The sequence below is a fragment of the Apodemus sylvaticus genome, chromosome 17 (genome assembly GCF_947179515.1).
Source record: "Apodemus sylvaticus chromosome 17, mApoSyl1.1, whole genome shotgun sequence".
NCBI classification, from domain to species: domain Eukaryota; kingdom Metazoa; phylum Chordata; class Mammalia; order Rodentia; family Muridae; genus Apodemus; species Apodemus sylvaticus.
In genome coordinates, this window is record NC_067488.1 from 66861129 (window position 1) to 66931437 (window position 70309).

Consider the following 70309-nt stretch of genomic DNA (forward strand, 5'->3'; position numbering starts at 1 on the left):
CTGCCGCGCAAGCCCGCGCCCTTTCGAGGCTTCTCTTTGTCCCTCTCCATTTGGGCGTCTCTCGAGCAGACTGCAGTCTCTCGCCTGCCCGCGCCCGCGCCCGCGTCCCCGCTTCGCGCCTCCCCCACGGCCCCGCCTGCCCGCTCGCGTACACACTCTCTCTCTCCCGCTGTCTCTTGCAGACAGATTTATGGTCAGCCCAGAGTGTCTCATTGGCCGAACTCTGACAGGACTTGATTTAACGCCACGTCTCATTGGCTGATCTTGACAGGCCGATTTACGAGTCGCGATGCCATTGGTCCAGCGGCCTCGGCCCTGATTTACAGCCTCTGAGGGAGGTGGGGAGCGGCTAGGAACGAGGCCGCGCGCCCCTCCCCCGCGCTCCTTGTTCTCGCGCGCTCGCCGCGCGTGCCCGTCGCGCCGCTTCCGGAGCAGCTCTCTGCGAGAGACCGGCTAAGACAGCCGGGAAACTGGCGGGCCCGAGGCCGGCGGCGCGCAGCCCGTGGGAGCTCTGTCGCGTTTGTTGCGCGGGACCCCTCCCATCACCCCCCCTCCAACCCCCCGCTTAGATTTACGAGCTCAGGTTCGGCCTTCAGGAATTAGGAATATTTATGCTTCTTTGAGAGTGAGGTTTGGAGGGTGATAAATAAGGGGCCGCTGGGGTACGGTGGGGGCTCCTATTTCGGACGGGGCCACTTTCCCAAGGACCCTACCAGCGGCTCCCTCTTATCTTGAGCCAGAGGGAGCGACGGGGCTGTGAGTGGTGGGCTTCAGAAACCAGTAAGAAAGTTAAAAAGGTACGGCCCTTGAGAACCCCCTCCGATGCCTGCAGAGTTTTGCAGCAGAAAGAATGGAAGGCAGGTCAGGGAAGAACTTTGTGAGCATCGTTCTTGAAGACCCCGGGGGGGCAGTTACAGCTTTTCTGCAGAGGACCAGGCGAAATCTGCTCTCTTCCTGCGCCTTAAGTTCAGTTGCTGAGCAATGAATTGGGGACAAGAGACAGCAAACACAAGCAGGATTCTCGGACTTGATGTCTCCCTCACAGAGAAGGGATTTGCCTAGATCCTTGGGGAAGTAGGCTAGGAATGTGGCTCCCAATGCATCTCCTAGGAGCCTCGGTTCCCAACCACTGCTGGCTGAGAATTAAAAACACTCCTTGCCTTGGGCCTCCAGGAAAAGAGGGAGGGAAGAAGGATCTGCCTAAGGATCAGTATGCCTTCTCTAGTCCTCAACTCCTGGCCACAATGTTTTTGCTCTATGTTTGGGGAGTTAGCAGACAAAGATGGAGGCTATGACATAAAGGAGGTCTACAGAGAACTGGAAGTCACCCTCCCCCCACCCCCACCCTCGGTGACACTGGCCTCAGGAAGGATGGCCACAGTATACATGTGCACAGGCTCCAGCTTGCTGTCCTCACCTCCTCCCACTGAGAGGAGGGAAAGAGAAGGGTCTAGACTGGTCCTTTAAGAGCCGCTTAGGGTCAGAAAGCCTGGCCTACACAGAGAGGAAGGAGCTGATGTCAGAAGACGGATGGGCAGCAAGATGGGGATTGATGCTAATGGGGGAGTTAAAGCTAAGTACCCAGACACTCAGAGGGCAAAACTGCAGATCTGTCTTCCTTATGCTCACCTCCCCCCAACATCAAGACTGTAAATCTGCCTCCTCAATCGGTGGGGGGTGGGGGTGGAGAGTAAGGAAAAAAGACAGGATCTCCTCTCCCTTTTCCTGCTCCCCCCAACACCATTCTTTTGTTTTCTCCCAATCCATTACCCTTCCCCATAAAATCTCCAACTTCTAGCATTTCATCAGAAATGGAGTCAACGATTGCTCCTTGTAGAGCAGTCTGAGAGCAGACACCCCCACTCCCTCCCCCCCACCCCAGTTTTCCCCTCACCAGCCCTGGGTAGAAATGGGTTGGGCATTGGGCAGGACTGAGGCGAGGGCTCAGTGGCTCTCCCACCTAGCTCTTGCCTGGAGTTCACTCTAAGGTAAGGTGAGATCTCATCAGGGCATTGGATGCCAGAAGCACCAAGGCTCTGGAGATGTCTCTAAGGGCAGCTGGAGGTGAAGCTCAGGATCCATCCACAGAAGATATACAGTCTGGTTTCTCAGAACCTCCTTGGATCATACTGGTCTCTCTATCAGCACATGTCCTATCTGCTCAGTGGACAATTTTAAGCCAACTGTGTTTGCTTTGAAGGCAGCTTTCTCTGTCCCTTGAGTACCACCTCAGGGAGGAAACTGACTCTCTGGAGTAGGTGCTTGTAACCCCTAACCAGTTCTGCTGTTTTATCTTCAGGTGGGACTTGCCTCCTGTCTTTCAAGACCCCTATTTCTCTTCCTGCTGGTGACCTGACAGGTTTGCCCTGAGAGTCCTCTTATATTAGAAAGCAGTTCCTCTGTACCACATCTGGCAGCATCTTCCTAGCCTCAGAAACAGCTGAAGGCCTGGTTGCCTCTGGTTTCCAGTCATGAGAGAATGACCTTGTGACAGGGATCTCATCTGTTCCCCTTCTCAAATTTTCCTTTAGAGGCCAAAAATTGCCTCAGGGGTATCTTCTCTGTTTTCAAGGAAAAAGGAGAGCCAGCTGAGTAAGAACACTGGGGGTTATGGGCAGGAACCAGGAGAGCCCAGCCTTCTAGCCTCTTGCATCCGGCCCAGCATCTCCTCCCATCCCAGGGAGGTCAGCCCTTGCCCTTAGCCCTGGTCTCTAGCTGGTCTCTACACTGGTGATAAATCCTGTCTTTGTCTCCCCTCTGACCCAGGCCCCAGGCAGGTTGGGGGTCAGAGTCTGGGGGAGGGGGACAGACAAGAAGAGTGGGAGGAGAAGATGGACAGGAACAGCTGGTGGGCGGCCATGGGATGTGCATTGAGGGGATGGGACCTTAGGATTATTCTGTGAGCCCTGAACATTCCAGCAGGCTTATATTTCAAGTGAGAAGGCCAGGATTCCTGAAATGTGGAAGTACCTTCCAAACAGTCCCTGGAGCAGTAAGAACACTGGGACATGGTGTGAGGTACCTCAAAGGAAGCTGCTAAAGGGATATTATTGTGGACACCTTCCTTTTCAGCACCTCAGACTACTACATGCATGTGTCATATGCACATGTGCACACACACACACACACACACACACACACACACACACACACACACGATTTATGACCTGTCAGCATAAAGCAGCCCAGGAGAGCCAGCCTGCCCCTCGCCTGGCCCCTCCCCAGCAACCCTTTCTTGCTGTGTCTTTCCTGTCTCCACCTCCATTTTTTTCCCTGCTTGCTTTCTTTGTAAGATTTCTCTCCCAGCTTGTCATTTTCATTCACCTCTCTCCACCTCAGCTTCTGTGCCTTCACTGCTTCTTTTTCCTCCTTAGCCCTCTCCTCCCCTTCTCTTTACTTTCTTGTGCTCCCCATGTGTCCACAGTCTGACACTCTAAGTCTCAGTTCCACCGTGAGCCCTGTTCCAACCCAGTGGAGACCTTTAGGTGCCAGGTTACAAGGACGGATGGGAGGAAACAGGCTCTACATGTGTCCAGTGGGTTCTGCTATGGCCAGGAAATAGAGGACAGGGTGCCTGGGAGGTGAACAGAGAGAGAAGTGCCACTAAAGGAGAGCTGAAAGGACCTAGGGAGACCCAGGAAGACACAGGGCAAAGACACTGAAGGCCAAACACCAAATAAAGAAGGGCTTGGAGTCCCTGAGTGTTTGTGGTCAGACTAAAGGAGCACCTGTGGGGGTATTTAAAACAGATACAGAAACAAGGCCTGGAGACCCAGACAGAGATGTGAAACTGCAACATGCACAACACAGCCCCAATCATGATCTCTGGTCTGCCTAGAAACTCCTCGGAGGCTCAGCCTATTACTGGAACGTTGGTTCGGTGTCCTGGTTCTGTTAGTCTCTCTACTCCAGTTCTCCCGACGGAGAATGCCATCAGCTCTTGTCTGCTGCTGTCCTCAGTCCTGCAGCTGATTTCTTTCCTAGGGGTGCAGCAGGGACATCGCCCTTCATCCACCCACTCCTTCTTTGGTCAGAGAGGGAGCTAGAGCTCACCCAGCAAAGGGTCCTGCCGTCGGAATGGGGTGTGGCTGCCTGGCCTTGGTGGGAAAAAAGGGAGAATGGGCACCAGGCACGAAAAGCCTGAAGGGGCACTTGAGGAAGAGACTGCAGCAGTAAATCACTCTGTGGGGGGGCTCCCTCTGCCTGAGCTCAGTGGGGTGGGGAAGAGAGAGACAGCAGGGTAGGGGCAGCGTGGGGAATCGCCACATCTGGCAGGCAGGTGTCTGGCACTGTTCAGGCTGTAGTCTCTTTCCCAGCCAAAGGGGAAGAAGGGAGGAGGGCCTCCGAAGAAGGGAGGAGGGCCTCTGAAGAATCCCCAGGGGAAGAGGGAAAGGTTCACAAACAGGAGGAGGAGGAGGCAAAGCAGACAGTCCAAGCCACTGTTGTGTCTGTTTTAGTTAGTGCTAAGGATGGGCTTGCAGAGTCCCAAATGAAAGTTGCTCGAGAGAGGACAGGGTAGGCCAGGGCACCAAAACTTCAGTCTTGGTGGGAAACAGAAGGCTGGAGAAACAATCGTAGAGAGTTGGGGATTTGAGAATTGAACAGAAAGAACTACACTCCTGTTGATATATCTGCTCATGAGCCCTCAACTCCGTTCTAATGCTGCTGTTCAATTCTAACTTCTCTAACTCTGCTGTCCCAAATCAAAGGCTGAACGGGCCATGAGAAGCAGTATGGGGGATATAAAGCTGGACACTGCTTCTCACAGATCAGACAGCCAAAAATAGAGGGGATCATAGCTCTTCTCCCACCAGGCCTCCAGCTTCCAGTGCAGGGAGGGCCCCAAACAGGAGTGGTCCAGCATACAGCTTTCTATCTGTTTAGAGGGATCCTGGGCCCAGGTGCTTCTCAGGTTTCCATAAAAGGAGGACTGTTCAAACCATAGGCTTCATCCTGTGTTGGAGCGGTTCTTCCCACTCTGCTTCCCTCCTACCCCTATTCCTTCCTTCCTTCCCCTTTTCCTTGTCAGTCCTGGGTTCGCAGACCCATGTTAGAACAGTAGAGGTGACTGAAGAGACCCTACAAATCTCAGGGGTGAGGAGGAGTCCCCGCACGGGCATGCCCCTCCTTAAAATCCTGCAGAGGAAGGGGGAAAGAAAACCAAAGCATTCTCCTGTCGCTGCAGCAACCATAAAACCCCCAGCTAAATCCATCTTGTGAGCTCACCGCCCCATTAAGATGCAGGGCCAGGCTCTGCGCCAGCCCAGCCACATTCATTTGTGCGAATAAAGGTAGAGGAGGGGGAGGGGAGCAGGCTCTGGAGGGATGGGGAAATGGCGAGAAGAGGTTATTTACACCACAGTCCTGACCTTCTGGAGCAGCGCAGGCTCCGATAAATAACCCGCTCAGCGCCGTTTCAGAGGAGTGGGAGGTGCGGGAAGGGAGCAGGGGCTGGAGGAGAGCCTCCACGCAGGTGCGCGTCTCCGGGTTACTAATGGCTGAGGCGGGAGCAGGCAGCTGGCTTTGGGGGTGTGGGGGGAAGAACTCAGTTCCCTGAGTCTCCCACTGAGAAAATACCATCCCCACCCCACCCCTGGCGCCAATTTCCAGGCGAGGGGACTAGAGATGCCAAGGAGGCAAACAGCCCTGTAAATTAGGGGTAGGGGGGACTGCTGGAGAGTCTCTGAGGTAGAAAGGAAGAAATATTATAAGAGGTGGGGTACGCGGGGGGGGGGGGGGCGGGGCTAGAGGAACAGGAAAAGCAGCCAAAAAACGGAGGAACAGAACCATCACACAAAGGCAGTTTGGAAGAGATTCACTTTATTCCTTTGCCGCACAGCAGCGTACAAGGTGGACTTCGCCTGGCTCCATTTCTTGCAGAGGCCGCCTCCAATCTGCCCACTTCAGCCAATGCATGGGGCAGAACGCTTGCTCTGAAACCTTTTTTTCTTAAGTCATTTTCACAGGGATGTGGGGGTCAAGGGGCAACATTATATCCAAGAACAGGAATCCAAGCCTCAGAGGAAAGGCACTGCACCAGACCCTCCATTTCCGGGGAAGACTGATGCAGAGGGGGAACTCAACAAATTGTAGAACCATGACAGAGGAATGTGAATTTGTCAATGAGAAGGAACACGGCAAGGCTAATGTCATTACGGCCCTTTCCATCCTCAGTTCTGAGCAGAAACTTTTCTAGGGACTAAATAGTTTTAGTTCCAAGGTCTGGCTTTGCTCCAGGGTGACAGAGACCACACCAGGCAAAGATCTCACAGGTGATACAGGCAGAGGCGTGGTACAGACCTAGAGAGATGTTCTCAGTACCATGTGCAGATACAGCAGCTTTGAGGCTGAAGGTCAGATCAAGGTAGAGACTGCACTTCATAAGCTCCAAGAGCCTTTACATCACTGCTCCTCTGCAGCTCTGTCCCCACCCTATTAAGTTGTTCCCATTTCTTCTAAGGCAGAGGATAGGGCAGCCAGGAAGGAGAGAAGCTGAGGCAAAGAATGTATGACCTCTGCCACTCCAAACCCACTCGTGCTGAATTTAGGAGTCCTCCCGTTGCTGGATATATGGGCTGCTGAGATGAGGGCCCTTAAGGCACAGGGAAGAAAACACTCAGCACATTCTTTCTCTTGCTTTGATGATCTGAAGTACAGCCACAGTAAAGAGCCAAGAAACCAAGGAGAGAATGAGGGGGTGGGGTGAGGGTGGGGGAGAGACCAGTGTAAGTAGGAAGAGGGTGCTTCCCCTGACTCACTCAAATCTGCTGGGGACTTTACTCTTATGAGAGGGAGGGGAAAGAACCCCAGAAAGTATAGAGACACAAGAATCCATTTCGATTCTCCAAGATGACCCTAAGGACATAAATTGGGGGCCTGGATAAGAAGTCACAGCAGATGTAGGTTTTGAGGGGCAAGGAACTGGGCTCAGAACACCTTCACCGAAGGAGGGACCATTTGATCTGTTCTTTGGCTGACTGCAGCACCTGTGGAGACAAAGGCAGCACTGAGGGGGGCTTGCAAGCCACAGGGTGTGAGTAGGCTGAGGCTCTCCTTCCCCACACTTGCCTTCCCTCTCCTTAGAAGAACAGGGGATAGAAAATCCCAAGGGTGGAAGAATAGGAGGAAGCTCTCTAAGGCCCTAGAGGATTGTCAGTTTGGGAAATTCCCCCCGAATTCAAATCCACTGGGGGGATGAAGAGAGAAGAGATATACCTGGGAGGAAAGAAAAAAAAAGCTGGGGGTTACTGGACACACGTTATAAAGAGGGGATTACACATCCAGATGATGAGGGTTCCTACTGGGCAAAACCAGAACCACTTCAATGTAGGCCTCCAGGTCAAGCAGACAATCTATCTGCAGTCAAGGTAGAAGGATGGATCTGCGAAGCCCGCATATTCCAGAATATGCATTTTCAGCTCAGTCCTCATTTGAATAATAAGAGAAAGAGAAGTGTGTGCTCACATGCACATAGACCATCTGCTTAAGGCAAGCCTCTGCTGGGGAATAAATCACCGTCTGAGGTATCAAGCAGGGACAGTCTGAAGGGTACAGAGCAAGGCTGACAGTCCTGATCACAGTAAAGGGAGACAAGGGGAGCCTAGGACAATGTCCAATGAGTCCCAGTGCTCTGGAATGAGAGGGAGCCAAGGAAGCTAACTAAGTATGAGGTCTCAATTCAGACTTGGCAGGTTGGGGGCTCCTGCTAGTTAGTCTCTGTCCATGTGGAGAGGAGGAAGGAAGAAAGTCATACCTGAGACACGGTCTGCTCTGTAAGGGGGACGTCTTCACCCTGTATACAGAGATAAGCACTTAGACTGGAGAATGAAGAAGTGCTTTTTTAAACTGACAACAGGCAAATGCCCTAAACTTCTCAACTCCTTCCAAAGACTGAGCCACAATTTACTCGGCCAGAGGGACTGTGAACACAAAGGATCATTTTATCCATCTTCCACTTAAAGGCAGGATGACTTCTTAAAAGATTTATTTCATTCCAAGTAATCAGCAGGATATCTGATCCTCACCTCCCTCAACTCTGGGGTGGGGGACCTGATTCCCTAGTCAGAGAAGACCTTCCCTGAATATCAATATGGGGGTGGCGGTGGAGGGAACCAGGGGTAGTTAATGGATCCCGCAAGGCCTGACGGGTAACGACTGCATGTTAATTTGAAGAAATAAACTGCTGTAACAGCAGCCTCAGAAGGGAAAGGGGGGAGCAAGAGGGGGGGCTCTCTCTTGCCACATAGAGACATATGTTAGAGGAGAAGATTAAACTATGCAAATGGAGCCCATGGCAGTTAAGGAAGAAGACTTCCTATTACCCAGCACTGGCAGCTTTCACTCTGTGGAGGTCAGAGCTGGGACATTCTGGGAACTGGTAGCACGCCTTTGCTCAGACATGTCTGCACCATACAATTTACAGGTGGATTCTCTGCACTGTCATCTCCCAGCAGACACAAAGATTCCTCCAATTAACTCAGTGACTGCCTTTCTGGTATCACTAGCACCAAGGAGGGTTGAGGTGCTGGCAATTAAGTACTTTCTGAGGGTTCCATCAGACTAAGACACTCCTCTGCCTCTGGTGACTGGATCTATCTTCAAGAGGCAACAAGCCAACCTCAAGTTTATAGTTTTAGAACCATGAATATTAAGGTTTCTTTTACTTCTTTGTTCATTCAACATAATTAAGTGCCCATTTTGCCAGGCAGTGGTGGCGCACGCCTGTAATCTCAGCACTCTGGGAGGCAGAGGCAGGCAGATTTCTCAGTTCGAGGCCAGCCTGGTCTACAGAGTGAGTTCCAGGACAGCCAGGGCTATACAGAGAAACCCTGTCTCGAAAAAAAACCAAATCCAAAAAACCAAAAAAAAAAAAAAAAAAAAAAAAAAAAAAAAGCCCATTTTGTGGAAAGACCATATAAAAATGCTAGGTGCCACATTAGAAACATAAATGAGTTTTCTGCTTTTCTGGGACACAGAGATGGAGAAGCCAGGAGAATGATATATTCATGTGAAGAGGACAGGAGAAGGTAGGATGTATGTATGAGTTGGACCCTCAGCTACACCCAGCAAGCCTGGCTTAGGAGGACCTGTAGAGAGATGGGAATGCACACCCCTGCTTACCCTCAAAGCCACCCGGTGCACCACTTGCTGGGGGTCACTCTCTAGGATCACCCTACAAACACAAAGAAGATGGTTGTTTGCTCAGTCCAGTTCCAAGGGACCAATTTGCTGTGAGGTCAGTCAGGATCACTAGCTGGTCAGCCCAGTCGACTGGGAAGAGGGGTAGCCACCTCCCCTCCCCACTCCAAATCCAGGCAGGGCAGAGAACTCACCCTCCATCTACAATTTCATCCACAGCCAAGAAGAGCCCCTCCATGTTCTCCAGCAAAGCTCGCTTTTCTACGTTTTTTCTGAATCCCCAAAAGAAGAGAAAAATCAGGTTGTGTGTGAAAGGAATCCTGGGACACTGTCTGAACAAGGGATCCTAACCCTGATCAATAACTGTCTCCACCACCCACCCACTGAAGGGAGTGAGGTAAGACGGGCCTTTTACACTGCTGAATGATCAGAATCTTGACATTCTGGGCTATCCCAAACAGCTAACTCCTATTATCCAGAGTTATCTGGCTACTTATCCAGAGTGCTACTGCTGCTGCTGAAGGTGCTTGTAAAAAGACATAGAAGGTAGGAAAAAAAATTCATAGTTGGTGATAGTACAAAGGTGGGAGGAGTGGAATGTAAAACCCTCTGCATTCAAGCTCTGAGAAAGTTCTGAAGTCTCTCTGCCTCTCCCCTCCCCCCAGGTCTGTTCAAGTTCTAACACAAAGGCCAAGGAGGGGCTAGGAACAGTCAAGGGCTGCATCTACCAGCCACAGATCCGGTGGTTGGTGCATGTGGCCTGTCACATCCGTCAGTATGACTCTTTCTCTAGATTACCCGAAATGAAGTCTATTCATTCACCTGGCTGGGAAATAAATCACCCCCCTTCCTGAGGAAACCTGAGCCTTTGGCCTGCTGGTTTGTGGGCTGAGAGCACCCGCTGTTCTACTCCAGATGGATTTCTAAAATGTGTTCACTCTTAGGAGCTGCTGTGGCTGAAGTTCAGAGCCCTGAATGTTTTCAGAGAAAGTATCTTATATCTTCTCTTGCTTGTGTGCATGGGAACAGAGGGCTACTGGGGAGATAAAGAGGGCAAAGAGCACAGTGGGCCCATTCTGTGTCCAGGGAAAGGGCTAGTAATGGAAAACTGGTAGTGTTTCCCCCATTTCCAAGGTAGAGAAGTTTCACCTGGGTCACTTCCCTTCTTCAAACCCAGAGGACAAGCCTAGGAAAGCACCTGGGGCTCAGAACACCATCAGAGTTACACTGGACATGACAAGAGTAGGTACAGGCATACATTCTAGGTCCACGTCTGTTCTCTGAACTTTCCTGAAGCTGAAGCAGGGATTACATGTTCAAGGGTTACCTGGGTCTTAAGAGAGTCTTAAGACAGCCTGGACAACTTAGTAAGACCTTGTCTTTTTTTTTTTTGTTTTTGGTATTTTTCAAGACAGGGTTTCTCTGTGTTGCCCTGGCTGTCCTGGAACTCACTTTGTAGACCAGGCTGGCCTCGAACTCAGAAATCCACCTGCCTCTGTCTCCCAAGTGCTGGGATTAAAGGCATGCACCACCACTGCCCGGCTAAGACCTTGTCTTAAATTAAAAGAAAAAATAAAATAAAGAAAAGGTTTGGGTGAGAATCTCAGTGGTAGAACAGTTGCCTACTCTTGGATCCAATCATCAGTACAGCCAAAGGAAACAGAGAATAGAATATTCTTCCTGAGTAAAGGACTCTCTTTCCTCCCTTAGTAAGAGAATGATTCCATGTGAGGACCATTATCTCCACCTAAACCTCCACACAGTTATCCCCAAACAGCAAGTCTATTTCTTACACTGAACCAATTCCCCAGTGTGGCTCTGATTTCCCACTAATCTCTGGCTCTAAGGAATAGGTCCTTCCCTTCCAAATTTAAAATGAGAATGGCTGCTCACCTCAGCATCTGGCTCAAGGAGTCGAAGAGGCAGTTCAGAACAGCCATAAGCATCAGCTGTTGAGAAAGGAGAAGGAGTTCAAGGCTAAAACTGCTACCCCAAAACAAACCTCCACTTTATTACTCAGTAAGAAGCATAAGCTTTCACAAATGGCCAGAGATATAATGTGACAGGCAAGCACAGCAGCAGGACTCTGGTTTCTCAGAAAAGTTAGTTCTGCTAAGCAATTCCACAAGTGGAGGCTTCTTTAACGCAGAAACTGAGACAGAACTTTGCTGGTATAGTCCTCTATGTGTATAGTCCTCTGTATATTTACTTTTTATTAAAGATTTACTTTCTTTCTGTGTGTTTTACAGGCATGTGCACAGGAATGCCCATAGATTCCAGAAGAGGGCAGGAGTTACAGAGGATCTTGCTGAAGCAGGAGGTATGAGCTGCCCAGCATGGGTGCTAGGAACCAAACTCAAGTACTCTGAAAGAACAGCAAGCATTCTTTTTTTTTTTTTTTGGATTTGGTTTTTCGAGACAGGGTTTCTCTGTGTAGCCCTGGCTGTTCTGGAACTCACTCTGTAGACCAAGCTGGCCTCGAACTCAGAAATCCACCTGCCTCTGCCTCCCATAGTGCTGGGATTACAGGTGTGTACCACTACTCCCTGACAACAGCAGGCATTCTTAACCCTAAGCAATATTTCCACCTGCGTTTTGCTTTTTTGAGGTAATCTGTCACACAGCCCTGGTGGGTCTTGAACTACCTATGTAACTGACGTCAATCCTAAATTCCTAATTATCCTGCCTGTACTTCCCAAGTGCTGGGATAATAGGTGTGCACTGCCATGCCTCTCTGCCTCTATGCCTTTTTAATAATTATTTTATTTAATATACATACATGTCTGTCTAAAACTATGTCTTGTCTACTTCGTATGGGCAGTACCCAAAGAGGCCAGAAGAAGGCACCAGATTCCCTGAGACTGGAGTGATAGACAGTTGTGAGCTCCCATATGGGTGCTGGGAATCAAACCCAGGTCCTCTAGAAGAGCAGCCAATGCTCTTAACAGCTGAACTATCTCTTCAGCCCCTACCCCTATGCCTTTATCATGCTACCTGATGGATTAATAAAGAGAGAAATCATTAACTAATTAAGAGCTGAGATCAGAGGAAGGTGGTGAAAAGTCCTTTTTAAAAAAACGGTACTCAGAGCTAGGTGTGGTCATACATGCTTTTCTGATTCAGCACTCAGAAGGAGAAGCAGTGAATCTCTGAATTCAAGGCCAGCCTGGAAAATCCAGTTTCTTGACAGCCAAGGCTACACAAAGAAACCCTGTCTAAAAGAAAACAACAAACAAAAGAATAAACAAAGTAAAACAAAGAATCAGTACTAAGGATCAAATCTGAGACTTCAAATTTGTGATGGGAACACTCCACTACTAAACGACACATCTAGTTCCAGTTTGGGCTCGAGAGTCAAAACTGGGTTTGAATCCCAGTTTGTTCTACATGTGTAACCTGGAGAGAGTGAGCTGAATCACACATACAGCTACTTTTATAGTTTGACAAAAGCCAAATACAAGTAATTTTATATGGCTCTTTATAATATGGTTTCCTCATTGGCAAAACAAAAACAATAACGCCTCCAACCTACAGAAATGCTGCCAAGCTTAAACAATGCACGTCACAGAGCACACACAAAGCAGTAAGAGTTCAGCAGGACCTAGTCTCTCAAAGTCTTAACTGTGATAGAAAATTATCTGGTAGCTTATGTACCTGTCTACTCTCCCAGAAGTTGTGAGTACCTTCCCACATACAGAAAGGTTAGGAATATACCTACAGACCCACCTATACCATGAGACTTCATCAAGTGACCCCCTTCATACTGTATGGCTTCACCATGGCACACTTACACATGCACACCCTTGATTACACCTCAGAAATCTACCTTTAAAAAACACTGTGGGTGGGGGCTGGGGAGGTGACTCAGAGGTTAAGAGCACTGGCCGCTCTTCCACGGGACCTGGGATCAATTCCCAGAACCCACATGGCAGCTCACAACTGTCTGGAAATCCTGTGCCTGAGGACCCAACACCTTCACACACCTTCACACAAAAACACCAATGCATGTAAAATAAAAAAAATTTTTTTTGGTTTTTTTAGAGACAGGGTTTTTCTGTGTAGCCCTGGCTGTCCTGGAACTCACTTTGTAGATCAGGCTGGCCTCGAACTCAGAAATCCACCTGCCTCTGCCTCCCAAGTGCTGGGATTAAAGGCGTGCCCCACCACCACCTGGCTAAAATAAAATTTTTAAAACTTAAACAAACAAACAAACAAAAAACCACCACCGTGGTCTAGCAGAGCCGTAGAGGCAGTGGCGCACACCTTTGATTCTAGTACCTAGGAGTCAGAGGCACATGGATCTCTGAGAGTTCAAGGTCAGCCTAATCTACAGAATGAGTTCTAAGAGAGCCATGGCTACACATAGAATCCCTGTCTCGAATGCCCCCTACACACACACACACATAAAACAAAAAACAAAAACCACCATTGGAACTTGGCATAGTAGTTCTCAGCACTGGAGAGGCTGAGACAGGAGGATTGCATTGTTTGAGACCAGTCTGGGCTACAGTGTGAAACAGTCTCAAAATAAAACAAAAACAAAGAAACAAACAAAATCTAATACACCACCATGCAGGAAAAAATATTAATAACATATAAATGTATATCCTAATTGGAGATGGTAGTTCACATCTATAATTCCAGCACCTGGAAAATAGATGTGATTTGAAAACAGCCTGTGTTATACAGTAAGATCCTGCCCCTTATTTAAAAAAAAAAAAAAAGACCTAGAAAACTTCCTTTCTGGACTGACTCTTTGGCTGGGCCATTTCTTCTGTAAGACTGACAGGGTTCTCTGACAGACCTCCTTATGAGCTTGCCAGATAGTAGAGGAATGTGGCTCTCCAAAGCCCCAAGCCAGTAGCTGTGTCCCATTGGGGTTTCAGAAGTGGCATCAGAGGTAGCATATGCATGGCGATTCTCACCTCATTTTCATAGGAACTGCCAATCACATAGAAATAGAGATCGATGCTACTTTTATAGACCACTGTCAGCCCTTCCAGTAGGGCAATTTCACCTGGGGGAAGAAAGCAGAAACTGAACGATGGGAGAAGAGGCAGCAGAACAGGAGTTCCATGAATTCCTGGGGCCAAGGAAAGGCCAACTGTAATGACCTCCAAGCACTGAAGCTATTTGTTTTGAGGGGTAGCAGAAGGGACTTAGAAACTCAGGGGAGTCTATGTTCTCTAGCTCTCCCTCCCCCACTGCACCTACTTCCCTCCCTGTGTATGAGGCACGATACCAGCCGATCCTTCGGAGGTAAAAATGCAGAGCGGTCACCTTTACAGGCTTCCATTTACCTGCCCTAATGGATGCGGTACAATAAGCAGAGCTGCAGTTAAATTTGTCAAGTGAGGCTCATAAATCCAGGGACTAGACAGGTAGCTAACAGCCAAGCTTCTAGCACGGTATTCCCGTGTGAGGTACACTCACCTCCCCATTACATTTCTGAAGAGTTTATTATATGAGGGGAGGAGGGAAAAAAGAGGAGGCAGAGTCATTTTATCTTTTTTTCCTGCAGTCCTGCTGACACCCCTTTCCCGTGGTTCCCCGAACACAGGGAATGGTGAAGAATGACCTACTATCCGTCCGATGGGTCTTGTTGAAAATGTTCTTCTCAAAGGCCTTTTGCTCCTTGACACTGGGATAGGTGTCGTCATAGTACTAGTAGGAGGGAAAGGAGACAGGGCTGGGTCATCATAGCTGTGAGCCACAACCATCAGTTAGTGTTCTACTTTGGGATCTTGCATGACCCCTTCAAGACATGCAGAAACAGAGGAATACTGAGACAGAGAAGCAAAGACTACAGAGGCAGGGAATGGGGGGAGGGAGGGGGAAAGGAGGGAGGGGGAAAGGGAGGGAGAGGAAGAAAGAGAAACTAATTGCTGCCAAGCCTCAGAATCAGAATGGGAGACAGAGCGAGCTGACTCCTGCGAGTTGTTCTCTGACCTCTCTAACAAGTTTACACATAAAAGAAATAAATTAAAACAAACAAACAAACAAACAAAAAGCAGGGAAGGGCTGTGCTATAATCAATCTTACAATCCTAGGAGTCATTTCTAATACACTGAGGGCAGAAACCCACCAGCTCTCTCAAGGACACTTCCACCACAAACTTCCTAGGAGCTTTTCTTGTCAGGGACAGTGGAGGAGAAACAAGGAACAGTAGATGCAGAGAAGCTTCCTCACACTCTCCCTCACTGCAGGAAGACTAGTAGGTTTCTTTTTGTTTTTGTTTTTTTTTTTGAGACAGGGTTTCTCTGTGTAGTCCTAGCTGCCCTGGAACTCTGTAGATCTGCCTGCCTCTGCCTCCCTGAATACACAAGGGCAAGGATTAAAGATGTGCACATGACCACTTGGCTGGAAGACCATCTCTCCCTCAGCAAGGCAAATTCATGCCTCGTGCCCTGAACATCTTGGCTCTTTCTACTGGCTGAGAGAAGTGGGCAGCCTGCACTTTACTAAGCCCACTCCCAAGCACTCCCAGCAAGGGGGCGGAGATACAGGCGGCTAAACCGCCTGCTCTTTAGGGGCTAATCCGTCGCAGTCAGCTGAAGACCTATGACAGGTCTGGCATTTAGTATCTGGATAACTGTTTCCAAAGGTGTCCTGCATAGTTACATCCAATTACATGGAGGAACAGCTGGTGAATTCTAACTAATCTCCACCTGCTGATTGATTTATGCTCTGCTCAACCAGAGTTAATACACCAGGGACAGGAGATATTTCTACAGGAGAGGGAAAAGGGAGGAGAAGGGTGTCCTTTCTCCTCTCAATCCACCCAAAGTTAGTAACAGCTCACTGAGGCATGCAGCTTGGTGAAGTCAGAAACTGGAGGACTCCCTGAAAAACTCAGGCCAAGTGACAAGGTAATGGAGTCGGGGGCAGAAGGGATAGATAAAACAGACATAAATGGAGGCTTCTAGCATTGAGATAGTGTTTTGCTCTGGAATTAAGGTTCTAAAACTCTTCCTTGCCCTGATGAAGGTGATCACAGAAGGCAGAAAACCTTCTAAGGTACAGAAGATTGCCAACTTGGATTTACCTGGAGTAGTCAAGGTAATGTGAAAGAATTCTCAAAATCATCACACTCCTGAAGAATTTGAGTTAGTACGTCCAATCCTGACATTTAACTATCCAATGTTTCTGTTCTGCTCCTAAATTAACATGAAAGCAAATCTCACCTTGGCAAAGAGTCGGTCTCCATCATTGTCCAGAATCAGGATGGCCTTGACAGTGTACAGGGAGGGCTCCTGAAGAAACATGAACACATCTTCAGTTCTGAGGACATCACTACTAGCAAACCTTCTTTCCCTGGTCCCACTGGGAGCCAAAGAGTCACACAGGGGTTTGTGTGTCCCCTACTGTAGCATGATTAGGTCTAATATGCCCCCCTGAGAAAAACCAAGGCCCAGAGAGACAGGCTCAGGCTCACAGGCCTTCACCGTGCTCTTATTTCCAGGTCCTAAGGCAAAGTCATTTTCTAAATCACCCATTCTTCCTGGCCTCCCACACAGGTGGGCATGAAATGCGACCATGCTAATGAACAGGCACTACTCTTTTGAAGAGGGATGAATGCCTTCGGAAGTCACTGCAGCCCCAAAGCAGAAGCTTAAAGCAAGCCACTCTAAGCCATCCACACACAGAACAGGATTGTGTGTGCACACACACTGGTTCTAAGGCAGACATTGTCCAAAAGTTCACATATGAAAACCCTTCCTCGATATGTATGAACCATTACCACTTAATCGGGTAGAACAAAAATCAACCTGAATCTTAAGTATGGTAAAACAGGAAAATATTTGAGACATCCAGGGTCTGGGAGGTAGCTAAAATAACAGGAAGGGAGTTTTCTTCTACTACCAAGAATGGAACTAAGTAACTCAGTGCTATAGTGTATGTTTGTGAGCAGGGAGCCCTGGGTTTCATCCCTAGTCCCTCCCCCTGTAAAACTGAATGACAAACTTCCCAGAGTGACACAGAGTTGCTGATACTGGCTCTCAAGAAGCCATCACAGCTTAGCTGTAGTGGTCACACTTTAACACCTTTCTTCAATTGCAAACAGATAACTTGGGAAAAGTTGTCGAGCCTGGTGTTCTCTTCTCTACCCTCACAACTTTCAGAAGGAAAAAGGAAAGGAGAGCAGTTGGTGTTGTGCACAGAAGGCCTCCACCACTCACAGAATTTGAAGTCTCACCAAGACTACTACTCACTGTCTCTGGTTCAAGGCAAGACTATCTGCTTTGCTCTCCTAGTCTTAACAAAACTCACCCATCTTCAAAATATAAGTTTAACAAAGACATGAGGCTGAAGAAAGAATTACTACAAAGGATCTAGAGACTGCAGCCTGACAGAGGTAAAGTAGGGCTCTTGGAGAAGTGGGGCTTCATGCAAAAGAAGCAACCCTAGCTCAAGAGAAGTGGGTATTAACCCAGGCTTTTCTTTTCTTAACATTTATTTATCTATTTATTTAGATAGGGTCTCTCAATATGTAGCCCAGCTGGCCTTGAAACCACAAGACTGCCTCCAGAGTACCATCACTTTTCCCCCTCAATGTGTATGGCTGTTTTGTCTACATGTAAACTTGTTTACCACTTGCATGACTGGTGCCCTTGGAGGCCAGAAGAGGGTGTCAGGATCCCATAAAACTGGAATTAAAGATACCATGTGGGTGCTAGTAATTGAACTTAGGTTTTCTAGAAGAGAAACCAGTAGATTTTGTTGGTAGTGCTTGTTTGTTGTTTTGGAGACAGGGTCTTACTATGAGGCTCTTGCTGTCTTGTAATTCATTGTGCAGACCAGGTTGTCCTTGAACTCACAGAGATCTGTCTGCCTTTTGCTTTGCTACTGCTGGTATTAAAAGTATATAGCACCAAGGCGGGTAGTGGTAGCGCACGCCTGTAATCCCAGCACTCTGGGAGGCAGAGGCAGGTGGATTTCTGAGTTCAAGGCCAGCCTGGTCTACAAAGTGATTTCCAGGACAACCAGGGCTATACAGAGAAACCCTGTCTCAAAAAAAAAAAATCCAAAAAACAAAATAAATAAATAAATAAATAAATAAATAAATAAATAAATAAATAAATAAAGTGTACACCACCAGACCCAGCTTAAAAGCCAGTGTTCTAGTTCTCGGTATAGCTGTGGCTGTACTGAAACACTTTATGTAGACCAGGCTGGCCTAAAACTCAGAGATTTGACTGGCTCTGTACCATTAGTTGCTGTGATTAAAGACATGTGCCGCCACCACTAGGCAGACGCCAGGACTCTGGCCTATCTCTCCAGCTCACTAACCCAGTCTTTTGAAAACAGTATAAGATCCCAGGAGTTCTTGGAACTTGGGGGGGCGGGGGGCAGAGGCAGGCAAATCTCTGAGCTCAAGGCTACAAAGCAAGTCCCAGGACAGCCAGGGCTATACAAGTAAGTACTGTCTCAAAAATAAAAATTAAAAAAAAAGGGGATGGTGGTTAAGAGAACCAAATGCTCTTCCAGATGTCCTGAGTTCAAGTCCCAACATCCACATGGTGGCTCACAACCATCTGTAATGGGATCTGATACCCTCTTCTGGTATGTCTGAAGAGAGAAATGGTGTACTCACATACATAAAATTGGTAAATCTTTAGGGAAAAAAAATTAAAAAAAAAAAGAAGAGCAGGGCAGTAGTGGCACACACCTTTGATCCCAGCACTTGAGCACTTGGGAGGCAGAGGCAGGCAGATTTCTGAGTTTGAGGCCAGCCTGGTCTACAGAGTGAGTTCCAGGACAGCCAGGGCTACACAGAGAAACCCTGTCTCAAAAAACCAAAAAAAAAAAAAAAAAAAAAAAGAAAGAAAGAAAGGAAGGAAGGAAAGAAAACGGTCTAAGAAATGCAAGCTTTATTTTCCCAATTTACTTAAAAAAAAAAAAAAAAGATTTATTTATTATCTGTAAGTACACTGTAGCTATCTTCAGACACCAGAAGAGGGCATTAGATCTCTTTATGGATGGTTGTGAGCCACCATGTGGTTGCTGGGATTTGAACTTATGACCTTCAAAAGAGCAGTTGGTGCTCTTACCTGCTGAGCCATCTCTCCAGCCCCACTTACTTTCTTTTTTTGTTTGTTTTTTTTTAGATTTGGTTTTTTCAAGACAGGGTTTCTCTGTATAGACCTGACTGTCCTGGAACTCACTCTGTAGACCAGGCTAGCCTTGAACTGAGAAATCCGCTTGCCTCTGCCTCCCAGAGTGCTGGGATTACAGGTGTGCACCACCACCGCCTGGCCTTTCTCCTTTTTTTTTTTTAATAAGGCAGGAGGCTATGCTATGTAGTTCCAAAATATAGTCAAGGATAACCTTGAACCTAATCCACCTACTACTTCCTAATTACAGGTGTGTGTTTCATGTCCATCTAATTTGAATTAAGGATGGTAATTTTTGATGAGGTCCTGTCTCAAAAAATAAAAAGAAACAAACCAAAAAATTTACCAATTTTTGTATTTTGTTCATTAATTCATCTTAAGTATACAGAGCAATGCCTGGCATATTCCGAACTCTCAATATTTGCTCAAAATTGAGAATAAAGTTTAAAAAGAAATCTTTGGCATGATGATGTATCATAACTGGATTTTGCATCTAAGTGGATTTTGTAGTTAGACTATTTTGGGATGATATTATGGCCAACCCACCCTCTCCTCTCATACACTGAAAACTGCCCACCCTAGCCACTGCTCTCTGGAATAAAGGAAAGAGCATTTCCTCTGCAACTGGGGAACTGTGCTGTCTGGCACAGGGATGTCTTCTCAAGTATAGTCTAAGAGCCACAAACAGAAGTTGTTCTTCTAACTCCTAGCTCCACACAGAAAGATCATCCCACAGAGCAGGCTCTGTTCTATAGCCACTTGGTTGTTCAAGTATCAAAATGGAGCCTTCAATGGGACTGAATTTCCTTAACGGACAAAAAGTCTTAACAGAAAGAAATGGTTGTGCCCCTCCATCCACATTCATGGCAACCACACAGGGCTAGCTGCCTACAAGTTGAAACTGGACCTTAGTCTGGCATTGGTGACTGTTCTTGCAGCCAGATTCTGGTATTCCTGGAAGGAATGGGAGAGCGCGCACGCGCACACACACGCACACACACACACACACACACACACACACACACACACACACCCCACCCTCACAGAAGCCAAAATTCCTAATGGCCACCTGCCAAGTGGGCAAGCCAATGTTCTTGTGGCCAGAACTATCTAAGCACCTACACAACCATACAACCATGCTAACAACAGAGAAACAGCCCAGAGTTTGCTCCTGGCTCTTTTCACTGGCTGCCTAGAAGATATGATCAAAGAAACCTTAAAACAGAAATACTGGGTCTTCCTGGGCAAGATAAAAGACAGGTTAAGGTAGAAAGGAGAGACCAGACCAGCTTTCAGGCACTAAAGTTCTGGAAGAAGAGGGAAGGCAGAACAAAGTCTGACCATTTCAAACTTGCAAATGAAGAACCGCAACAAGGAAAGTTGGGGTATTCAGTAGGAAGTAGAATGCCACTTAAAGGAGCCACCATGCTGCAGTAGAGCCAGCTATCCTCATTTCTGTTGTAGCTGGCCCCACTCCACCCTATGCCTTTACCTCGCAGGAGTGAGTGGGGAAGCCTGAGAGTTCCCTTCATGTCATAAAACCAGCCAATTTAAAGGCTCCAGAAGCCATTACTAATAATGTAACTTTGCTCTAAGCTTTGCAAAGGACATGTTTATAAACAACTCCCGGGTACTAAGAAATGAACTTCCTGGACAATGGACTACTTTGCCTATGTAATGCATTAAATACTGACTCTTGAAAAAGACCCAACAATCTTAGGACCATATTCAAAGGACTGAAAAGATATTTTCTTCCCTCTCACTCCCCAAATGGGCAGCTGCTAGAAAGCTTTCGAGACAAAGTTCTGTGATGCACTGACTTTCAGAGCCACAGCCTGAGTGTATAACAGAACTTCACCTCAAATGCTAAGAGTGCCTGTAAATGATGGATAGACAGACTGGTTTGTAGAAGGAGGAGTGGCAGGGATAGATTTTCATGTCTGTTTTTATTATCAAGAAAACTAGAAAGAAAGCTGTCTTCAGGACAGCTGAAATGTCATTCTACAAGCATCTAGGCTGCTGCAACTAACTCTCTGATCCCAATCAGAGTCTCCAGAAACCTGGTGGGAACATCAGGCCTGGAGCCCCAAGGCCTATACTGGGAAGGCTAGAGGAAAAAAAGAGTCCTTCCCAGTGCCGCCCTCTGTGGGCCTCCTGCCTGACACACAGCTTTCTCAGGATTACAGCCCAAGCAACAGTGCTAGAAAGGCAGTGGTTTGGGGCCTAAGCTATTTGGGCAGAGTGCTCACCTAAGGTGTAAGACCTTGTGTTTAATCCACACACAAAACAAAACCCCACCAAACTCTATTTGTATGCATTTTGTATTTTAAATAAAGCTAATAGAAACAGGTTTGTAAAAGAAAACATGGAAAGCTAACAGTAGTGACACATGCTTGTAACTCTAGATGCAGGAAGATCAGAAGTTCAAGTACATCCTCATCAACTTGTCAAATTCTAGGACAGGCTGGGACAAATGACCTTGTCTCAAAACAAATACAAACAAAACTATGGAATTAAGTGTGAGGACTCAGGTTCAGATCCCAGCTCCCAGTTCCAGGGGGTTCTGACACCCTCTTCTGGCCTCTGAAGGTACTGCATGCACACAGTGCCCATATATGCATAGACAAAACATTTGTACATATAAAACAGAACTAAAAACAAAACAAATACAAATAAACAAACAAACACAATATTTCTGAGATTCCTGGAAAGTTCTGTGTTCCCTATTTACAAAGATATTCTTGGGACATTGTAAAAGGGCTAGGCTTAGCAATAGATGCACCAATTAACAATGGTAACAAGATGGTCTCCTTTCAATCCTACTTATAAAATGAAACCTAGAGAATTAGAACTAAGAGAGCCCTTCAAAGTACACACACCTGTAACCCTAGCACTTAGAAGGATGAGCAGGATCACGAGTTAAAAGGTCAATCTGGACTACATAGTGAGCTCCAGGCCAGCCTAGGAGAGAGTGGGACTTTGTCTCAAAAGCAAAACAAAATTAGGAGAAATTCCTAGATAGCACCCCCAGCACCACATGGCTATGCAGGTATTGTTACCTAACCGTGAGTTAACATTTTTTTAAACTAAAAGGTGTGCTAGGACTGAGAGTGCTAACTTACTACAGAAGCCTATAGAGTTCAGATGGAAAGAAAATTTAGCTAAGTTTTGACAAGGACAGCATTTATTTAGTTTTGGGAAACACAGCTCGGGGGCTTCACTAGTGGATTCTGTGCTCAGAATATGCTTTAGCATGCACTGTGCTATATTCCCGCAGCACCAAAAACAAAATAATAAACGCATTAAAAAAACAAATAAACCAAAAAACAAAAACTCACAGGGCTGAGGAGGTGGACCAGCAGTTAAGAGTGTTTACTGCTCTTGCAGGTCCAGAGTTTGGTTCCCAGTACCCACAACAGACAGCTGTCTGTGATTCCCAATTCCAGGGGATCTGACACCCTCTTCTGGCCTCCACAGGCACTCACAGACAAGTGACAGGCACCCCCACACAAGTGACATTCACACACAGAGACACATTAAAAACCAAAACAACGCCAGGCGATGGTGACACATGCCTGTAATCCCAGCATTCTGGGAGGCAGAGGCAGGCGGATTTCTGAGTTCAAGACCAGCCTGGTCTACAGAGTGAGTTCCAGGACAGCCAGGGCTATACAGAGAAACTCTGTCTCAAAAAAAACAAAACAAAACAAAAACAAAAACAAAAACCACACAACAAAAATCTCAGAAAATAAGACCCCCATGAGGCAGGCAAATCTTTTAATTGCAGCATTCAAGAGGTAGGAAAAGGGAGCTCTCTGTATGTTCAGGGCCAGTTTAGTCTACATAAAGGGTTTTAGGCCTGCTGGGGCTATATAATGAGACCCTATCTTAAAAAGACCCATAGGTCCTGGAGAAATTATCTAGCTTATATGAGACCAAATTTTGGTTATAAAGAGGAAACTGAACACATATTCAGGAGGTATCGATGGCAGAAAGTCATATTTAGAAGGAATCTTCTTAGGAACTGAGACTATGGCTCTGTTATAGTATTTCCCTAGCATTCATGAAACCCTGGGTTCAATCTTTAGTATTATATAAAACCAGACATGGCATCACAGTCTGTAATCCTAGCACTCAAGAGGTATAGGTGTGACGACCCAAAGTTCAAGATCATCAGCTACATAAGTTCACAAGCCTCTGTCTCAAAAAAAAAAAAAAAAAATCTGGAGTGATAGTTCAGTTGGTGCAAGTACTTGTACATTTAATCATATGCACTGTCAATCCCAGCACTGGGGTAGGTGGATCTCTGGGTTCAAGGCCAGCCTGGTTCTAGATCCGAGTTCTAGGATAGCCAAATCTATACAGAGAAACCTTGTCTCAAAACATAACAACAAAACACAAAACAATTAAAAACCAACTACATGGCTGGCTGCTGGGGAGAAATGGCACCCGAGTTTAGAACCCACCCTCTACACATGTGCACACATTCACCATGCCTGCACACACACACACACACACACACACACACACACACCTTCCTACCCCATACAGATAGGAAACATGGAGAGCCCAGGCATGGGGCAAAAGGAACTGGCATCTCTGAATTCTAGGTAAGTTATTAACTCAAATGTTCCCCTCCTTTTCTCTGATACTCAACTTCCTCATAGAAGTGAAAGGCTGGACCTAGATTAGCTAGGGTTAGTGCCTTTAAAAAAATTACAGCAGACCCTGGTGATAAGCTGATAAAACAAAAACCTACTAGTTGAACTAGGTTTAAAATCCAATCCTCTGAAGATAAGATTAGGTGAGGAGCCCGGGTTGGTAGCCCTTATCTTTAGTCCCAATCCTTGGGAGGCAGAGGCAGACTGATCTCTGTCAGTCTAAGGACACCCTGGTAGATAGTGAGATCTGGGTCAGCCACCGTTGAGACTGTTCAAAAAAGCCAAACAGTCTTTTGAATGTGAAGAGGAAAAATTGAGGAAATGATTTTCTGCCTTCATCCAGTTAACAATTTCAATAAAAATGTGTGGCCTTTATAAGTTAATATGACCAAGGATCTCACACAAGCCAGAAGGGGGAGTAAGGGTCAGCACCATACAACCCTACCCCCATCCCCCAGTTTTCTGTGGCCAGCTTTGGTGACCAAATCGCACAACAAGCCTCTTCTCTTTTCTTTCCTTTTTTAATTGTTTTTTTTTTTATTGTAAAACAGATTTATTTTACATGTATGAGTTAGAGAAGGTTGTGATCTCCTGTGGTTGCTAGGATCCAAACCTGGGTTCTAGGTAAAAGCAACAAGTGCTTTTCTTACATGCTGAGTCATCTCTCCAGACCCCTAGGTATCCTTCCTTCCCTCCCTCCTACTCTTTCTTCATCTTATTCTCCCCCCCTCCACACAGACACACAGGGCTTCTTTTTGTAGCTTTGGCCTTCCTGGAACTCCCTCTGTAGACCAGGCTGGCCTCAAACTCCGAGATCCACCTGCCTCTGCCTCCCAAGTGCTGGGATTTAAAGGCCTGCACCACTATAGCTCAGCTCCCCAAGTATTTTCTGAAAACTCAGGACACCTAGCTACTGAAGAATTCCCCCACCCCAAGGGTCACACAATTCAGCCATTATCAGTGAAAAGAATTCACATAAATGAGGTAGTAATGCTGACAACCAGGTGAACTGAAATCAGATGTACAACCAGGCCTGAGAGCTACATCAGAATACCCTGCCACCTAAATTGGATACTTCAGAAGCCCACACTTAAATATTATTCAGCAAAGGAAAAAAAAATCAAAAGGGACTAGAGACACCTTTTGTTCTTTTTCTTTCCAATGCTATCATTGTACTATATCCCCAGCCCTTGTATATTCTGAGACAGGGTCTCAGAATATAGCCCAAACACCAAGCCTGGAATTTGTAATCCTCCAGTTAAGCCTCTCTAGTATTAGAAAGGGCCTGTGCCCATGCCTGACTGGACATGTAAATTTAAAACACCCTAAAGTCTTTTCTTTCTTTTTCTTTTTTTTTTTCAAAGATTTATTATGTATAAAATGTTCTGCCTTGCACATCCAGAAGAGGGTGCCAGATCTCTTTATGAGACACCATGTGGTTGCTGGGAATTGAACGAGAACCTCTGGAATAACAGCCAGCGCGCTTAACCTCTCAGCCATCTCTCCAGCGACAGGGTTTCTCTGTGTAGTCCTGGCTGTCCTGGAACTCACTCTGTAGACCAGGCCGGCCTTGAACTCAGAAATCCGCTTGCCTCTGCCTCCCAGAGTGCTGGGATTACTGGTGTGCGCCACCACCGCCCAGCCACATTTCTTTTTCAAGGCAGGATTTTACTATGATTTTTCAGCCTGACCTCAAACTTTTAGCCTCGGGCCAGGAATCCTGTTTTAGCTTCCCAAGTGCTGGGAGTTACAAGACATTCTCCATTAGCTTAGGTCCACTTATGGTCTTCAGATATTCCAGAATGGCTTCAAGTTCCCATGTAGCTGAGGATAACCTTGAATTTCTGATCTTTCTAGTTCTATCTACTGAGTACTGAAACTACAGTGTGTACCACCTTACCCCATTTATGGGGTGCCAGGTATGCACTCTACCAATTGAGCTACATTCCTAGCACCGAGATAAGCTTTCATCTGCAGCACATGAATTAAGTTACACAAAAGGATTTCCTCAAGACAGGAAGGTGTCAAAGGCTACTAAATGTAAGGGCAGAAGAAATCTAACCATTTAACCACTCTGACCAACCCCAAAAGAGGGAAATCTGGAGGACCTTTGCCAACACTGGCATCTCACAGTATGCATGGACTTAGCCTCCCAGGGTATCTTCATCAGCTGTATTCCTTCATTATTCCACCGTAAATGGCTGCACCAGTCCTGATGATGCCTGTTCTATCTTTACCGTCCCCTCCAGCTCCTCTTTCCTTTAGTTTTTCTGTCAATACCCTGCCAATACCAGCCTTGCCATGGCAATGGACTAAGAAATATCAGTAAGAACACAGATGAGAAAGAGCCCAGCCTGCGTTGAGGCTCCCTCACATAGGTGGGCAACTGCACCCACAATCTGCCTCCTAGGGAAGACTTGGCACTCTGGGGTCTGATTTTCTTTATGTAGAGGCTGCCTCCTCCCTTTCTGACCATGTAATGGCTCCCCTAGACCTTTGATATAATTTATACCTTGCCAGGGACCAACCCTTTCCCACCACTGTGAAGGAGAGGAGAAAAATATATAAATAAATACGTCGGAAATCTATAACGAGGTCTTCTTAGAGGGCAAGACATGGGGAGAGTTAGAAGCAGCGTCAATTACTCTTTTGGGGTTTTAGTTCAAGCCAAGGTCTGCTTGCAGCAATCAACCATTAAAACAAGCCGGCCAGAGTAACAGCACAGTTTATTCTGATCATTTAATTTGAAGTGTCAATAAATTAAACTTCAATCAATTAAACTAGGTGTGCAATAACCCAGATGGACACCCCGACACCAACATAATCACAATAAAAATTTTTATGGCTGCTAGGGACCTCACCGGGGGTAGTGCTGGCACCGCTCAAGCCCTGGCTGAGAAATATATCTCCTCAGCGCAGGAATGAGGAGATTGCTTCTCCTAACGAAATGGAGGGGCCAAGCACCAGCAAGGACGCAGCTGGGAGAGGGGCACAGGGGACTGCCAGGGCAAGATGGGAGTGCTTTGGGGGCTTAATGTAATTGATACCTTCACCCAAAGCAGGAGGAGGGGGGCACTCAGGCCAAGTACCTCCACTGTTAGTGCCAAAGGAATTTAACAAAAGCCCCATTAAGATGATTCAGGAAGCAAAGGCCACCGAAACAATGTCAACCTTTGAGTCACCAATGTGTCCTACAGCTTCCTCCTCTAGATACACATACATCCTGGTGCACTTTAGATGGCCTGGTATTTAAGTGAGATGTGGAAATCAGGATTTTTGTCAGTTTTAGGATAAAATATTAAGGGGAGACAATGAATGGAATTGAGGTCTAATCTGTAAAACACTGGAAACGAACTCAGAAATTAAAACCTGGAAATAGGAAGAAAAAAATAGCTCTGCACAAAGTTTTTTTTGTTGTTGTTGTTGATTTGGTTTTTCGGAGACAGGGTTTCTCTGTATAGCCCTGGCTGGCCTGGAACTCACTCTGTAGACCAGGCTGGCCTCAAACTCAGAAATCCGCCTGCCTCTGCCTCCTAGAGTGCTGGGATTACAGGCGTGCGCCACCACCGCCCGGCTGCACAAAGTTTTTAAGCATCTGAACTGCTATAGCTTTGAGGATGGGGGGAAAAAAGCAAAGGAAAGTGTAAGTTATTAAGATGCCAGATTATAGACGGAGAATGGCAACCTGAAGATTCCTCTCCACTAACAACTGAGAACAGGAGAGCCAGCAAAAAGAGAAGCAGAGTGGACTGAGGTCAGAAACAGGCTGGAAACTGAGAGACAAAGGACTGGAAGAAGATGTGGTAAATCCAATTATGAACTAAGGCTGCACTGCTTTTTTCAATATTTAAAGATGGTGTTGAGCCAGGCGGTAGTAGCACACGCCTTTAATCCCAGCACTTGGGAGGCAGAGGCAGGCGGATTTCTGAGTTCTTCGAGGCCAGCCTGGTCTACAGAATGAGTTCCAGGACAGCCAGGGCTATACAGAGAAACCTTGTCTCGAAAAACAAAACAAAACAACAACAACAAAAAGATGAAGATGGTGTTGGATCCCCTGAAACTGGTGCTACAGATGGTTATGAACCACCATATGGATGCTGGAGTGCAAGAAAGCAAATGTTTTTAACCACTGAGCCACCTCTCTATCCCCCAAGGTTGGTTGCTTAATTTGAGAAGGATCCACTATAAAGTACCTCAATGAAGGAATCTATTGACACCTAGAAATGCCCAGACCAAGGCAGATTTTGACCCATTTCTTGGCCCTCTTGATCTTCCCTTTCCTCTTCTCAACATTGTACAGTTGTGTACCTTGTGGAAATGAAGCCAGAACATGTTTGATCAGACTTCCCCAGAGGTCCTACCAAACCAGCAAGCAGAAATGCAAGAGGAGGAAACTTGGAGGCAGCGTAACAGCACGTCCTCTCTAAGAATAGCTTCTCAGTACGGTACAGTAAACTCTTTAGCTCAGTACAGATTCAGAGATTTCCTGAATTTTTGCTTGCTGCTTTCTTTTTTGGCACAGGGTCTTGTCATGTGCTCAAGCTAGCTTCAAACTCAAAATCCTCCTGCCTCTCGAAGAGGACTTGAGTTGAGTCCTAATACCCTCATGAAGAAGCAACTGCCTGTAACTGCAGTTCTAGAAGATCCCATACCCTCTTCTGAGCTCTGTGGGCACCCACCTACATATACACATAAAATAATAAAATAAATTTAAAGACCCTGCCTCAAAACAACACAGGATATGGTTTATGGTGGTTCACCCCTGTAATCTCTTCACTTTAGGAAGTAGAAGCAGAAGGGTCAAGAGTTCAAGGCCAGATTTGGCTACATGAGACCCTATTCTCACAAAAAGTATTAAAAGGCTAGGTGTGGTAATATATGCTTTTAATCCCAGGACTTGTGAGGCAGAAGCAGGTGGATTTCTGTGAGTTAGAGGACAGCCTAGTCTACATAGGGAGTTCCAGGACAGCCATGACTATGTAAAAAGACCCTGTTTCAAAAGATAAATAAATGTGGTGATGATGATGATGGTGGTGGTGGTGATGGTGGGCACAGAAACAAACAATGTTAATCCTAGTACTCAGGAGCCAGAGGAGAATCTTTGTGAGTTTAAACCAGCCTGGTCTACACAGCAAGATCCAAGCCAGGCAGGACTATATAATGACACCCAGTCTCCAAAAAATAAATAAATAAATAAATTATTAAATAAAGTTGGAAAGAACATAGAAGAAGAAAAATAAAAAGACAATAGTTTAATCCTCAAGAACTTTTTTAAAAATTGTAAAAATTGCCCAGCAGTGGTGGCACATACCTTTAATCCTAGCAGTTGGGAAGCAGAGGCAGGCAGATTTCTGAGTTCCAGGTCAGTCTGGTCTACAGAGTGAGTTCCAGGACAGCCAGGGCTACACAGAGAAACACTGTCTTGAAAAAAAAAAAAATCAAACAAACAAACAACAACAACAAGCCAAAAAAAAAAAAAAAAAGAACTTTAAAAATCAACACAAAAACTAATACCTGGAGGTTTGGGGTATTTATTTATTGAGACAGGGTCTTTCTACACAGCTTTGACTGCCTGGGAACTCACTAGGTAGACCAGGCTGGCTTCAAACTCTCAAACCTCCACCTGCCTGTGCCTGCCAAGTACTGAGATTAAAGGTGGGAGCCACAGTCCATAGCTTCCTATATTTTATCATCAACAAAAACTTTACACAGCCCATGGCTGAAAGAAAAATTCTGCAAAGTGAAGAGGTGTAAGAATCTACAGAAACTTTGGAAACCTGGTAAGGCTGGGAGATCACAAACTCAAGCCCAGCCCAGGCTACATAATAAGACTGTTTCAAAAATAAAATAAAATAAAATAAAATAAAATATTTATTCTGAGAGAACAAGAAGACTAAAATGGAATGGAGTTTTGGCACTGCCCTTCCTTAGAAAGAGTCTTTCCCTACAGCTCTGCTTTCCTGAACCCAGTACATGCATAAGGTGCTAGTGACAAAGGCTCAGTATAGTTTTAAAAGTAAAGGTGAGAGGTATCTAGACCAGTTAGCAAGGGTCTGTTACTACATGCAGCTGGTTAGTTCAGCTGTAAGGGAGCAGTGAGGAAGCAGCAGGCTGAGAGAGAGTGAAAAGGGAGAGAAAACAAGACAGGTCACTCCATACAACTGCAGTGCCAGGAGCGATACAGGGGGCCTTTGAAGCCAGCAAGCCAGCTAGACCATGTGCTCTTAGCACTGCACCACACCCAGCCCAACACAAACAATGGGAAAGGAGCTCCCCAAGTACCATCTTCCTCACTCTTTAAGCTGGTTTGACTAAATTACATTAATTTTGGTATTATAACACAAGGCCTCATTTGTTACCCAGGCTGGCCTCAAACTAGCAGCCATATGACCTCAGCCTGAGTGCTAGAGCTACAGGTGTGAGCCACCACACCTGATTAAAAAGGCTAAAAACATCTAAGGAAACCAGTTTCACAGACTATCCACATCTGTCACAAGACTTTTAAAACCTCATTGACTGGTACAGTAAACACTTGAACTACTCAAGACATTAAACATTTTGCTTCAACTTGTCCAACTCATACCATGAGAATAAATCCTCTTTGCATTTGAAAGAAGGGAAGTTAAGGAGGTTTGGACAGATAGGTCAGTGGTTAAAGTGCTTGTCATACAAATAAGAAAACCAAAGTTCAAACTCCCACAAAAATGCCAGGTGAGTATGGAGGTCTACGTGGCAAAGTTGATTCCAGTCAGACCTATATGAAACTCTCAGTTAAAAAACTAAAACAAGTTGGCGTAGTGGCATATACCTCTAGTCTCCCCACTTGGAGGGTAGAGGCAGCTGGATCTCTGTGAGTTTGAGGCCAACCTGGTTTACATAATGAGTAGCCAGGACATCAGGAAAGGGAAAAGAGGTGGAGAGAGAGTGAGAGAGGGAGCCTGTTTCAAAAAACTTTTTTTTCAGCTGGGCAGTGTGACGCACGCCTTTAATCCCAGCACTTGGGAGGCAGAAGCAGGCAGGATTTCTGAGGTGGAGGCCAGCCTGGTCTACAGAGTGAGTTCCAGGACAACCAGGGCTATACAGAGAAACCCTGTCTCGAAAAACCAAAAAAGCAAACAAACAAACAAACAAAAAACTTTTTTTCCTTTAAAATAAAAGAGAAGGAAAAACTTTTTTCTTTTACTGATAAGAGTTTCATATGTACACTTACAAGGAATATAAATGAAAACAACAGGAGCTAAGGAAAGACTCTTGGAAACAATCCTGGAGTCCAACTAAAGGAAAAGAAACATTCCTACACTTACACACAGACACTGGTAGGTAGACTCATAGGTCTCCAAACTGCCAGTCAGTGCCTTGAAAGAAAGAAATGCTCTGGTCCTGTTCTAAAGGGACAGTGTTTTATTTGAACAAGCAGAAAGGATCAAGGGACAAAGGAGCTAATACACTTCTATATAACAATTCTCATTCTCGTTCGTGTAAGCAAAAAGATAGACAAAGGATCCTACGGTATGAGTTCCTAAAGTCTGAAGAAAGAGAGAATAGAAGAGAAAATTAAGGAGTCAGAAAAAAAATAGTCCAAAATCTACACTAGCTCTACCAAGTATTCCTGAACCTGGATGGAATGCTGATTCTCAATCATGACAGAATTACATACTAAGGATTAACAGGAAAACAAAAACAAGTTTTGTAAAGGAACAGGACACGAAATTGCCAAAGGGTAGTCGAATTCTGACCACCACAGGTGGATCTGGGGCTGACAAAACACCTCTATTCTGCCATTAAAACTTGGGGGACTCGAATATGGAGGTTTGGGGAAACTCAAGTAGGTATGATTCACAACACTAACCATCCGGGAGAACTTGAAACTCACCCCACCCCACCCCATCCAGTGCACTCAGAATTCTCCTAAGGACCCCGCATGTTCTCTTTAACTTTGCCACCGACTCTTGCTCTCTTTCCGGCAAGGCTTCCTACTCTATTCCGCGGCTCTGGTTCCCATGTAGGCCACACTTGCATAGTTCAGGTACCGGGAGCTTCAGCCCCCGAGGCCTGACCGGAACCCTCTTTCTCACGGCCCCAGCTAATGAGCCCCACCTCCCGGACCCCCTGGACACCACAGCGGAGCCACCCGCCCTCCAGCTCCTACCAAAATCAGCGCCTCCATCTTGCCCGCAGCTGCTGCTGACGTGGAGTCGCACAAGCGACGTCGCCGCTGATTGGTTCTGAGTCTTCACTAGGTCCCGCCCTAAAGAGGCAACATTGGGTGAGGATAAGCCAGCCTTCGCGTCTTGACCAATCACTCGCTTCACGGAAGCTAACTGTCCAGCCATAAGAAGCAGCTGTTTGATTGTCACACGGAATTTTCAATGAGGGGCCAAAACCCGAAGGGGCGGAAGGGTCAGGGTGTTGTTTCCATGGGGAACGAGGGAAGCGATTGTTACTTTGCTATTGGTAGGAGGAAGCCACGTGATTCTGTCAGCCTCTAATTCGCACTCGCTGTAGCGGGTGCTACGTGCCTCTAGCCCTTAGCTTTAGCCTTGCTGAGAAGCCCTGCCCGAATCCAGATTCCCAGCGCCACCATTAGGTCCTGTGGGATATCCACAACTGTAGTGTCCTTGGTCATTTCAACAACCTCAGAGAGGTCGCCAAGTTAGCTATAAGCAGCCAAACGTTAACTACACAAACGAAGGTCTCGAGAAGTATATGCCAGGATGTGCACGTGTCACATGCACACATACCCAATAAATATTTTAATGTAATTTACTTTTTAAAAAAAATGTCTGGGGACTGGAAAAATGGCTCAGTAGTTAAGAGCTCATACTTTTCATGTGGAAGACCTGAGTTCAGTTCCCAGCTCCTATGTCCCATCGCTCAACTTCAGGGAATCTGCGGCCCACTGCCCACTTTCGGTCTGGGAGTTGAGTACAGGAGACTTGCACTTTGATGGACAACGTTTTCCCACTTTGGTTCAACATGAAATAGGAATTAAGGCATTGGAGATTAGAGAGAATGAAAAGAATAAGGACCAAGGCAGAAAGGGGTCAGAATGGTACGTTCTGAGTGGATAAAGGAGGTTTGTAGCTGGGCGTGGTGGTGCCACCTTTAATTCTAGGACTATGGAGGCAGAGGCAGACAGATCTTTCTGAGTCTGAGGCCAGCCTGATCTACATAAAGAGTTCCAGGCCAGACAGGACTACACAGTGAGACAACTGTTAGGAGCCCTGGCTGCACTTCCAAAGGACCTGAGTTCAATTCTCAGCAAAGGAGGGGCGGGGAGAGGGGAGGGGAGGGAAAAGAGAGAAGGAGAAAGAGGAGAAGGAGAGAAAGAGAGATTGAGGTTGAAATTTCCAGATTTTCAGGAGGGAAGAGCCATTACAAAATGATAAAGTTTTCCCTTTCTTCTTCTTTTCTCTCTGATTCATGAAGAGTTAAGGAACTCCAAGCCTCTAGCCAGAGAAAACTTCAGCCAGATGAAAACTAAGCCTTTTTGCTTAATTCCTTGTTGCTATCATCAGGAGTTAATTGCCAGAAACCAGTGGCTTTTAGCCAACTTTTTAGCAATAGCAAGAAAGTTAAATTGTCAGAAACTATTAGCTTCTGAACCCCCAGAATAGTAAAAGAGAATTATAAGGCCAGAGATCATCAGCCTTTGGCCTTCATCTAATGCTGTGTCCCACATCACCTGGGTACCTTACCCTACCAGGGCTGACCCCTTGCAATTCTCCATGCATCAGTTTCTGCCTCCAGGTTCCTACCCAGCTTGAGTTCCTGTCCTGACTTCCTTCAATGATGAACAGCCATAGGGAAGTGTGAGCCAAATAAACCCTTTTATCCACAACTTGCTTTTTGTCCATAGTGCTTCATCATAGCAATAGAAACCCTAAGTCAGTGTATCTGTGCACCATTTGCATGCCTGGTACCTGTGGAGGCCAGAACATGATATCAGAACAGGAGTTGCAATGAGATTGTGAACTGATATTTGGGTCCTGGGTACTCTGGAAGAGCAGCCATAGTTAAAGGATGAACCATCTCTCCTATCCCAATGGCATTGTTCTTGCTTTGGCAGATTAATGGCAATACTAACATTTTTCTGTCCATTTATTATGTGCCAAGTATAATGCTCAGTCATTCAATTATTTATTGTTTAATATATCTGGTGGAGTTGTTTGTTATAGTTGGTATTTTGTTTTGGATATTTTTTTATTATTTCAGAGTTCCATGCAATGTACTTTGCTCATATTGAGAACCTCCAACTCCTCTCCTCACTTCCTCCTAGATCTACCTTCTACCTTTGTACACCCCAATTTCAACTTCATGTCTTTTTTTTTTTTTTTTTAAGATAGGGCCTCACTTTGTAACCCTGACTGGCCTAGAACTTGAACTCACAAAGATTTTCCTGTCTCTGCCTTTAAGTTGCAGAGATTAAAGGTGCAAACCACCATGTCCAGTTCTTTTGTTGTGGTTTTGGCTTGGGTTTTTTAAGAAAGGATCTCTTTCTAGTTCTAGCTGTCATAGAACTGACTCTGTAAACCAGGCTGTCCTTAAACTCACAGAGACCTATCTGCCTTTGCCTCCTGAGTGCTAAAATTAAAGCCACCACTATCCAACTTTGTTTTTTAATAAGCCATTAACTTCAGTTCATGCTGTTTATATATTTCTGGATATGGGGTCTTCTATTGGAGCATAGTGTTCCTTTTTTAAGACAAAGTTTTACTCTAGCCCAGACTGGTTCAAACTCCCCCCAATCCTCCTACCTCAGCTTCCTGAGTGCTGGGGTTACAGGTATGAGCCAACAAACCTAATTTGTTGATACATTTTTCTAAGAATCTCATAGAGTTTGATGATGACTTATTATTATTATTTATTATTATTATTATTATTATGCCAGACTTTCCTGCACCTCTTCTAAATCTATTTGAAAGGCTAAAACAGGAAGATCCCTTGAATCCAGGAGTTTAAGAGTAGTTTGCTTCTTGAGAAAAAGAGACAGGTAGTTTGTGATATAACTTAATTCAGTAATATGCTTGCCCACCATGCACAAAGCCCTGTGTTTCAGCCTCATGGAAGCAGATACCTCTAATCTTAGCACACTAGAGGTGGATGCAAGAGGATCAGAAGTTCAAGATAGTCCTCAGGTACACATTGAGTTTGAGGCCAGCCTGAGGCACATGAGACCTTGTCTCAAAGAAAAAAATACAAGGCTGGGCATGAACCCATATCTGTGATCTCAGCACTTGTGAGGCAGAGGCAGAAAGATCAGGTGCTGAAGACCAGCTTTAGCAACTACTGACCTGTGTAGCAAGTTTCATGCCAGTCCGAGCTAACTGAAACCCTTTAGAGCAGCGGTCCTCAGCCTTCCTAATGCTTGCCAGGATTAAAGGTATGTGCCACCAACCCCTGGCAAGGGGACTTTTCTTTTAAATGCTAAAAAAATATTCTCAAGGTAAAAAACAAAACAAAACAAAAACAAGGGAAAAAACCAACAACAACAAAAAAGGAAAGCACCTTTTTTTTTTTTTTTTAATTTGAAGTAGGGGCTGGAGAGATTGATTGCTCAGCAGTGAGGAGCACTGACTGCTTTTCCAAAGGTCCTGAGTTCAAATCACAGCAACCACATGATGCCTCACAATCATCTGTAATGAGATCTGACACCTTCTTCTGGTACATCTGAAGACAGCTACAGTGTACTTAGATATAACAATAAATAAATTTTTCAAAAAATAATAAAATAAAAAAAATAAAGTTTGAAGTAGGTGGTTATTACATCCATTTTTCAGATGAGAATAGAGTCCAAAGAAGCTGTTAGTTGGGAGCATACATTTGAGGTGTGAAGAGCTTGTCCTAAAACCATTTTCTTGACCAAACCACAGCCCTCTAATCCCTGCTGCCTGAGAAGCTGAAGAAGGAGGATAAGGAGTTAAGACTATCTGAGCAACTTTATGAGCACTTCCCCACCCTGACATCTATTTGGGTTTTTGTTGTTGTTGTTATTGTTGTTGTTGTTTTATTTTTTGTTTGTTTGTTTTGGTTTTTGGTTTTTTGAGACAGGGTTTCTATGTGTAGTTCTGGCTGTCCTGGAACTCACTCTGTAGACCAGACTGGCCTCAAACTCAGAATGGAATCCTTGAACCTGTCTCTGCCTCCCAAGTGCTGGTATTACAGGCATGCGCCACCATGCCCGACTTGTTATTTTTTAAAAAGATTTATTTCTTTTATGTATATGAGTACAGTGTAGCTGTCTTCAGACACATCAGAAGAGGGCATCAGATTTCATTATAGACAGTTGTGAGCCATCATGTGATTGCTGGGAATGAACTCAGGACCTCTGGAAGAGCAGTCAGTGCTCTTGTCCAATAAGCCATCTCTCCAGCCCCTGTTTGTTTATTTATTTGTGTGTACCTGTGTGTGTGTGTGTACATTTCTCAGGGAAGAATAGCATGACTATCTTTTCTGTTTGTTTCTTTGTTTGAGATACAGTCTCTAGCAGCATAGGATGACCTTGACTTGACTTTGCCATATAATAGAGACTGCATTTGAACTTCTGATCCTCCTGCCTGAGCTTCCTGAGTAAGGAGATGATACCCATCTGCCAACCACATACCACAGCATACTTCCCTCATTTTTAAAAAAATTACTGTCTTCTGGGTGCACGCCTTTAGCTCTAGCACTTAGGAGGCAGAGGTGAGGGAATCTCTGTGAAGTCATGGCCAGCCCAGTCTATATAGTGAGTTCCCAGACAGACAGAGCCATAAAATGGGATCTTGGAAAGAAAGAAAGAAAGAAAGAAAGAAAGAAAGAAAGAAAGAAAGAAAGAAAGAAAGAAAGAAAGAAAGAAAGAAGAAAGAAAGAAAGAAAGAAAGAAAGAAAGAAAGAAAGAAAGAAAGAAAGAAAGAAAGAAAGAAAGAAAGAAAGAAAGAAAGAAAAAAAGAGGGCTGGAGAGATGGCTCAGTGGTTAAGAGCACCGACTGCTCTTCCAAAGGTCCTGAGTTCAAATCCCAGCAACCACATGGTGGTTCACAACCATCCGTAATGAGATCTGACTCCCTCTTCTGGATGGAGTGTCTGAAGACAGCTACAGTGTACTCACATATAATAAATAAATTAATTAATTAAAAATATTTCCTTTAAAAAAAAGAAAGAAAGAAAAAAAAGAAAGAAAAAACAAAAAACAAAAACTAATTGTTTTAAAAAGATTTATTTATTTACTTTATATATATGAGTATACTGTAACTGTATTGATGGTTGTGAGCCACCATGTGGTTGCTGGGATTTGAACTCAGGACATTTGGAAGAGTAGTCAGTAATAACTGCTGAGCCATCTCTCCAGCCCCAACAGTTTAAAAAAAATTTTTTTTTAAGTGGACAATCCAAACATGGCAACTCTTACCTATAATCCCAACATTTGGAACACTGAAGCAGAGGATTGCCTTGATTTTGAGGCTAGCCTGAACTACATAGTATGCTGACCTGAAAGGGGGGAGGCTGAGGACTAAATGAGATAATATACTTAAAAATATGTGAATTGAGCCAGGCGGTGATGGCGCATGCCTGTAATTCCAACACTTGGGAGGCAGAGGCAGGTGGATTTCTGAGTTTGAGGCCAGCCTGATCTACAGAGTGAGTTCCAGGACAGCCAGGGCTACACAGAGAAACCCTGTCTTGAAAAACCAAAGAGAAGAAAAAAAAAAGAAAGAAAGAAAAAGAAAAACTGATGTTATTGAGATAGAATTTTAAATTTAGATGAAATCCACATAAAAATTAACCATTTTAAAGTCTAGAGATGGCTTAGCAGTTAAGAGCTCTAGTTGCTTTTTCAGAAGACCTGGTTTTCATTCCCAGCACCCACATAGCACCTCTTAACCTTTAAATCTATATACTTTTATTTCATGTGCATTGGTGTTTTTCCTGCATGTATGCCTGTATGAGGGTGTTGAATCCCATGGAACATGGAACAGGAGTTACAAATAGTTGTGAGCTGCCATGTGGGTGCTGGGAATTGAACTCGTATTCTCTAGAAGAGCAGCCATGCTCTTAGCCTCTGAGCCATTTCTCCAGACCCTTACATATATATTTTTAAGTTAACCACATTTTAGGGTTGGAGAAATGCCACAGTAATTAAGAACATTTGCTGCTCTTCTAGAGGACCTGAGTTCAGTAGTTCATAGAACTCATATTGAAAGTTCTAGGGAATCTGATGCCCTCTTCTGGCCTCCAAGGGAATGTGCTCATGTACACACACACACACACACACACACACACACCTCTCTCTCTCTCTCTCTCTCTCTCTCTCTCTCTCTCTTTTCTTTTTTGTTTGTTTTTGGATTTGATTTTTTTAAGACAGGGTTTCTCTGTATAGCCCCTGGCTGTCCTGGAGTTCACTCTGTAGACCAGGCTGGCCTTGAACTCAGAAATCTGCCTGCCTCTGCCTCCCAGAGTGCTGGGATTGCAGATGTGTGCCACCACCGCGAGGCTGCTTTTTTCTTTTCTTTTTGAGATTATAATATAATTACATCATTTCCATTTTCTCTCTTCAAACTATTCTATATGCTCTTCCCAGTTCCCTTTAAGAAAATTAGCATCTTTTTTATTATTAATTGCTATTATATGCATAATGCATTTATATTTTTAAATATAACCTGCTCAGCCTATATAATATTACTTGTATGTATGTTTTCAGGGATGACCATTTGGTATTAGATAACCAGGTGGTGTGCTCTTCATGGGGAAGACTATTTCTCCTGATTCCAGCACTTCTTAGTTCCTGTAGTTCATTGTGAGGGACACAAAAAAAATTTTTTTAAAATACTTTTACAGGACTGGAGAGATGGCTCAGCACTTAAGAGCATTCACTTCTTGTACAAAGGACTTGGGTTCACTTTCTAGCACCTACATGCTATATACATACACTTAGCTACACATACAGGCATGTAAAAATAAAACAATTTTTAAACTAGTTTCGGATTTAGGAGATATGATTCAACAGTTAAGAGCACTTATTCTTTCAGAGAATCTGGGTTCTATTCCCAGATGGTTCACAACTGTCTGTGACTACAGTTCCAGGATGCACATGACACCCAGATGTACACAGGAGCAAAACAATCACACACATATAATAAATAAATAAGTAAATCTAATATAAGTAGTGTTCATTCTAAAGTGCTCAGTTCAGTAGTTGTTGATATTTGTGGTGCTGTGCAACCATTACTATTTCCAAAATGCTTTATTCCCCAAAAAAAAATAAGTTGTTCCCTGAGTCTCTCCAATAAGCACTCCAAGCCACCAAACTGCTTTCTCTACAAATTTAAAGAAAATAAACAAAACTTCTTTTACACTTATTTGTGTGTGTGTGTGTGTGTGTGTGTGTGTGTGTGTGTGTAAATATACATGTGACAGAGCAAGTGTATGGTAAGAGTCAGTTCTCTTCATCATGTGGGCCTCAGGGATCAAACTCTGATATCAAACGTGGTGACAAGCACCTTTAACCCATTAAGCTATCTCACCAATCTGGTCCTCTCACACCATCCTCTGATTTCTAGACAGGGTATCTAGCCCAGGCTGTCCTTGAACTATATTCTAGCTTGCTTTCCATTGCTGTGATGAAATGTCTATCAAATGTAACTTGAGGAGGAAAGGGTTTATTTGGGTTACATATCTGGGCTCACAGTCCATTGAGAGATACTAAGACAAAAACTCAAGGGAGGAATCTGGAGGCAGGAACTGAAGCAGAGACTGTGGAGGACTGTTGCTTATTAGTTTGCTCAGCCTGGTCCTTATACAACCCAGAACCACTTGCCCTATGGTGGTATTCATAATGGGTTGGGTCCTCCCACATCAATTATAAAGTAGAAAATGTCCTACAGGGACTGGAGAGATGGCTCATTGATTAAGAGCACTCACTACTCTTGTTGTTGTTCTTATTCTTGTTGTGTTGGTTGTTGTCTTTAGAATTCACTTTGTAGATCAGGCTGGCTTGGAACTCAGAGATCACCTGCCTCTGCCTCCTGAGTGCTGAGACTAAAGACATTTATGCCACCGCACCCTGCTGAGCACTCACTACTATTGCAAAGGACCCAGTTTCAGTTCTTTCATCAATCGCTAGACATGTGTTATTACACTTTTAAGGGTTGAGAATAGTATCACTATGAACATTCATGTCACAAATATTTGCTTGTTTTCAAGGGGAAACAGTACAGTGGTGGAGTGTTTACGTGTCATGTGTAGGTTCCTGGTCTTGATTTCCAGAACTTTAAGAAAAAACTTTGTTTGAGAACACGATTTCAACAAATTTGGATATATACTTTTTTAAAGATTTATTTATTTATTATATGTAAGTACACTATATCTGTCTTCAGATATACCAGAAGAGGGCATTTGATCTTGTTACAGATGGTTGTGAGCCAGCATGTGGCTGGGATTTGAACTTAGGGCCTTCAGAAGAGCAGTCAGTGTTCTTAACCTCTGAGCCATCTCGCCAGCTCCTATTTATTTATTTATTTATTTGATATATACTTAAGGATTGTAATTCTGTGTTCACCTTTGAGGATCTGTCAAACTATTTGCTTATTGCCTGTACTATTTATTTATTTAGTTTTTGAAATACTCATTTATGTGGATGTGTGTGTGTTGCACACTGTAGTGTATGTTTATGCGCTATGTACATTCAGGAGCCTACCGAGATCATTGGATCCTCTGGAAATGGAATTACCAACAGTTATAAGCATCCATGTGGGTGCTAGAAACTAAACTCAGGTCCTCTACAAGAGCTCTAAGTGCTCTTAACCACTAAGCTATCTCTTCAGCTCCAATATGTATGAATGTATGTATCTATGTTTTTATAAAGTACACTGGGCTGACCTAGAAGTGACTCTATAGCTCAGGTTAGCTTTTGAACTTGTGATCTTCTTAGCTCGGAGGACTTAAAAGAAGTTGTAAAAGGTCTCCCAATTTCTCTGCATCTTCACACACACTAAGTCACTGAGGTTTTTGTTGTTTGTTTTTGTGTTTTGTATAACAATTCTCATGGGGACAAAGTGGTGTCTCATTGTGGTTTGATTTGCATTTCCCACATGACTAATGCTTTAGCATCTTTCCTGGATTCTTGTTGTTCACTTGAATATCATCCAGAAGAATAGTCTATACAAGTCCTTAGCTCATCAAGTTGTCTTTTTCTCTTGAGTTATAAGAATTGGGGGTGAATCCAGGCGTGGTGGCGCATGCCTGTAATCCCAGCACTTGGGAGGCAGAGGCAGGTGAATTTCTGAGTTCGAGACCAGCCTAGTCTACAGAATGAGTTCCAGGACAGCCAGGACTACACAGAGAAATCCTGTCTCGAAAAAACAACAACAAAAACAAACAAACAAACAAACAAAAAACAAAAAAAGGAAAAAAGAATTGGGGGTGGAGAAAGACCTGGACAGACAATTAAGAGCACATAATACTCTTGAAGAGGACCCCAGTGAATTTGATTCCAAGGACCTATATCTGTGGCTTACAACTGCCTCAAACTCAACTACAGCTTCAGGGGATGCAACACTTTTGGCTTCTGCAAACATTTGCACTCACGTGCATAGACACACACCATACATATCTAAACATACGTGCACAGATACACACACTATGCACATACACACACACCACATATGTACAAAAACACACATGCACACACAAAATACACACATATACACACACCATATACATACATACATAAATACAACTGCATACACACACACCTTTTTTTAAAGTTTGTTTTGAAATAGAATCTCACTTTGTAGTTCTGGCTGGCCTGAATTTGCTGTACATCAGACTGGCCTTGAACTCATGGAGATCCACCAGTCTGTCTCTCAAGTGCTGCATACATCACCAAGCTCAGCAAGTTATAGGAGATGTTTATGTATTCTAGATTTCTGGATGCTAAACTCTTACTTGACATATAAATCAACTGTATTTTTCCTACTTTACAGAGGTTATTTTTTTATTTTTATTTTTAGATTTATTTATTGTTATATGTAAGTACACGTAGCAGTCTTCAGATACAACAGAAGAGGGCATCAGATCTCATTATGGATGGTTGTGAGCTACCATGTGGTTGCTAGGATTTGAACTCAGGACCTTCAGAAGAGCAGTCAGTGCTCTTAACCACTGAGCCATCTCTCCAGCCCCTACAGAGGCTATTATTATTATTATTTTGATATGGGGTCTTGCTATATTGTCCAGACACGTTTTCTTTCTTTCTTTCTTTCTTTCTTTCTTTCTTTCTTTCTTTCTTTCTTTCTTTCTTTCTTCCTTTCTTCCTTTCTTCCTTTCTTCCTTCCTTTCTTCCTTTCTTCCTTCCTTTCTTCCTTCCTTCCTTCCTTTCTTCCTTCCTTCCTTCCTTCCTTCCTTCCTTCCTTCCTTCCTTTCTCTTTTTTTTTAAATATTTATTTATTTATTATATGTGAGTACACTGTAGCTGTCTTCAGACAGCTCCAGAAGAGGGCATCCGCTTTCATTATGGATGGTTGTGAGCCACCATGTGGTTGCTGGGATTTGAACTCAGGACCTTTGGAAGAGCTGTCAGTGTTCTTAACCACTGAGCCATCTCTCCAGCCCTCTTGGTTGGTTGGTTGGTTGGTTGGTTGGTTTGTTTGTTTGTTTGTTTGTTTGTTTGTTTGTTTGTTTCTTTCTTTCTTTCTTTCTTTCTTTCTTTCTTTCTTTCTTTTTATGGTTTTGGTTTTCCGAGACAGGGTTTCTCTGTGTAGCCCTGGCTGTCCTGGAACTCACTCTGTAGACCAGGCTGGCCTCGAACTCAGAAATCCACTTGTCTTTGCCTCCCAAATCCTGGGATTAAATGTGTACACCACCACAGCCTAGGTCACAGCAATAGTTTTTAAGATGCTGAACATGACATTCATATGCAGAAAGGATTGCAAGAGATGTGCTATACAGAAGGGCCATAGTCCTTTAGTTTACAGTCAGAGTAATATAGTCAGAAAACAACAATAAGAACAATATAGTCAGAAAATGTCCCCAGAGAACAGTGCATTGTGGATGAAACTGGAAAAGCAAATGGTGCTAGATGAGGTCAGCTGTTAGTGGAAACGGCAAGTGATCTAATGTAGTTCCAGGAAAGCATAATTCTGTCAATGTATCTGTAGCTCTAGCAACCTAATCACATAAAGTGAAGTAGCTACAGCCTAAGTGCAACCAAGCTCTAACACAGTCAATTACAGTAACATGGCCGAAGGGGATATAAACAGAAGCAATTACATTAACTTGGCTCAAGCTGAAACCCAATCAACTGAATTGTGCCTTGTCTTCACAGAAAGGGGAGTCACTGTCTTCAAAGAATCCACACCACCATAATCTATTTTTCCAGTGATATTTTGAGAAAAAAATTCTCTGCTTGGCCAGCATGAATGAATGTCTGATATCTTTACTAAGGTAACAGATGCAGGTCTCTTACGCATGAAAATTATAGCGTAATTCTTCTTGTTCACTAACCAATCTTTCTAATTATAATATTTGCCTTCTGAAGTATCCAGCTATTAGAATTAGACAATAGAATTGTCCAAGATACTACGAGTTTGTGTAGAAACATGTAAATTAACCATATAGCTTATATGCCATGCTCTTATAAGTTAGGTGAGCATAAGTGAATTCTTTCTAGATGAATTAATTGACCAAATTGGACTAAAATTGAATTTATAAACATTCAAGTCAAGCTTAGTTTTTAGTAGAGAAAAACAAATCAGTCATGTTTCTATCCAACCTGAGGGTGGAAGAGGTTTATTTGTTTGTACTCTCAGAAGGTGAGAATTTTTTCCTGGTTTTGAAATGAAGACTCAGAAAAATAATTCATAATGGCCAGGTCACACAGATCACCTGTATCACCTGGATTGGGCTCTGCATACTTGAACTCCACCTGGTAGCTTGCTCTGCCTCTAGAGATAGCCAGGCAGCCATGGCAGGATAAGAATCAGCACTGTGGTCACCAACACCAACAGAATGGACCTGGAGATGTGGGCACACACCTTGTACAACCAGTAAGGACACCTGAAACTTGGGCTCTAGAAAAGCATTGCTGGCAAGGAGGTTGGCTTTGAGAAGATGGTACAGTTAGCATCTTTCTTTCTTTCTTTCTTTCTTTCTTTCTTTCTTTCTTTCTTTCTTTCTTTCTTTCTTTCTTTCTTTCTTTCTGTCTTTCTTTCTTCTAAAAAGAAAATATTTACTGGCAGTAGTTTCCAGAACAGACTGAGACATCTTATTAGCCCCAAGGTAGCATCTTTCTGAACTAATGACTTCTTACATTTCCTCTGAGGTATAGTTGTTGTCTCTTTAACACAGAGCTATAATAAAACTTAAGGCCACAAAAAAGAAAGATTCCTCAGGTACCTTCGCCTGTTAAGTCATTTTAGTTAGTGGCTTCCCAACCTCTTTCTAAAGGGAAATTTATAGGGGCTGAAGAGATCATTCAGCGGCTAGTGTGCAGACTGCTCTTGCAAATGACCCTAGTTTGAAAGCTGGACATGGTGGTGCACACCTTTAATCCTGGCCTTTGGGAGGCAGAGGCAGGGAGATCTTTGAGTTCAAGGCCAGTCAGGACTACAGAACAAGTTCCAGGACAGTCAGGGCTACACAGAGAAACTGTCTAAAAACAGATAAACAAAACAGATGAACAAAGAAACAAACAAACAAACACCCCTAAAAACCCTAATTGGATTCCCAGAACTGCCATTAGGTTGCTCAGAAATGACCTGTAACTCCAGCTCTGGAATATTAGACATCTCTGGCATCTATGGGCACTAGCACATACCTGAACATACCCACACAGAGGCCTACACAGACACAGACAAACATACACAACTAAAAATAATAAAAATAAATCGTTAAAAATAAATCTTAAGCCGGGCAATGGCAGTGCACTCCTGTAATCCCAGTACTCTGGGAGGCAGAGGCAGGCAGATTTCTGAGTTTGAGGTCAGCCTGGTCTACAGAGTGAGTTCCAGGACAGCCAGGATACACAGAGAAACCCTGCCTCAGAAAATAAAATAAAATAAAATAAAATAAAATAAAATAAAATAAAATAAAATAAAATAAAATAAAGCTTACATATCAAATCACTGAATTTAACATAGTTGTGTGTGTGTGTGTGTGTGTGTGTGAGAGAGAGAGAGAGAGAGAGAGAGAGAGAGAGAGAGGGAGAGAGAGAGGGAGAGAGAACTAAGGATTGAACCTAGGGTCTCAAGCATGATAGGCAAGTAAGTACACTGCCAATGAGTTATTCCTAAGTCCTCTTTTTACTTTTTATTTGAGACAGAGTCTGCCCAGGCTAGGCTTGTACCCATTCTATAGTCAAAAAGACAAATGAATATATATATGCCCAAGCCAGAAAATGTTTTATGGAACTATAGCTTGACTTAACATAGGCCTTAGAGAGTAGATCAAAGGACCAACATTACTAGACTTTCAGTAATAAACACTGTACATTGCTTCATCTGATCCCACACATCCTCTACGGAAGCTTAGTGTTCTCCATTTACCAAGAAGAAACTGAAACTCGGGGAAGTTAAATAATTTGTCCAGGTTCACACTGCTGGGAGCTAAGCTGAGGTTCAAACCCAGATTTTTCATCTGTTCAGACTGGTAGAAAACCCAAAGCTATTCTGGGTTAGATAAGCAGCCAGGACAATGATAGGAGGCTGGGATGCGGGATGCTTCTGAAAGGACTAAGTAAATAGCTTGGCACCCACCCTCCTTTCAATCTGAGGGTGGAATGTCTTCAGCAGCTCTATCCCTTGCGGAGGACTGCGACAGTGGGGTAGGATAGGAGTTCTGGGGTTCCTAGAAGGTGACTGAAGCCCATAAGACTGGCACTGTGCCCACTCTGTGGCTAGCATGAGCTTCTCCCAACTGTGTTGGTATGGGAGAGCCTGAGGCTAGTTCCTAAAAGTCTAGCCACCAACACTTCATCTGGGTCCCTTGCAGAATCAGGCTACCTCCTGGCTTCAGTTGTCTCAAATATTTCTTTACCAGTATGGCCTCCAGACAGGGAGTTCTGATGTCCCAAAAGGTTATGGTCTCCTGATATTTAAGCATTTATTTCCTAATAGATCGTAATAAACTATTTTGTTTATTTTTATTAATTAACTTAATAATTAATTTAATTAATTTAAGGAAGGAAGACAGCAAAAGCATGAGGCCATTAGACACATTGCGTCTGTGGTCAGGAAGCAGAGATGAATATTTTATTTTGCTAATATTTTAATTTCGTTTTACTTGTAGTACTGTGGATCAAACCTACAACCTTGTAAATGCTAGGCAAGAGCTCTGCTACTGAGCTACACATTTAGCACTACACTAACTTGATATTCACCTACTAAAGAATATTTTTTTAATTTTTTTTATTCATTTATTACATGTAGGTACACTGTAGCTATTTTCAGACACACCAGCAGAGGACATCAGATCTCATTACGGATGGCTGTGAGCCACCATGTGGTTGCTGGGATTTGAACTCAGGACCTTCGGAAGAACAGTCGGTGCTCTTAACCACTGAGCCATCTCTCCAGCCCAGAATATTTTAATAAAATTATCTAGGCCGGGCGTGGCGGTGCACACCTATGATCCCAGCACTTGGGAGGCAGAGGCAGGCGGATTTCTGAGTTCGAGGCCAGCCTGGTCTACGGAGTGAATTCCAGGACAGCCAGGGCTACACAAGGAAACCCTGTCTTGAAAAACAAAACAACAACAACAAAAAAAACCAAATATATATATATATTTTTTTTTTCAGGTAAGGAAGTAAGGCTCAAAAAGGTTATGTTGCCGGGCGGTGGTGGCGCATGCCTGTAATCCCAGCACTCTGGGAGGCAGAGGCAGGAGGATCTCTGAGTTCGAGGCCAGCCTGGTCTACAGAGTGAATTCCAGGACAGCCAGGGCTATACAGAGAAACCCTGTCTCGAAAAAAACAAATCCAAAAAACCAAAAAAAAAAAAAAAAAAAAAAAAAAAAGGTTATGTTACCTGGGACCACAGAACTAAAAATAAACTCCAATAATAAATGCCAGGACTTGGGGCTGGAGAGATGGCTCAGAGGTTAAGAGCACTGACTGCTCTTCTGAAGGTCCTAAGTTCAACTCCCAGCAACCACATGGTGGCTCACAGCCATCTGTAATGAGATCTGACTGAAGACAGTGTACTCATAAATAATAAATCTTTAAAAAAAATAAAATAAAATAAATGCCAGGACTAGCTGGGCAGTGGTGGTGCACGCCTGTATTCCCAGCACTTGGGAGGCAAAGGCAGACAGATTTCTGAGTTTGAGGCCAGCCTGGTCTACAGAGTGAGTTCCAGGACAGCCAGGGCTACACAGAGAAACCCTGTCTTGGGGGGTGGGGTGGGGGGAACAAAATCCAATAAATGCCAGGACTGAAACACAGTAAGATTCAATATCTAGGAGAAAAGCAAAAGGGGTGGTGGTGTGGCATCAAGAATTGGTCCTCGACTGGGCGTGGTAGCTGAAGCCAGCAATCCTAATAGAGGAAGCTGAGGCAGGAGCAGTACTGAGAGTTCAAAGCCAGCCTGGGCAGTGAAGTGAGTTCCAGGTCAAGGCTACGAAGTAAGACAATGTGTTTTTCTTGTTTTTTGTTTTCTTTTTAAAGGAAGAGGGAGAAAGGAAGGAAGAAGGAAAAAGAAAGAAAAAAGAAAAGGTAAGGAAAGAAAGCAGCAAGAAGAAGAAAAGCTAATCCTTGTTGTATTAGGTGCTAGGACACCAGTTTCTCCTAGGTCTAGTTGGAGTTCAGCTCTAAAGGTTTTTGTTTTGTCTTGTTGTTTTGTTTTGTTTCTGGGATTTTCTAATTCTAGGCTCTGCTAGCAAAACTCAACTTTTAGACTTCAGAGTCCAGGGAAACTGATGCCCACTCAAGTCGCTGGGAAGTCTCCTGCTGTTTTAGCTTTAGCATCCCTTCCCCATCAGAGTCAGTCCTCTGAGAATTCTTATTCGGGGAAAGGGACTCCACTATCTAGCATCAGTTTATACTTTATACTACCCCCGCTCCCGGCTTCATCAGAGGAGCGTGATTATTCCCGGGTCCCAGGCGTCCTTCACCACCACCCCCATCTGGGGCAACCGCCCTACTCTGCTGCTTAGGATAACACCCAGCCCTCCCCCTATGCCCCCTGTGGCTGCCTCCCCTTCCGTCTGTTGAGAGAGGAAGCCAGGGGGTGGCGGGTGCAATGCTGCGGGGCACTGATAAAAGGCCAGTACTATCCCCGCCCTCTGGGGCCACTGCGGTCACACCAGTAGGCAATCCAGCAAGGCAGCCAGTTCCCTGTGGGACCCATGGCCCTCCCCTGGTTCCACCTCTACCCACCCCGCCCTGCTCACTCTTCTCGGGAAGCTGGTTGCATAACCCAGTGGGGTGTTTGGCAACATTGCTTGTGGCTTGACCTGATGCTGCTGGTGGTGTGCACATACGTAGTGGGGGTGGGTTGGACTGGGGTGACAGGTTAACTATTTAGGGTTGGGTGAGCAGCAAAAGTGGAAAACGTTAATATAATAAAGCTATGCGGCCGCCATTCTCTCTGTATTCTGTCTCTGCTACCTTTGTTGAAGTGGAAGAATTCTGGAGACAGGAAAATCTTAGTCGTTGTCACTTGGCCAAGTCTATGCAATCCACTCAGGTGGCACTCCCCTAACACCCTGCAGATTGTAAGTCAAGCCAAAGAGACATTATTGAAGGGCATTTACTGTGGACACAGAGATCTGGCAGCAGGGGGCTAAAGGGAATCAATCCCCTTTCCCCTGGGGTGACTTGAAGGCACGGCACAGTCTAGAAACCTTAGAACAGAGCTCTGCCTTGGGAGGGGGTGAGGTGAAGTGGGCTGTAGTGCATCAGGGGAGGTGGGCAAATTACTTAGCTCATTATACCTGGCCACATCCCAACAAATGAGGAGTAAAGGACTACAAATACTTCTAGGAGTGTCTGCAGGGGAGAATACACCCTCCCTAGTTTGAGTCTCAGAATTCCTTGCTCTCCAGCCCCTGTTAAGTGGTGTATAGTCCTCCTTATCCCAGATCCCAGGACCTAGGAAAATGTTTGCCACTAGGTAACATCCCCAGCATCTGGGGTGTTTAGGCTTATTGCCTGCTCCTCAACCTCAAGCCCACTCTAGAAACATCTGCATTTGATGCTTCAGAGTATCCACACCTTCTCCAGATTACTCTTCATTTTTTTCTCCACAGCCCAGATCCACTGGAAAGCTTTGCTTGAATTTCACCAAGTAAGATTAATTTCTTTCATTGCATAGTGCTTCACATAGACTTTTTGTATTGTTTTGTTTTTGGGACAGGGTCTTCCTATGTAGCCCTGGCTGGCCTGGAACTTATTGTATAGATCAGGCAGGACTGGAGTAATGATTTTTTTTTTTTTTTGTCTTTGTTCCATGAATCCTTTTTTGTTGTTGTTTGTTTGTTTGTTTTCAAGACAGGGTTTCTCTGTGTAGCCATGGCTGACCTGGAATTCACTCTGTAGACCAGGCCAGCCTCAAACACTGAAATCTGCCTGCCTCTGCTTCCCAAGTGCTGGGATTAAAGGCGTGGCCCACCACTGCCTGGCTTCTTTTTTCTTTTTTAAACAGTGTTTCATTATGTATCCCATGCTCTCCTGGAATTTACTCTGTAGCCCAGGTTGGCCTTTAAAAAAATCTCTACAGGCGGTGGTGGGTGGTGGCGTGGTGGCGTGGTGGTGGCGGCGGCGCATGCCTTTAATCCCAGCACTTGGGAGGCAGAGGCAGGCGGATTTCTGAGTTTGGAGGCCAGCCTGGTCTACAGAGTGAGTTCCAGGACAGTCAAGACTACACAGAGAAACCCTGTCTCAAAAAAACCAAATAAATAAATAAATAAATAAATAAATAAATAAATAAATATTAAATAAATAAATAAATAAAATAAAAATCTCTGTCTTCCTTCCTCAGCCTCCCAAGAACTAGGTTTTTAGGCATGTGCTATCATGTCCATTGGCTATAGATCTGACTGTGTGTGAAAATATAGACTGTCTTAGTCATATTTGTGTTTCTGGAGTATAAAATAAGTATTTTTGAATGAATGAAGGCTAAAGTTTATGTTGTGTATAGATATATCTGAAATGGCATACACTCTGTTCACAGATTATGTGCAATCTGATATTATACAATCAACTGCATGTAAGACTGTTATGATCTCTTATCCCTATGAGGACCCCAATAAGTATGCAAGGGCATGTATGACACCTAGATTAAGTCCCACACTAGGCCCTGAGCCCACATCCAGCATGCAGTAAAGTCATTGGATTGCCTTCTGTCCCACATAAACTATACAGATTGGAATGGGAAGTACTCAGCCTTAAGTCTGGGTGAGTGTGAGAAATCTCAGCATTGTTAGTTTGATGGGAGGTTCCTTGTGGTATCAACACACTTAGTCATTACTTGCTTGACTGTGTTGCCAGGTTGTGGAGGATAGCGGGGAGAACTAGAGTGGTCAAAGACGAAGCTTTTGTGATGGAACAGTTAGAGGGCTCCCAGCAGCTGTTCAAGCCTCAGGAAAGAATGCTCCCACTATTCTAACAGCAAGCATAATCCTATCCAAAGGGTTGGCAGAATGACACCTCTACCTTGGGGTAGGGCTCATCTGTTTCCTGCCCATCTTATTATTTTGTTTTTCAGAGACAGGGTCCCATGCACCTCAGGCTGGCCTCAAACTCACCATGTAGCCAATGCTGACCTTGAACTAATCTTTCCTCCACCTCCTGATACAGGGGTTCTAGCTCTTTTGCCAAATACTTAGCTTGCTTCTGGTCTGGTGTGAAAATGTTTCCAGATTAACTTGAATATCAGTGAGAAAAACAACAGAGAAAAAGTGTAAGCTGTATCAATCAGAACCAAAGTTAGATAGACTGAAAAGACATGTTCCTTTGATCTGAAAGTTACTGAAGCAGACACAGTGAGGACTCCTATAACTCCAGCACAGGGAAAGCAGAAGGATGAGATACTTCTGGGAGAGCACAGTAACCCAGTAGAGAACTGTTGTGTACCTGGAGATGAATCTGATGTACATATGTATCTTGGACTGCAAGAAAGAAAGATCCCTTTTAGAAAGACTAGTTATGGCCGGGCGGTGGTGGCGCACGCCTGTAATCCCAGCACTCTGGGAGGCAGAGGAAGGCGGATTTCTGAGTTCGAGGCCAGCCTGGTCTACCGAGTGAGTTCCAGGACAGCCAGGGGCTATACAGAGAAACCCTGTCTCGAAAAAACCAAATCCAAAAAAAAAAAAAAAAAGAAAGACTAGTTATTAACCAACAGGACAGCCTCCCACCTAAGGACCCTTACACTTCAATACACATTGCCAATAAATAAATAAATAAATAGCCAAAAAAGAATCCTTTATCCTATAGCATCTAAGGCGGGGGTTGGGGGAGGCACCCATAAAAGGATACCTCTAAGCAGCTAGCAGCCTCTCATCCCCAAAATAGTTCCCTCAGAGCCCAGGCTTTCTAGAAGCCAAGGCTGTTGCCCTAAGCAAATTGGTGTCAGATACCTAGTCCTTACTGCCTGCTGCCTTTTGCCTTGCTATAACTCAGTTTCCCTTCTGTCTTTAAGAGACACCACCTGAAAGAAAGAGGAGGCTGCGGGCTGTGTTTAAGCTTAGGGGTCACTTGTGAATGGACCAACGGCTGTGAAGTCAGCCGGAACAGGGAATGCACTGTCCTGGACCAGCTGGAGAGGGTCAGGAGCCTGTGAGCCCCGGGTGCCCCTGCCGCCATAGAAAGGCGGGGGCGGGGTCCAGTAGAAACCACACCGGGCTCAAGTTTCCTCTCTTGGCCAGAAGGGGCAGGAGGAGAGGAGGGCCACGGGGAAAGGGAAGAGTTGGAGGAAGCACTGCTAACTCCGACCGAAGGTTTTGGAGAGGCCACCGGTGTGTCCGCTTCTACCGGGGCCAACTGGTGCTCCGCACTCAGCCATGGCCCGGGGGCGGGGCTCGGCACTCTGTAGAGCTCAGAAGCAGTGCTCAGCGCCCAGGAGTTGTCAGCTCTGACCCAGCCTCTCAGGGACATTACCCGCAGCCTCATCTCTCTCCTCACCGGGCTTGGAATCCGCCACAGGTGCCACAGAAAGGCGAGTCTGGAGGGAGGCCTCAGTGGGCTCTGGGGAGGTCAGGCTGGGCAGGTGGAGGAAGTACCGGGAGGAATACCTAACTTTCTGCCTGAATCTTCCTAGACTGTCCCTGGTGTAGGAAACTGATACGTTTGGAGTAATACTACTTGGAAATACTTTGGAGATACTTTTAGATGGCTTCCTGGCTGTTCAAACATCCAATATTTATCTAGGATCCTCTGGTGAGAAGTTGTAGATGGGACCCACACAGTGCTTTACTAAAAAGCACTCTGGAGGAGCTGGGGAGTGACCAGGAGGAACCCTTCAACTGGCCTGCTGACTGGGGAAGCTAGTAGGCTCCAGTAATATGGTGCCACCTTGTACCCTTCCCCATGGTATTCTGTAGCCCCAACCATCTGAGATTTGGGGGAAGCAAAGGGACCATAGATATTGGATGTCTGAACTTCTGGAAAGCCTTGTTACAGCAAGGTGAGGTAGTTGGCTGAGTTCTCCCCAGTTGCCTCTCCTCCTCTTCAGTCCTAAGCTGGACCTGCAAAGAGGAGGGCATTGAATCTCAGTGTAGATGCTTCTATGGAAATTCTTGGCTGCTAGTAGCAAGAGGTTGAGATGCTGTGGGAGAAAAAGAGAGCCACCAGGCCTGCGGACTGTAGCCTCTCTCTACATGTTGCTTCTAATGCGCCAGAGTTCTAGGGATAAAGTCACAGGAGAGCAGAAATGTGTTCCCTTTTCCTTGATCCCAAGCATAATGTTGAATCATATATGCTCCCAGAGGACTAAGCCTTCGTGGCTCAAATCTTCCCTCTTCATTCTATTGGCTTTTCTATTTCATCTCTGTGTGCCTCTCTCTTTTGAGAAATTCTCCCTAATCTTTGTAACGAGGTTACTTACCTGCTAATTTAAACACCAAGTTTTATTCATATCTCTCCAATCCTTCCTTTGTGTTGATACCAAGAGAGGTAGAGTAACCTAATAAGCCTCAATACAGTACCCTGAGGCAAGCTCCCTGTCAAAGAAGTTCAAAGTCTCAGGCTAGCAGTGGAAGCTATAATGTCTTCTTCTCTTACCTCTCCAAATGATCCTGTATCCCTAGAAAGTTTCATAACCTGTCAAGTCTTTGGGATCACGAGAAGATCTTTGGAAGATTCTAAGGATGTAGTTTGGTGGTAGAGTGTTGGCATGGCATATTCAAGGCTCTGGGTTGGTCTGGAATGAGGGAAGGAGGAGGGAACGGAGGTAGAGAGGGGAGAGTGGGTAGGACCACCAGGGTGAAAAGGAAGAATGGAAGTTTCTGCAGTTAGAATAAGTTTCTGCAGGTAGAACTGGTACAAGTTCTACCAGTTCTACAGTGTGGAGGACCAAAGAGAATAACCAGCCCAGTAGATTTGGTGGTTGTATGACCTGAAGAGGAAGGCTAAACTGTAAAACAAGAGCAGTTTTTGCTAAAGAGCCCCTGGAAATCTAGCTCACATTCCCTGTCTCTTTTCACTACCCTGTCTGGTATTCTATCTGTCTGGTTTCTAGCCTGTCGCTGGTCCTCTAAAAGGTAGGCTCCCATGATCCAAGGGAGCTGTGCCTGGTGCAAGTCAATGGTCTGGTGGTTTCCTTTATGAACCTCTGCCCAGCCTCCAGCCTCTTCCTGCTCTCTCTCTCTCTCTCTTTTTAATCCCAGAAAGAAGGAGACTCACCTTTAGGTCTTCATAGGAAAGGGCTGATAGCTAGATACCATCTGGAGTCTAGTTTTGCCTGGGTTTGCAGCTAGATGAAGAGTATATTCCCCTTTCCAGCTTTATGCTCTTTCCTGCACACTCATCTAGATGTGTGTTTCTTGAGGCAAGACTGGCCTCACCCCTATGTCTAGGGTATTGTTGTTCTTAGGTGCCTGCACATGAATTCAGTTCACTAGGCCCAAGGCCTTCAGGAAAGTTTTCCATACACCCCAGGTAAATGTGGCTCTCTGGCTAGATGGAGCTTGTTCCCTCTACAGTAGTGAGGTTCTCTACTTCTGTCTCCATTTAGCTGGAAACTGTGATGCAATTTGTCTAAGGTCACACATCTTGGAAGCTGGAGAGCCTAGCTTTCTAGGGCAAGATCTTTGTATAGTACCTCAGATTCAGACCCAGGAAAACAGATGAGACAAAGAGAGGTTGAGCGGGTGAAGAACTTTGAGGCAATAGTATAGTCCCTGCCTACCCCCAACTCCTTCTTCATTCACGATGCCTTTGGGCAATTTCCGCCAGAACCTGGGTGGGGAGGGTGGAGTTCCGGTGTTGAAATGGCATCCTGGACAGACATAAACACCCCACCCATTCTACCCGTTGGTCAAAGGCCTGTGCCTATATCAACTCCCACTTCTGGGCATGGCATTATAGCAAGAGGATGAAGGCAGGGCTTCAAGCAGATCAGTTGTTAAAAGGACACTTGATAGTGGCTATACATTTTGTAGTAGGTCTAAGAGGGGACTCCATAGTGAATAGCAGGAGGGGCTATCCTTGTGACGGGTAATATAAAGTCATATAATTTAAGGTCATTCACCCCCATCCTCTGGTCTTCTGTAAGGTGTTTCCTTTATTTATATGGTATGTAGTGTGGATGTGAATGTATGTACATGCTGTGCTGTGTCTGGCCCTGAGAGATCAGGAGAACCTTGCCAAGTCTACTTGGAATTTATTTGGACATGAAGAAAACATATTCAATAGAGCTTGTATCAGGGAATATGGAGGCAGGATGAGGAGGGAGATGAACCAAGAGGAGATGATAAAAACCATGGTAAGAGTTTGCAAATGTCCAAGCAGTAAGGGATTTCCCCCAGTTCAAGTTGGGTTGTCTAACTTTCTGACTTTACTATTGGGAGAACTAACCAGAAGCAGTGAGTTATCGTACCCAACACCTCATTGCTGTTTTGCAGCAGAGCTGAAAGGTAGAACCCAGATTAAAAAGAGATACAGAAGGATTGGCAACACTTGAGAGCCCAAAGAGAGATTGCCCAGAAGAGAAAAGGGCCCGAGACACTATGGGAACTTGCTGAGGTAGATTGCCTATAGTGTCGTGGGTTGTGGATAGTCAGCACCTTGGGAACCAAAGGAGCCTAGAAAGCAGCAAAGGATATGATCAGGATCCAACCTGCCATCTATCAGCTTAGGCTTCAGCGTCTGCCTCCTACCCCCTTACAAGGTCTTTGTGAAACCCAACCTGATAATCTATGCCTTTAAAAGCACAAGTCTTGACAAGTGCTTGCTAAATCTTTGTTGTGTGTTGACCTTGGAAGAGAAAGGAGTCATGGTTATGTAGGTCAGACAGGACGAAATGACCTTGCTGGGATAAAGGGTAAAGGTCCAGTGTCTCCTGGAGCCCATTCCTTCTCTGCCCCTGCTGCCTGCAGCTGATAAACCCCTTATCTGGACCAGGCAGGGGAGCCTAAAGTAAGGCTGGGAGGAGAGGGAAGGGCTGCTATCACCAGCAGGCTTGGGCCCTATCTCAGAGCAGGGGAGGGACTGTCTGCCTAACACTCCCCACAACATACTTCTTGAGGCTCTCCAAGCACACACATCTTGGGAAGAAAGGGCTGGAATACTAGGTGTGGTAGCACATGCCTTTAATTCCAGCACTTGGGAGGCAGAGGCAGTCAGATCTCTGTGAGCCAGAAGCCAGCCTGGTCTACATAGCAAGTTCTATGGTTCTAGGACAGCCAGGGATAAATAGTGAGACCTTGTTTCAAAAAACAAAACAAAACAAACAAGCAAACAAAAAAACAACAAAGGCTTAGAACCTAAACCGAGGACCCAAGAAGAAGGCAAGGGTGACTCTTGATGTTTTCTCCCAGAATGGAAAATGAAACTTCAATCCCAAAACCCCAGAAGGCTGGATTTTGTCTTTGGACAGCAATGCCATTTTTAGGGAGTAAGAGAAGGCATCTTGCTGAGAAAAACTAAAGATACCTACTCTGTGCCCAGAGGACTGACTATGGCCAGAGCAGGTGAGGTAGAGAGTATTCCACTGAAGAAAAGAACATTACAGTCCATAGGGTGGCTGATGGCACCAGTGAGCCACTGACAACACTCTTCTTCTGGGAAGTCTGCACAGGGACAGGACAAACCTTTGACCTGGTAGGAGCAACTCTAATACCTTTCTTTCTTCAACACAGGTTGCGGGAGCCCTTTGTGCTTGGGGAGACCTGGGGCCATCAGTTGACACAGTAGGATGCCCCCGTGTCCTCCTCAGCAGAACAGGAACAGGTTATCACTGCTGCCTATTGGGGACCTTGGAGAGATGGAACTGACTTGGCAAGAGATCATGTCCATTACTGAGCTGCAGGTGAGTAGGGGGTGGGCTCTTGCCTGGCCAGAAGCAGAGAGTGGGAGTGCAATGAGGAACACCAGGGGGAAGGGAAGACTCTGGCTGGGTTGTAGGCTTCTGTCCAACTGCTCTGCTTACATTTCTATCATCTTCTGTGCTGCTCTTCTATCTTCTCATCTGATCCCATTCTCTTCCAGCTCTGCCCATCTTCCCTCATTACCACCCCTCACCCTTAGCAACAAGCTCCTTTGCTCCAGGTAGCAGAGCCTTAGTTAAAAGGACCTCAGAAAGGGGAGATAGACTGTGCTGGGGTCCTCTCCTGAATGTAGGACAAAGGGGTGTCTGTTGGTCTAACAATGGTGTCTTTGTCCTCAGCTAGGCTTGAGCAGGATAGCTCTGCTGCGTTAAGTTGGGGGCCTTGTTGTGTTCTCCTCCTCACTGCACCTGGGCCTGGACAGAGAGTTAACCCCCAGCCTGGGCTTTGTGCCTGCCTCCACTTCAGGCCTAGTCCTCAGGATCTGCCCTTAGACCCTCCTCCCACATATTGGCTCCCTCTGCTGGGCACCCAGGGGATAGCAAAGCCCTGAACTTGACCCTTTGACCCTAGATAGACACAGCAGAAAAGGGTTCTGAGAGTTCAACTTGGATAATAATGATCTTGTCTTCCTGAAGAAAATAAAGGAACAGGAGCCATTTGGCCCAGTAAGAGCTTCTCCTGATAAGGAGACTCAGTAACCAGTTCAATGTGAGGTTGTCTTCTCTTCTCCTCTGAGGTATAAACACAGTGACTTTTATTCCTGCTTAAACAGCCTTTTCCTCTTCACCACCCTTTCCCTCTCTCCTCTCCTCTCCCCCACTTCCACCCTCCTCCCCCCCCCTCTTCCCCTCTCTCCCTCCCTCCCTCTTGATACAGGATTTCTTTGAGTAGACCTGACTGTCCTGTAACTTACTCTGTAGACCAAGGGTAACTTTGAACTCAGAGATCTGGCTGCCTCTGCATCTAGAGTACTGAGATTAAAGGTGTATGCCACAATGCCTGCTTCTTTCCTGGAATTTATACTGTAGGTTAGTCTAGAACTCAGAGATTGGCTTTGCCTCTTGAATACTGGGATTAAGGGTATTTACCACCACCTTTTTTTCTTTGCAGGGTCTAAATGTTCCAAGTGAGCCATCTTTTGAGCCTCAAACACCCACCCCATACCCAGGGCCACTGCCACCTCCAACATACTGCCCCTGTTCAATTCACCCAGATGCAGGCTTCTCCCTTCCCCCACCATCTTATGAGCTCCCAGCATCAACTCCCCATATCTCAGACCTCCCATACTCCTATGGCAACATAGCTATACCGGTGTCAAAGCCACTTACCCTTTCAGGCCTCCTCAACGAGCCCCTACCAGACCCCTTAGCTCTCCTGGACATTGGGCTGCCAGTGGGGCAACCCAAGCCCCAAGAAGACCCAGAATCTGACTCGGGATTATCCCTCAACTACAGTGATGCAGAATCTCTTGAGCTAGAGGGTGCAGAGGTTGGCAGGCGGAGGAGCGAGTATGTGGACATGTACCCGGTGGAGTACCCTTACTCACTTATGCCCAACTCTTTGGCCCATGCCAACTATACTCTTCCACCCATTGAGACACCCTTGGCCCTAGAGTCATCGTCCGGTCCAGTGCGGGCTAAGCCTGCTGTCCGTGGGGAGGCAGGGAGTCGGGACGAGCGGCGGGCCCTGGCTATGAAGATTCCTTTCCCTACGGACAAGATAGTTAACTTGCCAGTAGATGACTTTAATGAGTTGTTGGCACAGTATCCACTAACAGAGAGCCAGCTGGCTCTAGTTCGGGACATCCGTCGACGGGGCAAGAACAAGGTGGCAGCCCAGAACTGTCGCAAGAGAAAACTGGAAACCATTGTGCAGTTGGAACGGGAGCTGGAGCGGCTGGGCAATGAGAGGGAGAGGCTTCTCAGAGCCCGAGGGGAGGCTGACCGCACTCTAGAGGTCATGCGCCAACAGCTGGCAGAGCTATACCATGATATTTTTCAGCATCTTCGGGATGAATCTGGCAACAGTTACTCACCAGAGGAATATGTACTGCAACAGGCTGCTGATGGGGCCATCTTTCTGGTACCCCGTGGGACCAAAATGGAGGCCACAGATTGAGCTGGCCTAGAAGGGGTGGACACTGGTGCTAAGGACTTCCCTCTTCCCTTCAGATAAAGGCACTTCCCACTGCCAGAACAAGGTTCTGAGTTCTCCAGACCAAGAGGGCAGATACAACCTTAGCATTTATAAGTTCCAAGGTGTATTTGATGTTTGCTTGGAGGCCAGTTGTTGGCTTCTCAGGTCTCCACCTCTACCTCTTGTCCAAGCTTTGGTCCATAAAGAGCTGTGTGGAAATAGCTTTCCATTGTGTCTTTTTTTTTTTTATTTGAGACAGGGTTTTCTGTGTAGTCCTGGCTGTCCTGGAACTCACTCTGTAGATCAGGCTGACCTTGGCTTCAGAAGTCCGTCTCCCAAGTGCTGGGATTAAAGGAGTGTGTCCCCCCTTGCCCAACCCCATTATGTCTTCTCTGAGGGTCAAGAAGCCAATTTTGTCTCAGAAATCAGTTTATTGGAGGAAAGGAAATCCTAAACTCAAAAAGACACACAAAAAAGAGCAAGGTGATAATCTACCTGCCTTCACAGTTGCTTCCAAAGTTAGGAGCCTTGGTGCTCCCCTACCTCCCGTTCATAAATGCCAAGAGCTGCCAAAATCCTCAAAGGAAGGTCTCAGGAGCATACAGGAACACCTGATGCTATCTTATCTAATCTTGGGGCTGGGGGGATGCAATCACTTCTACTCTTTTCAAAAAAATCTAGGTGAACACCTTCAAATCCAGCTAAGATAGGTCAGCAAGGTTACACTGTGAAACCTTCTCTTTAAAAGCCAAGAAATAATTCTCCAGGTGTAAGCTGCACAGAATCTACCCCTTAACTCCAAAGAGATTAGATGCTTGGTTTTCCAAGTGCTGGGACAGGAGGCATTTGCATGGCCAGGCTAATGCAGGTTCCAATCTGAGTTAGGAGTGAAAGCAACTCAATGTTGCTATAAACGCCACAAGATAAACAGAAGTTAATTATAAAGTTTATTTTTTAAAAAAGTAAGCCATTCATAAAATTGAATGACTTTTAGCAGTATAGCTAAAATCCAACTGCACGGCAGTGAGTGAAGTACAGTGGCCAGAATAAAGGCTGTTCTCTTAAGGATGTCCCTGTAAAAGAAAAGAAAAAGTTATGCAGCTTTACATAGGCAGTGGTGGAGCCTATCTAGACTCCTGGTAATATCTTCTGGTTGGTATGTATAGCTAGCTTACCAGTCACAAAACTCACCTTTTAGCCAACAACTTCTGTAGAATTTTTTTAAACAAATTTTATGATAGCAGTTAAGCCTCATAGCAGATTCCTTCCTAGAAAAGCAAACAACATTTAGAACTAACCTTTTGTGATGCCAATTCCCATCATTAAACTAGTCCCACCCCCTCCCATTAGCAATCCACCCATCCTCCCACCATTTTGGGGAAATGTGTATCTAATATTACTTTGAGCCATTGCTTTAAGAAAATGGGTCAAAGGAAAGTTAAATAATAAAATTAAAGGGCCAAAACATATTGTCACAAATAGAAATGTATCCACTTCCTTCAAGTAGGATTAATAGAGCATTAATTAAATTTTAAAACAATTCATCTCCAGAAAAACCAAGTGCAGCTTAACTGGACTAGTTTTGGCTCAATATAATTAAGAGAAATCCAACAGAAAATTGGAATTTACAACTATATGGATGTAAGTAAAATCTGTTCTTACCTAGCAGCATAGCAATAAACCTTTCCTTCTGGCTCTGCCTGCTAGTCCTAAGAGTCAGGTGTGCCTTACTCTCGTCTGCCTCCTTCCTTGCGATGGTCACTCAAACTTCACTCCCTCCTAGCTTTCATGGAGGTGCCGTGGCCTGCCCCTGGCTTATCTGTACTCCACATACCACAAGTGTCTACTCTCAGCTGTAGAGATTCTGAGCTGGAAGCCATTCGCGCTATACTTGCTAGCAGTTCCTAGTAGCTGAACATCTCTTGGATCTTTAAAGGCATTGTCCCGATTCCTGAGGTATCTGCAAACTCCCTCAATAGTTAAGGTTCCACCTGCTATTGCAAACTCAGCCAATATCATGGAACTACCATCCATGCTTCCCCCACCCCCACCTCCCCCTCCCCATTCCCCCCCCCAAACTTCCAAACAATATATATATACACCCATGAGTTGCAATACATAGTCCTGTGGTAAACATTCATCTATGCTACCCAGTACAATGGCACTTAAAAATGGGGCACCAAATGGGAAACTCCAAATAAGAACCTATGCACAAGTAACAATTATTGGATAGTAGTTGTTTTGAACTCATTTTCTATACAATTAACACTTGAGGACAGTAGTGTGAAGGAAAACTGCCGTTAATACATAATTACACATAAATATTAACCATATTTGTAATTTGAAATTTCAATGAACTAGAACCATGTAGAAAAAAACCAAGGCACACCCACCCACAACCCAGTTAAACTGCAGTTTTCCTTCGCTACAGCCTATAGATTAGGGCAATTAGAGCTCTTACTAATTATCAGTTTTATAAGATGCCCCAACACTGCTAATCTCTGGACTTATAGTTGGCATTAACCAGCAGTTGGTTTCTATGCTGGCAGAGCTTTGAACTTGCACTGTGGTAACAAACAATCAGCATTTACCAGGGGTATTGGGTAGGGAAAGTCCAAATCTCTGCCAGTCCCAAATCCATACAGTTGTCATTCCATTCAAGAGAATTAAATCGTTTTTATTGAGTACACATGATAATGGTGATACACAAGCTTCATTCCCATCTGTTATTTTATCTGATACCGTTATTCAATTTTGATATTGCATAGGGTGTGCCAACAACCATTTTATAACCAAATTGTGACATTGCTTGGATGACCCTTTCAATGGTGAAACTCATTATTAAAAATTAAAAGTTACAACAGTAACTGGCAGTTTAACAACACCAAGGTTTTTGAAGACAATGGCTTCTCCACCCAAGCAACCATAAATAAATTCTAAATGGAACTTGGCACCACCCTGAAGGAATTCTAACTTCACACTGTTGGGGAAGTTTACCAAGATGGCTTCAAAGTAGACTAACTTTACACAGCACATTAAAAAAAAAAAAAAAAAAAAAGACACATTTATTCAGCGTCATGATCAGACTATTACATTTAGCAATCAACAGCATGGGTGAAAAAGGTCTACAGTAAAACCTTTTGTTGGAATGCTTTACACTTTCCACAGAACAGAAACTAAAATAACCTGTTATACAATTAGTCACAAATACAGTCCTGGAGTTTTTGCCCACACATGAGTATTGTCTAAACCATGTCTTCTTTGTAGCAGCTAGGCCCTGCCACCACTGTGCTTGGCTGAGTTCACAAATCTGTTGTAACCTGTAGCTTCCCTGTCACTTCTCTGGCTCTCCTCTCCTGCTAAGCTTTGTTTCCTGTTGAACAATATGGAATAAAGTTGTTAATCTAAAACACATTAAGACTCAAGGCTACAATCCAATAGAGCAAGTTGTTTCCCACAAATTTTGCTGAACTGCATATTAACTTAATATCCACCATTTTACTGCAATTATAATGTTAACTATGTTGCACTGCTTAGCTACATTTGGGTTACTGGGTTCAATTATAAAACTTAATGAACACAAAGGAGGCACTTACCTGGCTGTATGTAATTAGAACCTCCTGCCACTGCCATAGCTACTGCTGCTGCTGGAACCTCCATAGCCACCTGAAATATTAAAATGTTTTAATATGGTTCTGTCAATAAAACATCAACGTTCTGTGCTAATTGGTAATCATCTGTTAAAAATGTCCTTGGCCTGAACTAAGGATTACATGACCATCTTGGTTGATGTCCTTTGAGGGGAGATTTAACTACCAGTCTTTTGTCAGATACTATACCTTGGTTTCGTGGTTTAGCAAAGTACTGGCCTCCACCACCATAAGGGCCAGAGCTCCTGCCTCCAAAGTTTCCTCCTTTCATTGGTCCAAAATTTGAAGACTGATTGTTGTAATTGCCAAAATCATTGTAGCTTCCACCACCTCCAAAATTGCTTCCTAGAAATGGAAAAGCCTTTATTGATGACTTTGACTGACAAGCCAATAGTTTTTAGGGTCTGAACCAAAGATTATATTTATATACCATCTGTCAACTCCAAACCCTTATTTCATTCTGAGTGTGGCATTCATTTGTTAATCCAGTATGTAAAGAACATCAACCCAACTAAGTTTTTCTCAATAGCAAGTTAGAAATGAAGTTTATGTATTCTAGGTCAATACAGATATTTCTTGGATATATCAACTAAATGCCTGAAGTCCCAATGGAATTTAGACACTCAGTCCAGCTATAACTATCTCACATTGAAGACACCACTAACCACTCATCCACCTATTTATTTTGGGGGAGGCGGCCCCAGCTTAAAGCCAGGAGGAGGTAGCACAGCAAGCCTATTATAAAGCACCATGCAATGTTCCCACAATGCTTTAAGAGCTTTAAAGTCCAACACGGGCATAAATTCTAGAAGTCTAATCTAGCTCCAAACCAAGTACCTGCATCACTGGATACCTACCACTACCACCGCCAAAGCCGCCTCCGCCTCCTCCGTTGTTATAGCTGTCATAGCTGCCACTCCCGCCATAGCCACTGCCCTGGTTTCCATAACCCTGTCCACCACTTCCATAGCCTCTGCTTCCTCCAGAGTAACCAGGGCCGCCTCCTCCATAACCACCTACAAGAATACAAGTCTTCTCAATAAGACAAAAGTATTTAACAAGAAAAATCTATGCAAGTATAATAGCTAAAGGCTGCTCACAGCATGCATTTATGGGACTGATTTGAACTTTGTCATGCACTAGGTTTAGTCTCTACTAGCCTATTCTAAAGGTACAGGTTGACAGAAACTGTAGACTCACACACTCCTCAAACTTACCATCATTGCCAAATCCATTATAGCCATCCCCACTGCCACCATATCCACCACCACCACGGCTGCCACCAAAGCCACCTGGAAAAAAATCAAAGCTTTAAACCAAGCTTTATACACGAACGCTTATCAAAAGCTAATTTCAGTGTATTATGAATTACATTTGGGTAAAATCCATAAATGTTGGAAACATAGAGCAGCAGTTAATATTCAAGTTCTAAAACCACCAAGGAATCATCAACCATACATACCACGACCACTGAAGTTCCCTCCTCGACCAAAATTGTCATTGCCACCAAAACCTCCTCCACGACCACCACCAAAGTTTCCAGAACCACTACGACCTTAAAAGAGATTTGGATCATTAGGCTAACCTGTAGTAATTCACACTGGCCCCCACAGTCTAACAATTAACACACCTCTCTGGCTGGATGAAGCACTAGCCATCTCTTGCTTCGACAGGGCTTTTCTTACTTCACAGTTGTGACCATTCACAGTATGGTATTTCTGAACTAAGACAGACAAAAAGTTAGATTCAGGACTGTAAAGAACCACATATGAACTTCATAATCATTAAGGAAAATGTAGTCCTCTGATACTTACTAACAATCTTATCCACAGAGTCATGGTCATCAAAGGTGACAAAAGCAAAGCCCCTCTTTTTTCCACTGCCTCTGTCAGTCATAATTTCTATCACTTCAATCTTCCCATACTGCTCAAAATAATCTCGTAGGTGATGTTCTTCAGTGTCTTCTTTAATACCACCAACAAAGATCTTTTTCACAGTTAAGTGGGCACCTGGTCTCTGAGAATCCTAAAAGTAAAAATGACTTCAGTTATTCAGTGGCAGCATGCTTCTAAATGACTGGCAGCTGTGGTGTCTCACACCTTTAATTCCACTCAGGAGGGAGGGGGGAATCTCCCAATCGAGGTCTGCCCGGATTATTATTGTCCCAAGTTAAAGAGAACCAACGATTAAGAAAAACCACTCACTTCTCTTGACACAGCTCTCTTAGGTTCCACAACTCTTCCATCCACCTTGTGTGGTCTTGCATTCATGGCAGCATCCACTTCCTCCACAGTGGCGTATGTGACAAACCCAAAGCCCCTGGATCTCTTGGTGTTTGGATCTCTCATTACCTATTTAGAGTTAATTCAATCAACACACTGCCTGACCTCAGAACCAAAAGCCATTCCTAGTCTGTGCATGGCAAACATGAAACTTCAGTGTCAGAAAAAAGGCTCTTTATAAATCTTAAATCCCCAACAGCGGAAGATTCTTACCATCCCATTAATTAGCTTCATAACACATTTAACTAAGAAGTGCCAAGGTTAAATTAGAAGAAATATGCCAGCTCTTCCTTTTGTTTCTTTTAATCTTACCACACAGTCGGTTAGTGTTCCCCATTGCTCAAAATGGCTCCTCAGACTCTCATCGGTTGTTTCGAAGCTTAGCCCTCCGATGAAGAGCTTCCGCAGCTGTTCCGGCTCCTTGGGAGACTAAAGTGGAGGAGGGAGGGGGATTTAGTGGAGAGGCCGGAACTTGGGCGAAAGAATCAACACACGCTACACTTTTTTATTGTTCTTTATTACTGCACAAGACCACGTGCTCCTTCCTGGGCTAGGAGGTGCTGTTGGGGACTCGGGTCGCACGCAGCGCATGCGTGCTTACTCTTACTTCACACGCACGCGCAACAAAAGGCACAGGTTGGTAAGGTCCATCGCCATTAAGACTAAGTATTTCTTTAACAAGCGATCATTAGACCGAACGAGGGGGGAAAAAAAAAGGACCACAAACCCCAGATCGTATGTCTATGAAGTCTGCCACAAGGAACGGTGCGTGGGCATTAATGGCTGTCGGATCGCAGCCTCATGGTGACTACGAGGACAAAATGGCGGCCAGCTTTTTAAAGTAGGCCTCAGCACTAATCGATAAAACACCGAAGGCACGGGGGGCAGCAACAAAAGAAATTACATCCCGCTGTATCCAGTCAAGTGTGGAAGAAAGCTAAGCTGCAAAGCGTGTCCAACTCACCTCTGACTTAGACATGACGGCAGGGTTATGAGAGCCTTCAGCGATGCTTCCTCCGCAGCGTCAAAGTGCAGAAAGGAATAAGATAACGAACGTACCCGGCAGCCTACCTTCTGCTCGCCCTTTTATCCCGCCTCCTCGCTTTCGGCATTGGTAGACTCCGCCCTAGCTTCAGTTTTATTGGAGATTTGAAATTGTTCCCTCCCACCATTGGCCTGTGAAAACGCCCTGCTAAGAAACACCAACCGTTGGGGCGCTTTACTCAGTCTCCGCCCCTTTGAGATGCCCCAAGGGATCTTTTCCTTAACCACATTGATTGGCTAGCTAGCCAGTCATTTTTAACTTTTGAATGTACTCACGCCTTTAAATGCCTTTTATAACTTTCCCACACCCGAACTTTACAAACTCACTTTGCAAAGAATAATACGCTAGACGGTAGTTCGCCGCGAATTTTCCCAGCCACTCCCTATAAAGCGCATGTGTAATAAAAATGGCGAGTTTACGCCGGCGCAGTACGAAGTTCCGCCTGCTATCTGGAACACGTGAAATGGCGGGCGGGAGAGGGCTGTGAATCTAGGCGCCTGCGTAGTGGCGGGACCTCTGTCCTGTTTTGCGCAGGCGTTTTGGGCGGAGAAAAAAGGTCCAAGCTCAGGATTGGTTGCGCACGCGCAGGGAAGGATCCGTTTTGGCGGGCGGTTGGCATTGCGCAGAAGGCGGCGGTAGCGGTGGGTTGTGGTGCCGCTTTACCACAGAGGAACCGTGCAGGCCTTAGTGTGAGTGATCACTTTAGATCCCGGGTAAGTGGCAGAGTCTTGTCTACCCGTACGAGATCTTGAACCAGCTTCAATTGCACCGGTTATTGTACAAAATGAATGGACCGCTGAACTGGGGAGGTGGGGGGGGGGGGACGACGACAGCGAAGGGGCCGCGACGGGACGGGCCAGCCAATAGGACAACTGGGGCGGGATGTTTTATCCTTGCAGGTTCTGCGGAGTTGCCTTTCCGAAGCATTTGACTGGCGACTGTATAGGCCAATTGGGTCTTCCTATAGCTGCCTACAGATCAGTCCTTGGGCCATCGGAATGTGGGAGGCGGGTTTTTCTCGCCTGAGTTGCGTATCTCCGAGCCAATGAGCCTCAAGCGCGCGTTAGGCCGGCCTTCCCCAAGAGGCAGAGGCTGGACTCCTGTGGGGAGCACGGGAGTTTGCAGGTTAAATTCTCGGGACAAGCCAGGAGCCAGTAGAAGGAAATAACCCCCCCCCCCAATAAAGCTGTCTTGCATTTGTGGGGGCGAATATCTATTTAAAATTACTCTTATAATTAAGGCATTCCTTCCGTATATTACCTTACGGAAAACAGATGTTTTCTTGTGCCCCTTGAGTTTGTCATTTTTCTTGTATTTTTTGGTACGTTCGACCCTTCAGTTGAGACTTTGGAGATCGTGCCTTTAGTCTTGGAAAACTTTTAGAAGAAGAATATTAAAATTTTAGAGTGAAATGACTTAGGTAAAGTAATGAAAAGCATTCAAAAAAAAATAGACTTAACCACTACTACCCGTTTCCAGGGACACTGTATTTGTACTTGTATCCCTATGAAAGCTTTTGAGAGCTACATGTCAAAAGTCAAAACGTGTTGTTTCAGTGGAAACAGTGGGGTTGAGGCCTGTATGTTTGAGGGATGATTGTCATTAATGAAAACCTTAATAAAAATGGACACATTTGGTTTTTTCTCTTTGTTTTCAGTCATTGTCACCACCATTCATGTTTCCATTTCTTTAATTTGAGTCTCTTCTCGGAAGAACATTTTTCTCCCCTAATATTCAAGTTATCGAGACAGGGTTTCTGGGTATAGCCCTGGCTGTCCCAGAACTCACTCTGTAGACCAGGCTAGTCTTAAACTCAGAAATTCGCCCACCTCTGCCTCCTGAGTGTTAGGATTAAAGGCCAGCACCACCTCTGCCTGGCACATTCGAGATATCTTAAGCTCCTATTTCTGTTGTTCATTTGAGGATGTCTGATTTGGGGTGAAAAAGCTGATCCATTTGGGAGGTATTTAGGGTGTTGGGGACAGAAGACTCACCATCTCTTGGGTCCTTATTCATTGTTTTTGATTCCATATCTTTTTATATTTTCTCTGGTGTTGATAATGCCCACACTTCTCAGGATCTAGGCAAATGTATAATTTCCATTTACTATCTGTGTCTTTTTATTTATTTATAGCCTTTGAGGTACAATTGTGATAAGAAAATTCCAGCCTGGCATAGTTGTCAATGCTTTTAATCCTAGCAGATGGATGGATATCTGTGAGTTTGAGGCCAGCCACCTGGTCCATGTAGTGAGTTACTTGACAGCCAAAGCATAATCAGACTCTTTCTCAAAAAAGAAAGAAATTTCATACTTTGTACAAAAGACTGATGATTTCAATTTAATTTTGTTTTGTTTTTGAGATATTATATGTCCCAGACTAGCCTTACATTGAAGAGATCTACCTGCCTTCCCTCCACAGTGCTATCATGCCTGAAAGATTTTAGTGATGTTTCTAATGAATAGAGATTTCCATATTCACTGGTACTTTGAAAAGGCCAAATATATTGTACAACTATTAGCTGCTTTATTTACACTAACAGTGCAACTTCAGTGCTGGGCTTTGAAGTGACTCAGGGCATCTACCTAGATATGACTCAGAATTTTTTTTTTTTCTTCCAGATATGGTTTCTCTGTGTAGCCCTTTCTGTCTTGGAACTCATTCTGTAGTCCAAGGTAGTCTTGAACTCCATGAGCCACTTGTCTCTTAAGTGCTGAGATTAAAGGTGTGAGTTACATTTGCTCAGTCTCTTCTTTTTTCCTTTCTTTCTTGCGATGTTTCAGTTTTAAAACAATAACAAAAAAATGTAAAAATGAATAATAAAGCCATCTAAGATGGCTAATGCTAGAATTTATTATGTTCAGATATTTAGCAGATTAGTAGTTAGCAAAGCATGGAGGAAATGGCGGTCACCACCAACACCTTGTCTTGGAGTAGTCTTAAATAAATGGACCATAAATTTCTGTTTTTTCTCTGATGTAGATTAGTATTTGTGTCTTAAGATTAAAAAGGGAAGGGTGGTGGTGGTGGTGGTGCACACCTTTAATCCCAGCACTTGGGTGGTAGAGGCAGGCAGATTTCTGAGTTCGAGGCCAGCCTAGTCTACAGAGTGAGTTCCAGGACATCCATGGCTATACTGAGAAACGCTGTCTCGGAGGGCGGGGGAGATTAAAAAGGTAGATTTTAGAGAGTGAACATAGGATTATGGCTAGCTTGTCTGCTTTGTGAGTTTCAGGTCAGCAGGGGCTACATATTTGGACTCTATCTCATAAATAAACAGGATTGATTACATCTTCAGTTATATGACTTGTTAAAAAAAAATGGCAACTGAGGGGCTGGATATATAGCCCTGTCTTAGATGCTCTAAATTTACAAGATACAGGCCCATCCTGACATTCTTTAAAAAAAAAAAAAAAAAGGTTTTGTATATGGGCCCTGGCTGTCCTTGTACTAGCTCTATAGGCTAGGTAGTCTGGTCTCAAATTCAGAGATTACCCCTGCCCCTGCCTTCCAGGTTCTGGGATTAAAAATCATGTGTCACCATGCCTGGTTTTGTCATTTCTTTGTACTATTTCAAACTCTGTCTCTTTATAGGTGTTTGTTTTAAGATTTATTTTATATATGTGAGTACACTGTTACTGTCTTTGGATACACCAGAAGAGAGCATTGGATCCCATTACAGATGGCTGTAAGCCACCATGTGGTTGCTGGGACTTGAACTCAGGACCTCTGCAAGAGGAGTCAGTGCCCTTAACTGCTGAGCCATCTCAATATATAGTTTGTTGTTGTTTGTTTGTTTAAATGAGTTTCACCAAACAAGCATATGAAGTACCAAGTTCTGTATTCATTTTCAATTTCAAGGTTGTAAATATGGTTGGTAGAATGCTGGTCTATGCCTGGAATCCCTTATCAGGGAATAAACCTGGCATGGTGGTGCTGACCTGCAATTCCAGCAGTAGGGATATAATGGGATGAGGACAGGTCAAGAGCATCCTCAGCTACATATCAAGGCCATTGCAGACTCTGAGACCCTGGCTCAAATCCACCACCCCCCCAACAGACACACAAAAGAGAGAAACAGTTTTCATAGGTACTTAATAGGTCTACAGTCAGTTTTAAGGAGGAAATGTTGACGTTGGTCTGTAGAATAGAGCACCAGATTATGCAACCTTATATCACCAAGTGGATTCCTCCCAACTGTGTATTTATCATGTGCTAATTGGAGAACTTTATTTAATATTTTTACTGGTTTATTTCTCTCTCTGCAGGGGAGTTGGATGGGTGGGTTTTTTGAGACAAGGTTTCTCTGTATAGCCTTGGCTGTCCTAGAACTTGATCTGTAGATTAGGCTGCCCTGAAATTCAGATCTGCCTGCTTCTGCCTCCCAAATGCTGGGATTAAAGGTGTGTGCCACTCAGCATCTGGCTTACTGGCGGTTTTAAAGGTCTGAAATAAGCACTCTTGGTTTAATGTGCTATTTAAACAAAACTTAGTCTAGGCTGTGGTAACACATGCCTTTGATCCCAGCATTGGGAGGCTGAGGCAGGCAGATTGAGTTTGAGGCTAGCCTGGTCTACATAGTGAGTTTCAGGACAGCCAGGGAGGTACAAGAGAAACTCTTTTGAAAAACTGAAAAAAAAAAAAGAAAAGAAAAGAAAAGAAACTTCTTGCTTATGTGTTCTTTTTCATTGTGATGGTTAATAAGTGTGATAAGCATTTTTCTGTGGTAGGAAATTTTTACTGATAATTATTGACATTTTGAGGCTTTCACATTGAAACTTCTGGGAGGCTAGTGAAGTGGTTAAGAGCACTGGCTGTTCTTCCAG

At 44.7% G+C, this 70309-nt stretch overlaps 3 protein-coding genes across 7 annotated transcripts; 1 reads left to right on the plus strand and 2 right to left on the minus strand.

The window, feature by feature from the left end:
* Positions 1-5803: 5803 nt before the first annotated feature.
* Copz1 (COPI coat complex subunit zeta 1) lies at positions 5804-32162 on the minus strand. The gene is made up of 9 exons (XM_052160345.1): positions 32064-32162; positions 16323-16391; positions 14721-14802; positions 14064-14155; positions 11032-11087; positions 9333-9410; positions 9121-9172; positions 7754-7792; positions 5804-6986 (listed from the first exon to the last, which is right to left on the minus strand). Exons 1-9 carry the CDS (start codon positions 32079-32081, stop codon positions 6939-6941), a joined length of 534 nt encoding a protein of 177 aa, XP_052016305.1. The 5' UTR covers positions 32082-32162; the 3' UTR covers positions 5804-6938.
* Positions 32163-51736: 19574 nt separating this feature from the next.
* Positions 51737-61565, plus strand: Nfe2 (nuclear factor, erythroid 2). 3 transcript variants are annotated; one of them, XM_052160342.1, is made up of 3 exons: positions 51737-52028; positions 56183-56352; positions 57482-61565. In XM_052160342.1, exons 2-3 carry the CDS (start codon positions 56239-56241, stop codon positions 58487-58489), a joined length of 1122 nt encoding a protein of 373 aa, XP_052016302.1. In that variant the 5' UTR covers positions 51737-52028; positions 56183-56238; the 3' UTR covers positions 58490-61565. The 3 variants fall into 3 exon arrangements, with proteins under 3 accessions (XP_052016302.1, XP_052016301.1, XP_052016303.1); XM_052160341.1 differs by having other exon boundaries at positions 51738-52041; XM_052160343.1 differs by lacking the exon at positions 51737-52028 and adding an exon at positions 55552-55615.
* Hnrnpa1 (heterogeneous nuclear ribonucleoprotein A1) lies at positions 59442-65520 on the minus strand. 3 transcript variants are annotated; one of them, XR_007973874.1, is made up of 12 exons: positions 65404-65520; positions 64752-64868; positions 64362-64508; positions 63972-64182; positions 63788-63880; positions 63620-63712; positions 63375-63449; positions 63015-63173; positions 62347-62502; positions 62104-62173; positions 59699-59775; positions 59442-59580 (listed from the first exon to the last, which is right to left on the minus strand). XR_007973874.1 is itself a non-coding variant. In XM_052160339.1 (11 exons), exons 1-10 carry the CDS (start codon positions 65416-65418, stop codon positions 62118-62120), a joined length of 1122 nt encoding a protein of 373 aa, XP_052016299.1. In that variant the 5' UTR covers positions 65419-65520; the 3' UTR covers positions 61164-61880; positions 62104-62117. The 3 variants fall into 3 exon arrangements, 2 of the variants coding, with proteins under 2 accessions (XP_052016299.1, XP_052016300.1); XM_052160339.1 differs by lacking the exons at positions 59442-59580; positions 59699-59775 and adding an exon at positions 61164-61880; XM_052160340.1 differs by lacking the exons at positions 59442-59580; positions 59699-59775; positions 63015-63173 and adding an exon at positions 61164-61880.
* Positions 65521-70309: the final 4789 nt, after the last annotated feature.

What these genes read in the sequence shown, in the direction of transcription:
- Copz1 (XM_052160345.1), bottom strand. An exon ending in GAGACCGACTCTTTGCCAAG is followed by an intron (nt 14,803 to 16,322) that starts GTGAGATTTGCT and finishes CCCTCCTACTAG; the next exon opens with TACTATGACGACACCTATCC. An exon ending in CAAGACCCATCGGACGGATA is followed by an intron (nt 14,156 to 14,720) that starts GTAGGTCATTCT and finishes TTCTTCCCCCAG; the next exon opens with GTGAAATTGCCCTACTGGAA.
- Nfe2 (XM_052160342.1), top strand. Translation starts at nt 56,239, where the DNA reads ATGCCCCCGTGTCCTCCTCAGCAGAACAGGAACAGGTTATCACTGCTG. An exon ending in TGTCCATTACTGAGCTGCAG is followed by an intron (nt 56,353 to 57,481) that starts GTGAGTAGGGGG and finishes TTTTCTTTGCAG; the next exon opens with GGTCTAAATGTTCCAAGTGA.
- Hnrnpa1 (XM_052160339.1), bottom strand. An exon ending in AGAGAGCTGTGTCAAGAGAA is followed by an intron (nt 64,183 to 64,361) that starts GTGAGTGGTTTT and finishes TTTTACTTTTAG; the next exon opens with GATTCTCAGAGACCAGGTGC. An exon ending in TGCTAAACCACGAAACCAAG is followed by an intron (nt 62,174 to 62,346) that starts GTATAGTATCTG and finishes TTAATATTTCAG; the next exon opens with GTGGCTATGGAGGTTCCAGC.